The sequence below is a fragment of the Rhipicephalus sanguineus genome, chromosome 6 (assembly GCF_013339695.2).
Source record: "Rhipicephalus sanguineus isolate Rsan-2018 chromosome 6, BIME_Rsan_1.4, whole genome shotgun sequence".
Taxonomy (NCBI): domain Eukaryota; kingdom Metazoa; phylum Arthropoda; class Arachnida; order Ixodida; family Ixodidae; genus Rhipicephalus; species Rhipicephalus sanguineus.
The window spans coordinates 144,746,399-144,807,855 of NC_051181.1; the positions used below are offsets into that span (position 1 = coordinate 144,746,399).

The window sequence follows — 61,457 nt, forward strand, 5'->3', positions numbered from 1 at the left end:
CGCGGCTGTCGCACAAGACTCCGCCCCGGTGGCAAAACCGGAGGAACCAGCCACCAAGCTTGAAGCCGCGCAGGAGTCTTCTAGTAACACTGAGTCCGCGAAAGATTCAGAATCTTCTGGCAAGACCGAGTCGCAGGAGGCGGACACGCAGGTTTGTTAAGCATCAGCTGCTTTCGCATAGAGATCTCGGCACTTCCCGAGTTTTAGCTTCATGCTGTGTGCTGCGTTAAGTTTCCCGGGCAGTCCGTTCTTGGATATTCTGTTGCATGGTGTCATTTCTATGGGCGCTTCCTAATCTACTGTTTATAACCCATTCTGGCATTGTCGCATAGGCAGCAAATTCGGTCATGCCACAATAGTACTTTTCCTTCCCTGGTGTTGCCGTGCCATATTTTGTCGTTTCAAATCTACTATAGCTGTTTCACGACATGCTCATATTTGCAGAGTGACAAGCCAGAAAGTCAGCAGGCCGAAACCGCCGCGTCAGAGCCTCCCAAGTCCGACGCTGCCGCCATCCAACAGTCTCCTGCCGCGGACCCCGCACCAGCTGCCACCGAAGTGAAGGATTCTACAAAAGCCACGGACGCAAGCAAGGAATCCACAGAAAAGACCGAGGGTTCTACCACGGCACCGGCAGAGGAAAGCAAGGATTCCACCAAGGAACCGACAGAAACGAAGGAACCTTCCACCGCCGCACCCGCAGAGACGAGCAAGCCCGAAGCCAGCGCCGCGGCGGAGGACTCGAAGGCGTCCGCAACCGCTGACGAGGTCGCCGACAAATTGAAGGACCTCAAAGTCAAGGACGAATCCGAACCGAAGACGGCTGACGTGTCCAAGCCGTCGGAGACTGGCGACAAGCCCGCCGCGTCTTCGGAGGCTGCCGCGGAAGACGACGTTCCGACAACGACGGCGGCTGGAGAGAAGCCCGCCGCCGAAGTCGATGAAAAAGGAAAGAAGCGGCGTTGCGTCATAGTTTAGCTTAATATAGGTTACGTATTCGCTATTTATATGAACGTCCTTTTTACAACGTGTTCTTGAATAAACCTTTTTACACAGCCGCACTTGGCTTCCTCTTTTTTATCCATTGTGTTGCGTTCACTTACGAACACTCCAGTGGCGTAGCCGGGGGGAGGGGGGGAGGCACGGTCCCCCCCCCACCTCCCGAAATTTTTTTGCCATGGCACAGGGAGAACATGACACTAGATCACATCTCTGCCCGACCCCCACTATCAATAAGGTGCCCCCCCCCCCCCCCGAAAAAAATTTCTGGCTACGCCCCTGCAACATTCTAACAGGTTGCAGACTGGCATGGCGGCACCTTTGAGAACTTTAGTTACCAGCGCAACCGATGAATTCGGCAAGGGTGTAGCCAGATTTTTTTTTTGCGGGGGGGGGGGGGGGCGCAAAGACAGAGGGCACCCTCCACCCCCCCCCCCCCCCCCTCTGTACACATGCGTGTGTGTGCATGCATTACATTTTGTGTGTACAAGTTTTTGGACAAGAGGTTCACCTTCCTGGCTACATCACTGCTTGTCGCGTCATCCCCAGCCGATGTCACTATCACGACTTTCACTTCCTTCCCGCCAACACCTCGTCGCGCCGTCGTTCACGTTCTGAATGCCGAGCACCTCGGACCCTCAGCATCGCTGGTTTAAATGTTTAGACGACGCATCTTCCGCTAAGGCAGTTTCGCGTGCATACCAACGTGGCCTATAATATACACATCCTGTTGCACGCGTGCGCTAAATGCACTCGACTTCTCCTGCCTTCAGCGAGAGGAGTGTGAATAGATTTCTTTTAAGCTGCAGCTATATCTCGTTGTTCTCATCTTGTCCATTGTTCGAGACACAAGGGGCGGTGTATGCCTTCCGTTTCGTTATCGTACACTGGCTGAATCTATTCGATTTTGCCTTTAGTGGGGGCGACGTCTGGTCTAGGGCGATAGCTAAGGTGTCCGCAAGCACGTAGTCTTACGAGGACTGCTTACAACTTCCTTGCACATAATGGCGCTCGAATCAGATAAGGGATGTCGCGTGCGCTATTTTCTGTATAGCGATGTCTGGGCGCTGTGTGTTTATCCTCTGCATCGCTCGAACATTCTCACTGATCAGTGTTTGGCGTAAATTTAAGGGGGAAAAGAAATTATGGACTCTTACAAGTTTCGCAGAGGCTTGTCATTGTCACGCATTCGTCGTTGGGGTTGTGCCAACTTCTGAAAATGACAAAGTCGCGATATCCAGCGCCTCTGCAGGATGTCGACTCCCCCCCCCCCCTTTTTTTTTTATTTACGGGTAGGTTGGGGCGTGTACTGAAGGAGACGATCGCCTGCAGATAGCCACAGGGGCAGACTAATTAACGAAGAAAATAGGAATAGTTGGTTCTGATTCATTTTCTGTGACGTATAGTTATTAGTACGAAAAAGCTTTTTTAAAAATGTGGGACAGGACAGAGCGCTATAGACTTCAACTGACAAATTTTAATCAGATTATGCGAAGCCGCCATATGCCAAAAAAAAAAAAAGTATGTGCAGATGCACAAACGAATGTGTGACCAAGGGGACAACGAAATGCGCAAATTGACACAAGGCAGATAAGCGCCCGCAGCGAGCCGTACGTTATACACATCTGATTACGAGGCTCCTCTTTATAAGGTACAACACTTCTTTATCAGAGTGTACTAGAGATGGTGCGCTTACGCGTTTATCAGCAGCGATTAAAATGCTAAAACCTTAAAAATATTTCGCTATCTAACTGCCTGGAGAACCGTTCTGTCCCCCCCCCCTCCTCCCTCGTGCTAGTATTATATATGTCACAGAAAATGCGCAGAATGCCATTTTCATTTTAGAATAACGGACAGCTGAGCTTGTTGGTAAATATTCATTCTAAAAGATTGGGCATGCAAACACGGACACGAAAAAGTCAAAACACCACAAAGTTGTTAGTCGGCATTTATGGCGTCTTGGCTTCTTGTGCCCGTGTTTGGACGCCCAGTCTTTGAATACCATTTTGAGCTTCGCAAGGGTAGGTATTCGGCCTTGTTGGCAACACGTGGTTATTTTTTTGCGTATAAGCAACACAAGGACAATAAAGGAGAGAAAGACAACGCGCGCGCAGAGTTTTGTCCTGGGTTCTTTGCGATGAAACTTAATGCATCTCTGCTCTAACGTGAGTGCCGACGTCGAACCACGAGTTGCCCTTTACACGCCAGCGTAGTCGACGTGCCTGGCAAATCCATGATGTGCGCACAACTATATACTAAATTTACACAGAAACGTCGATCCACCTTGAAAAATCCGACATAGGCTGCTGAATGCTTCACATGAATTCGATTCCCACAACGCGTGGGATCTGCCGCAGTTGTTTTCTTTTTTTTTTCGTCTTTGCGATACTTCGTCTCTCAATCATCTAGGACAGCATTCATAAAACTTCTTTCGTAAGTGCGTTCTCCCATTGGTAGGCCGGTTTCATTAATACTATGTCCCGCACCGTGATTGGCTGAAATATTCTCTTACGATAATTTTTAGCGTAAGACGTTTTTGTGAGTGCGGGCCCTGTAAACTTTCTGTTTAAATGTATTATAACTAGTAACCCTCTAATGACAAAATCCGAACGCTTCCGCAGGTTTGTGCCGATTAGAGCAGAGCCGACGCGCTCGGGAGACAATGGACGTGCCGTGTACGCTTCTGCTGCGAATTGTACGTGTTCTAGTACACTCTGGTACAGCGAATGAACAAGTTTCGCGTGTGTGTAGCCGACGCGGTTCTGTAAAAAGCCCCTTGGCGCGTCTGTTTATCTCTCTCGTTATCCTGCGCGTCTTTAAAATAGCAAACCAAGCCACGCATAGAGTGGCAAGTGCCCGACGATAAAACCGACGAGGCCATCACGAGGTGTCCCGACCGACTCGGTCTCCTCGAGACTCGTGATATACGAGGTTGAACAACCAGGGTTACACACGAATCGCGTACACACGAGGTGTTTCTGCGAGGGCCATTTTGAGTTACTGCCCTAATTGAGTGCGTCTGCAATGTCATGGTGCACTTTTAACCGGTCCCAGGTAATAAGCGAAACAAGATAGAAATATGAAACCTTTTCAAAATATACAGGGTGTTTTTTTTAGAGAATACAGATTTTTTATAAAAATGGCATGACTGTCGTCAGGGGCGTAGCCAAGGGGGGTTCAACCGCCCCCCCCCCCCCCCTCAGCCCGGAAATTTTCAATTTTGCTTGCGTATACATACACGCACACATACAAACGCACATAAAGTATGGTTGAACCGCTCTCCCCCCCCTCGAAAGGAATTTCTGGCTACGCCCCTGACTGTCCCACCTCTCTCGTCTTTGCAAACGAACTTTACGCCGAGGCGGAAAAACTTTGCCGCACCTAAAGTTACACTGAAATGAGCAATTAAGCTCATTAACTTTTTATTATTAACTTGAGGGCAGTTGTTTATATTGAAAAGTTGTAGGACGTGACAATTTATGGCATACCCACTCTTTAAGAATCCCGAAAAACACGTAATTTGCGATATTAATTATCGAAATTGAAGGCCTCAATCCAGGCGATACCGAAACTGAGCGCTCCGGGCGCGCCGGAAATGCGCCATCAGGGTTACGTCACACCGAAAAGCTCACGTGACGAACTTCAAAAAAAAGAAAAAAAGGCGCGTCGCAGCAGTATTTGATCAGGAAAAACAACTATTACTGCGGATACGCAAAATTTAGGTAGCATTACATGTGCTCATAACAAAAACGCGTAAGTGAATGCGTTCAAGGCTTCAAGGCTTCCAAAATGAAGTACGAGCTATCTGATAACAGCACCAGTTTTGAGATGAAGGCGCATGACCGAATCGGTGTGATTGTATTTCGCCAATATGGCTTGAGCATTATTCCTCACGCACGAAACTAGCTACAGTCTCCTCAAAGGCGGATGCACACACGAATGCACGAATGCGCGCGCACTCCAGACTGACGTCATGAGCAGGACGGCCTGCGGCCGGCGACTTCGCCTTCGGGGAACGTTGCCGAGTGCATGCGCGGATCTATTTAGTCGCATGTGGTGGTGGTAAACATTTTATTCAATGCCGATCGGCTGCCACGCTTCGGTCGTCTGAGTGGGGCCTCTCCGGACTTAAGTTGTATCCGACTATAGTTTGTTTATACGTGTGACGGACCTTTTTTGCTGTTTCGTAACTATGGGAACCTACAGACGGTCTGGTTTAAATAGTTTCTCTCTCGTAACTATGTTATGTCTAAGGCGTGGTCTAAGGGCAACCTTGAGCACTGGTATTTTCTAATACCGAGAACGCAATATGTGCACTTAGGTGATTAATGCACGCGGTTTTCTTTTACTTATTTTGCTTTTTTTTCTACATGTGCGCCTGCACGATGTTTTTCGCGAGTGGCGAAACAGTGCGTCTGCTTTGTTAACAGTAGAGAGCTCGTATGCTGAATACTGGTTTGTATGATTTTGTATACTTTCAATGATTTTATAACCTCAGTTACAGTAAATTAGATGATAAAAAGTAAAAAAAAAAAAGATAAAAGAAGCGTGTTGAAGCGGCAACAGACTAAGCTTTATTAATAGATGTCTTATGTACAGTTGATGAGGAACACTTGACCAGATGAATCTACAGCCGATGCATACACTACAGGTGCTGCACTTCTTTCAGGTGCGATTCTTGCAGTAGCCTTCTGCACAGGTGTGGTACACTGCAGATAAATGAGCCATAAGTCAAGCGTCATGTTTTGCATTGCTACACACGCCATGCCCGAAAACACCACATAAGCATTTTTGGAACCACTTTAACGATATACTTCTCAAATGTATATGCGCCCATGATACAAATCCAGCGAATTCCCCCCCTCCCCCTTCTTTAGGCGCCCGGAACATGCTTCAATGCGCTCAAAAAGAAAAAAAAAAAGGGACAACATTTCCATTTCCGGAATCAATTAAAATATACCCCTTCGGAGGAGAAAAAGAAATGTCGGAGGTTTGTACCGCCAACTTACCCCTGCGCGTGCCATTCGTTGGTTCTTTGCTAACATGTGCAAACTATTAAGGCGAAAGCCTTAGATGATTCATCAAACGCGAAAATTGACCGTCGGCGTCAACACGAGTGATGTAAAAAAAATTATCATGCAATGACGTCACCCCATGACGTCACAGCTAGATCGCCAAAATTTGTGACGTCATCAGATGACATTGTCGCTCGGTCAAAAGCGGGCATACCACGGGGCCAGTGAAAAACCAGATGACGTGCAGAAAGCTTTCGGAAGGAGGCGGAGGAGGGTCAATACATCTCCTGAGAAGCAAAAAAAAAAATGACTTTCTCCTTCGAGGCGTCTTAGGTGAATGCGTAAGGAAGCCTGTGAGTTTTTATGAGGTCAATTATCATGATAAAGGTAGAAAAACACGTGTCAACAGAAAAGAAGAAAGAAAATGGTACTGACCACTGCTTTCTTCACGCACTGTAGTTTTTACTGCTCATCATGAACCAACCAGATCGACAATATTACGTTAAATCCGTGGCATGCCCCTGTGCTACGATAAAGTGCAGTACAGCACAGCACGGCTGATGGTGCGCATATCTGCTACCTCTGAACATCGCACTTTTATCACGATTATCGTAAGGCTTCACAACGTCGTCGCTTACCAGCCCTCTCGCAGAATTCTGAAGCAGCCCGGCAACGAGAAGTCGATGACTGTGGACCCTTCCCTGTGAAATCCAGACACTGACAAGTCGCCTCCATCGAACACAGCATCTAGGAATGGCCACAGGCTTTGGAATTCCTGCGGGCAGGAGAATACGACTCATATGCTATATGTGGACACTTGAAACGCTGGCACGCTAGAAAGATAAAAGGACTGACAGCGTAACTTACCTGTATGGTAAGGGTGCTCATCTCAGAGCTGACGTTGGCGCTTGTGAGTGCCAGCGGTCCACCACAGAGCTTCGTCGTCTGCCTGATGAAATCACTGTCCGGAACTCGAACGCCCACTAGGTTCGTGAATGGATTCAAAGCAGGATTGAGGCGAGACGTCCGACAGAACACCGCCGTTACTGGTCCCGGGAAAAGCTGGCGCAGTAGGTTCTCAGGTATTGAAACTTCAGCCCATCTGGAACATGCGTGGCGTAGTTAGTTCGTATATTTCTCGATGCTTGAACGAAAGCCGCCGCAATTGCGAGGGATATCCCCGAGAGTGCACCAAAGCGAGCCTTTATTTGACCCAGAGGGAAAATACAGAAGACAACACAATATGCTATGGGCGGCGCTGACTAACACACCCACGTTCAAATGCACAGATACACCCAATAAAGTGTACGGGAGGACGACCGCTGCCTTAGCTCATTTGGTAGAGCATCGGACGCGTTCGGTCCCTGCTGGCGGCAAATTATCTTTTCGTCCACTTTAATTTCTTCACATTTATATCGTAATTACTACGAATAACATCGCCTATACTTTGCTTGTCTTGATTGTCTGTTAGTTCTCATTCACGTTGTGTCTAACAAAGAAAAACGAGCCCTTCACTCCATCACGTTTCTGCGTAACAAGCTGGAAGTAATTGTCATCGAGAGTGTTTTCGTTGCAGCGACACACTAACTTACTGCGATATTTCAGCAACGTCGTGAACGCAGATTGCGACAGGTTTTCCGGCGTCCCTCCTTTTCAACTGGAACAACCGCGCGACAGATTCGGAATGTTGCGCGAGTGCCGCAACACCGTAGATCGTGTCTGTAGGCACTGCGATCACTCCACCCGCCTTCAATATAGATGCTGCTTCTTCGGCTGCGTTGGACCCTACGAGAAAAACGAAACAGTGACTAACCATGTAGTGCGCGTGTGCACTTCGTGTAAGCTGATCTAGTCAACCTCTACCGTCATACCAACGGAACGGAACTAGGTACGTACGTACAGTCAACCACAAAAGTTTGCGGACCACGCGAGCGCGTGCCAAACTAGAGTTACTGTATATGCTACCTTAGGTAGCATATACAGTAACTCTATGCCAAACTGCCTGTCCGCGCCACCTAGCAGTACGCCACCTACATTAGACCTCAGCGCTGGGCCGGAAACGGGTCTTCTTCTTATTCACAGGTATATCAGTATTGTACCACGGCCGCTGGATAAAAAGCGCACGCGCAGAACACTGTTAGTGTGTTGTTTTCCCGCAGTGCGCTTATCTGCACTACGAGCGTCACACTTCTACTTTGATAGCAGAATCAAAGCAACCACGGCGTGCATCGAACGGTGGACCGTTGGGTGCCTATCACTTTGTGAGAAAGATTGCGACAGATAACCGTTAGTCTGATAGACTGCTCTCCAGACAGAAGCACGTAGCCACGGCTGCCGAAGAGCGCGTCGCGTTAGGAAGTGAAAGGTGTCAAATATTCATACCCAGTGGGCAAATAGCCAGGCCATCGATTAAGGGAGGGATGCGTCTTGGGCGTAGCGCTGCTGTCGATCGCCGCTTACGTAGCGGAAATGTCGCGAAGAGGCTTTTGGCCACGCGCTCGCGTGGTCCGTAAACTTTTGTGGCTGACTGTACATGTACACTAAGCTGTAAACAACACCAAACACAATACATTTACTCCAGCGCTGATAGGCACAGAGGAAATAGAAAGCCCCGTCACGTACACAAGCGCTGAACGCAGCTTCACCAATCACTGGACGACTGATGATTGCATCAGCCGCGAGTGCATTATGAATGACACGTACCGTAGTTTAGAGGAGACTTGACTGGTATTATTTTCGGCATGCTTGACATTGTATCACGTTCTTGTTTCTTGACTATAGCGGAACACAATCCCTGGAAGCGTGTCCTTGTTACAATGGCTCGCATAATTCAGTCACAAGGGAAATCGCGCGCCGCATGACACGACCACAGCATCAGGAACACGGTCAGGAACGACAAACATGGGGAGCGCCATGTTTGTGAGCTGGGTTCTAGCAAAAGGTGGCGCAGCAGAATAAGAAGTAGAATTCTAATACACTCTAGCAGAAGTGTTTTAAACAGTACCATTTTACAGTTTATCTCAATTATTTATTGAACAGCAAAAATATGTATGAACTTAATTTTAGCGGTGTACATTTGCAAACTTATGAAGCTCTTTTGCATCGCATTTTGCCTAATCTCAATATGGCAGCGACCACATGTGAAAACATGGACGGCGAGCAGCATTCAGATAAGCGAGTGTTTACTAAAAGAAAATGGAACAAGCCGTCACAGAATTTCAATCGACGTGGAGACAAGGAGTCAATGAAAGTTTACAGAAAGCGGCAGACCAAAGGTTTGACAGAAAAAGAAGAAATCGACAGGCTACGAGCTCTTTACGAAGACGTAAGTATACTGCTTGCTCCTAGCTTTGACATTAATATTATTTAGAGTTCGTCATGCGGAATACAGAAAGCTTATCAAGCATGCAGCGGCTAAAGCGAATACATGTCCCAAAGTAGTTGTCCTCGCTTTATTGCTGGTCTCGGTGACGGTGCACGCACACGGGTGCCGAAGTCTGAGCGCTCTGACATGCATTCCATCAGCATTCGATCACACTTGTAAGATCGGTGTTTCTTTTTCGTTTAGTTCGACTCCAAGAACGCGAAAACCTTCAAGGATTTTCCTCTGTCGACGAAGACACAACTTGGTGAGTGCTTAAATTATGGTTTTATCTAGCTTCTCTCTCTTAACACTGTGCTTGCATGGTCCATGTGAAGTGTTCGCTGGTTGAGCTGCCACAGCAGTCTGTGGTGATGTTTTAACGATTGGGTAAGAAACTAGTTATGGTGTATTGGGCGCAACCATATGATAGCGTAGCAGTCACTGCTGCGGCTATGGGTCTCAACTCTTCACGCATGTACTGATCTTTACAAAAACCCAAGCTAGGCTTGTAACATTGTTCATGCGTGATACACAAGCCTCAATTCTGGCGTTTGCCCTTTGATATTTATGGCGCCATTTTTGTTTTAGTTTCTTGATACATTGCGAACGATTAAGCTTATTCTAAGCGTATCATTATAGCAAATAAGCTCCATCCTTCCTTGGTTGCATAGCGGAAATACCCTTTGACAAGTATCAATTTTGATGCAGCATTCAGCCTGAAAAACTTAGATATGTCATTCATGCTTATAAATTGCGCTAGTGTTAATAGCGGCTTACATTTCCTACAGGGCTTCAAGAGGCTGGGTATGTAACACCAACTGAAATTCAGCAAGAGGCCATTGGACTTGCATTGAGAGGTCATGACATCCTTGGAGCTGCCAAGACTGGCTCTGGAAAGACACTTGCATTCCTAATACCTGTAAGAGATGACTTCACTAAAAGTACTAAAGCATTGTTTACTTTGTTCCTTACACAAGCTATTAGTGTTATTTTTTATAGAAAAGTCGCAGCTGTTCAGTAGCATAACTGTTGTAAAGGAGATCCCCCCCCCCCTAAAAACAGAAAAGGCAGAAATTCAGGGGAAGATGCAAGCGTGAAGAGGTGAAAAATTCGTGGACACGGGGTGTTGCTGGACCTGACGTTTCGACAAGTGGACTTATCTTCTTCAAGGCTACAACAAGGCTTCAATTGCAGTCTTGAAAAAGACAAGTCCACCTGTGGAAAAGTTGGCTCCTGCAACAGCCCATGTCCACGAATATTTTTATCTGTGGTTGTGAAGGAAGGCACTATATGATTTAACTCATGCCCAGCATATTATGGTAGTCTAAGAAAAACAATAATACTATTATTTTTTGCTCTGCAGGAGTGGCATAATATTTTGATAGCTGATTTCTGCACATGCTGTATCTCAGAATCGTTCAAGTTCTGAAAAAAGCTTGTGGTTTTTGTCTGTCAATCAATCTTATTGCGCTAAGTAGACAAATTGTCGTATAAAGATGGGATCCTGGAGCCATAAAGTTGTAGGAAGGAGGGTCCCTGTAGTAACTACATGTCTCTGTCATCCATGAGCATAAACTTAAATAAGTGTACTATCAAGAAAGAAATGCGAGGTTGTACAGAGAATGTGTTATGAACATGAAGCATATTGATTCTTGTGTGCCAGATGTGTAGTTGTGTAGAAAACCTTTAGAAATGGTTGAAGGCATACCTTGCTTGTCATTAGCACACACCTGTGGCTATTCTACAGTTGCTAGACATACTAGAGGCTTCAGAAATTTCCCATTACTGTTTTATGTTGTGAAGGTGCTGGAAAAGCTCTACTGTGAAATGTGGGCCCGCAACTACGGCATCGGTGCCCTGATCATAACACCAACTCGAGAGCTGGCATACCAGATTTTTGAAGTGCTCAAGAAGATTGGCGTGCACCATGACTTCTCAGCTGGTCTTGTAATAGGAGGGAAGGTAAGGCAAATGTTCTTTTTTCCCCACAGTTCTCCAGTGTTCTGCCAATGTTTTATGAAAATTAGAGTGTGTAATGTGTTGCTCTTAATGTGGGACCACCTCATAAACTGTCAAGAACTTTGTTTCTCATCCTGCCTTGCTAGTCCTGAAAACTTCTACGGTTAATTTCCTGTAGCCTACTTTTCAATAACCAACACTGGCATAGAGGGCCTGCAAGTTTCTCAAATTTTCCATAAGGTTTACAGAATTGACTTCTTTTGAAATGAATCTTGCATTCTATTTTACAAAAGATCTATTCTTGCGTCAAAGCTGTATTAGTTGGTTTATGAGTCTGCTGTGCAAAGTTCTGGAGGTGAAATGACCTATAAGGGATACTAGAACATGCTTGTGCAGGTAAGTTCCTGATGCATACAAAGTTCGTGGCAACAAAAACATGAAAAATTGCCATGATATAAAAGCTGTGCGTTGCTTGCCTGTCACTGCTATTTCGAGTTTACCGCTGCTGCTGCCTGTGCGTTCCTCTTAATGTGTTGCCTCTGCATGTAAAGCGCCTTTATTGAAATGCGCATATATCCCTCAGAATGTTTAGGCTCAAGACTGGCTTTAAAAGTGTAGGCTTGTGGGGTCTGAGGCGATAAACCGCCGCCGCTCTCGGAACACACGGACACAGTTCACGCGATCGTGCAACAAACGTGGAGGTTTATTAAACACTTCTTTACATATATGGTGAGCTCGCCGGACGAATTGCTAAACTTATACGCTGACAATGAATACTGGGAAACAACACGCACACTCAAGAGAATGTAAGACATGCAATACAATAGAACGTAAGATATAGATAAGACATAAAATAAGACAACATAATACAATACAAATGCGAAGGCGGTGCCGCAGATGTACGACTCACCACGAGGGCCCGAGGGAAGCGAGCCGCGGTACCGTCCCCCACGGACTCCAGCGTGGCCGTCGTCCATCCGCGCGTGCTGCCACACCCCGAAAGAGACTGACTCCTGTTTCTATGCGCTGGCCTAAATTCGCGGCGGCGATGCTGGCGCCACCGCGCTAAACTCGGGTTACAGCAAAGCGCATCCCTATCCTTGGACGACGTCTCCGCTTACGCCAAAGCACGTGCGTTCCAAACACAGCGGCTGCGCCCAAGCTACGGCAGTCGCCTTTACAGGGTGATATAGCACCCCCACAGGCTGAACAGACACGCCTGCGTTCTTGTGTATATAGGATTTTATAACGTTGAAATTGCACCGCATTGCGGGGTATGTTTTGAATTCACCTGCTTTTTCAGAACAGGCGGGTCCTGGGTATATAATGCAGTGTTGTGACCACACACCTGCTCAGACACTTGCATGATAAGTTTAATGGCACCCATGTTAGTGTTTGTTGTTTATTCTTGCAACATTAATTGCCAGTTCTCAGGAAAGCGTAAGGTACATGTGAATTTCAGTGCAAGTATGCATGTGTGCAAAACTAATCATTGCTAGGGAAGGGAGGGTTTCGCAGCACACCAGTGCAGAACGGCGCTGTTGACAGCTGGAGTCTGGTTTTGCTGTTGCCTCACTCTGAATAGCGATATGTATATGCTTAGTATTTCATACTCTCTTTTCTAGGACTTGAAGTTTGAGAGCAAACGAATGGACTCGTGCAACATCGTCATTTGCACACCGGGTCGCCTGCTGCAACACATGGATGAAAACCCACTGTTTGACGCCACCCAGTTGCAGATTTTGGGTGGGTGGTTCTTAACATTCAGCATGTACCATATGCATGGAACTGTGAATATAGTGGATCACATCCTGGGTGTACTGAACATATTGCATGACGCAATTAAAGCAAGGATAGTTTTGTGCTTACTGGCTTGGCTTTTATTGTGAAGTTGTTATGATCTGGATAGCTTGAAGCAGGATGCATGTAGTGTGGCATGTTTGTGTGGGATACCACAGTGACCATGATCTCTGTGTTTGCTTTGTTTTTGCATTATTTAACATCTTGTTTACCGTATAAGGTGGTATGCAATATTACTTTGAGCAACTTACCAATATGGCACTCACTCATGTACTGCATACAAATCTGTAGCAAAAATGAATGGAAAGATTATTCTATATTTTGATGGCATCATATACTCATGATTGCTTGAAAAATTGTGATATTTATGTTTAATTTTTGTGTAAAGGGGTCAGCTGAATTTTTATTTGTTTGCTGCCAGAAATTACGTATGTTTTGAACTTTAACACATCATTATTTCTTCCAGTACTGGATGAAGCAGATCGCATTTTGGACTTGGGTTTCCAGCAGACGGTCAATGCGATTATCGAAAACATTCCACTTCAACGGCAGACATTGCTCTTCTCAGCAACACAGACAAAGTAAGGGATTATCCTTTGTTGCTGTTATATGTGCTGATTTTTACTATGGTGATTTGTCTATTGTACCATTTCTGTATGTGGTGTGATCTTTTTCCTTGGTTTTAAGCTAATCAGTAATTCATGGTATTTCCTAGGTCGGTCAAAGACTTGGCAAGGCTGAGTCTGAAAGACCCAGATTATGTGTCAGTTCATGAGAATGCCAAGTTTTCAACACCTGAAGGCCTCAGACAGGTATGTTAATCAACTTTGTCATAACAGGTGCTATTCCACACCATACGTTTGACACTGTTGTTACAACACTTTAGCCTACCTGCGTACTGCATTTTTGGGCAGTTATCATATTCCTTTGTAAACCTATGTGCTTTGTAATGTAATGCTAAATGATTATGGCTCATATGTTAGAGCTTAGGTAGTTGCACAAGCTTGCATATGTGTTCTTACTCAGGTTAAAGGGACACTAAAGGCAAATAACAATTTATATCAGAGTGAAAGCCCAATGTATGACAACTTCTAAAACAGCAATATTATCAACAGCAGTGCCCTACTTACCGAGAAATTAAAGGGGTGGTGCCATCAAATTTCGAGGCTATAACAAGCCTGTTGTGGGTTTCCTCTGTATGCAAGGACACTCCATAAGAAGGGCCGGACACAGCAAACGTTTAGAATATATTTTAATTCACTTCCAAAGTGTACCTAAATGCCCATTCTCCCGATCGAAACCAATCGCTAGCGCGCCAACACTGACGTAGATCTGTAGGATGGGCAACGAAAGTTGTAGTGACGTCACACCAAATCTGCTGTAGTAACGTGAGTGACCACCGGACCTCCGCCACTTCCGCAACATACGTACCGGCTGTAGTGAACTAGAATATATTCTAGTTCATTATAGTACCGGCAGAGCATCGGTTGCTACATCACTCGCCGAGTTTCGATCGCTTCCTGGCTAAGTGCGTCACAGCCTTGTGTGGTCATGTGACCACGCCTCCTACACTTCTACGTCACTGCACACCTCGGCGCCCAGAAACCGAAACCGAAAATTGTCTACATCAAAGGGCGATATTAAATTATTTAGCGAGAATACATGAATCTTGGCGCGTGCATCATGCTTCCTGGAGCTATAGGAAACGCTTACAGCAAAGAACGCGCAAGCCACAAATTTGGTGACACCACCCCTTTAAGCTAAATGTATCACATGATGAGCGCCACGAGTGGGACATTTTCGAAGTGATCCCGATGACGTATGGAAGTCGGCCTACAATAAATCACTAGTAATCAAACTAGCAGCAGTAAAAAAAGAACCTTCCGAGCATCAAAAGACGTAATAAAATGCAGTTTGTTGGACGTAATTAAATGCTGTTTGTTCGGTCATGGAAAACAAAACCTCCGTGGCGTTGCCATGGGGAACGGCGCGCGTGGTTCAAAGGTTTCGTTTTCGCCGAACTGCGCCTCGTCCGTCTCAGTGGTAGTTTCGGGATCGCGTACTGCCGTGCGTGTTTTGCACGCTCGTGAAAGTCGCTCTGACAGAAAGTTCAACAAAATGCCGCATGCGTGTGATATTGCCGGATGCCCGAATGGTGCACAAAGCCAGTGCTGCAGCAAGGAAACCGGTGTGTCTTTTCACTGGGTGCTGCGGAATGAACCCTTACGCTCGAAGTGGCTTAGTGTCATGCCATTGCGCCACTGTGCTAAACAGTCAAAACCTCTGCGTGTGTGCTCGCTGCACTTTCGTACTGAGGATTACGAGACCAACCGCAACTTGGTGAAGGCTTTGAATGTGCCCATCCGAGCAAGTCTTTGCCGCAGCGCCGTTGTTGCTACTGTGGGTCCCGCTACTTCCGCTCGGCTGCTACTAGTGTCGGCGGCCGCGCAGTAAAAGCGGGCAACATTGGGCACGGCAGCAGTGACGTATGAAAATCGTATTTTCAGGCGGGAGATTTGAAGCGCGCTAACGCGATGCGGACCACTAAAAACGTGATTTTATTTCAAAATAAGCACTTCCTTGGCACAAAAGCAGCACTACGAAGTTTCTGGACCGCTATTTCAACAATCAACGTCGACTTAATATTTGCCTTTAGTGTCCCTTTAAGGGCAATTCATAATTTTTATTCCGTTTAATGGCTGTTTAAAATAATCTAATTCGAATGATATTTTGTCTTTCCTGCAGAGCTATGTTGTTTGTGAGCTTCATAACAAGTTGAACTTGCTCTGGTCATTTATTCGAAACCACCTGAAGCAGAAGATTCTTGTCTTCCTGTCCAGCTGCAAACAGGTATTTAGGAATTTGTATTTGTTCGATATTCACTTTCCTTTTGTCTGTCGCTTTGGTATAAAGCTTCTGGCCATTTGTTGCGGCACTAAAGCAATGTAACAGATAGAAAATTAACAGCGTACATTTGCTGCACACCTAAGTCGAGTTGTTGTACGTCCCTCTATACAGTCACATTCGAATGTATCGGATCTATCAAACACTAGAGGGATAGCAAAGTATTTCTATATATTGATAACTCGAAATACAAAATATGCCTGTTTTAAGCTTATCTGAAAACTCTATACAGGTCTCAGCAGTCTCTTGATATATATAGGAAAATGTGAATATATAGGAAAACAAGTGTTAATTTCAAGGGCTCGTTTTCCTTGTTATACACAATATTAATGAGCACTAACAGACAATAATGCCTTATTATTGTCTGTTAGTGCTCATTAATATTGTATATATAGGAAAACGGGAATTCACGAATTTGTTGCCATAAGGATGGGTAGGAGGCACAAAAGGTTACGTATTATTAATTTTTCGCCCACGCCATCATGTGGAACACGCATGTTAAATTGGGAGCCTTTGTGTTTCTTGAAGTAGCACGCAGGTCCTCTCCTCAACAACGAATGGCCACAGGTAGTGTTTGTGTTGTCTTGTTCTCTTTTCTTGTGTCTGTGCTTGCACACCTTAGCTCCTTTTACGACGAGTCCCTCATTGCATGGTGGTTAGCTCTCTACTACTTGTAATTTTATTAGGATGCCCAGCAGGTTGCTTGTCAATTCATATAATTGTCTTGTGTAGTAGCCTATCAGTATATCAGTGCTACAAACTGTCCTTGTTCCTTAGTGTTCTCTCTGCACTAGGAGAACATTTTGCTTCAGTCTGTCTCTTCTCGTTATACAGCAAGCTTGGAACTCGCCACTTGCTTCTCTCTGTTTTTTTGCCATTGGCTCAACACAGGTCAAGTATGTGTACCGAGCGTTCTGCCGTATGAGGCCTGGTATGACCATCCTGGAACTCCATGGCAACATGTTCCAACTGAAGCGCATGGCTGTGTATGACGAGTTCTGCCGCAAGCAGAGTGCTGTTCTGATCGCCACCGACATCGCAGCACGAGGCCTGGGTAAGACACTGGACGTGTTAAGATTTTTGCCTGGCTGGTTTGTATTGTGAATGAACACTTGCTCAAGTGTTCCAACTGCCAGTCCATTACATTACGTCCTTTTCTCTTGATCTGTACTCCTAATAGCTAATGTGCCTTCTTGGGCTTAGTGCATACAGTTATAAGCTAGACTACAATGACAGAGTACTTAACCGTAGCTGTTATGAGGAATTCGTAATGTAAGTTTGGTTATGGTGCATCAAAGCTCTGTATGTATCAACATGAATGCACAAATGGCAGCAGCTTACTGGCTATTTTAGTTATGCTTGAATACTAGTGCTGACTCACTGGTTTGACTAAATATCATTACCATTAGATGAGTTGTTTAGCTAGGCTGATCTGAAAACTTTGTTCATATGTACGGTGCACAATTTCTGATGCGCACAATACTGCCTACTGCATAATTGTAGTACTGCACCATTCTTACTTATTGTCATGTCATTTTCCCTTGTTCCTATAATATATAGGTTATAGGAAAATCGTTTTGTCAACACAGTTGTTATACGTGTTCTCCAGATTTTCCAACTGTCAACTGGGTAATCCAATTCGACTGCCCTGAAGACGTCAGCACTTACATCCACAGAGCCGGGAGAACAGCCAGGTTTGTGTTGGTTAATTATCCTTACTCACTGAACTCATGGTGGCAAGACCTTGCATTCAAACGATACCTGTAATCAGTTTCTTGAACATATTTATTAAGTGTAGAGTTCTTTACCCCAAAGCAAAGACCTCGGCCGCCATGACTTTTCTCAGCATAGTTCAGTTTTCTCTAAACCTGAATATACCTAACTTGTTTTGTTGCTGTGTGTGTAGGTTCCAGAAAGATGGTGAAGCACTACTGATCTTGCTTCCTTCAGAAGAGCCGATGGCGGAGCAACTGACAGAGAACAAAATACCAATATCGAAAATACAGTGAGTACTACAAGCATAAATCTTTATGGTGCATGTTGGCAAAATAAAAGGATTATGTCTTGCTCTGTTACTGTAGGCACTCAGAAGAAAGCAGTTTGTCTCGAAAATTTCTCTATTCATGTGAATATTTAGAGCAGGAAAGTTCTAAATAATTTTTTTAGTAGTAACTGTCAAGTGCTCGTACTATTTCAGCATAAAAATATATTCATAGAGCGATAAAGATGGTAGACTAGAAGAGCTTAATGAGCTTATGCACTGTTTTTCTTTTCAGAGTCAATCCCAAGATGTTTGTAAATGTACAGAAAAAACTGGAAGTCATGTGTGCCAGAGACGTAGCGTTAAAGGAGTGTGCTCAAAGGGTGGGTACATTTGAATGTACACATATTTCTTAGTCTTGTGATACCTTTAAAAGAATTTAATTTTTGGTAGAAATGTGCGGGAATGCCTTCATTGGACTAATGACCTTACAAACCAGAGGATACAAAATAAATCTTCAGGCAGTCATTGTGTCGACTGCCAATTTCTCTGAGCTTCTTGTTAATGCAGTATTGTAAGCACCAAGACATATCACGTGGCCTTTTTTTTTCTTTTTTGACACAAGGCTTGTGGAGTATAATTTGTGTATTGTCAATAAAGAGCACATCGTTGCGGGGAGTTTGCAAAGGGGCCGTACATCTCTGCTAAACATTTTCTAAATGCCTTTATCTGGGTGCGTGTGCTTGTCTGTGTACAAGGCTGATGCAATCTTTTCTTTTTTTACAAATGTTTTTGTGGGGGCCTATGAACTTTGAAACGTTTTTATTATGGCAGCACAAATTCTTGCTGCCTTATTTTACAGACTCGATGCCCACAAAGCTTCCTTCATGTGCAGGCTAAACAGTTGCGTACACCTTGTTATACGACATCAAGGACAGTTTGCATCCCACGAAAATAAAATCTTTCATAACTTCAAATGTAACGAACCTGTTTTTTTTTCTCTCTATTTCAGTGCTTTACAGCGTATTTGAAAAGTGTTTTTCTCATGAAAGACAAGACTGTGTTTGACGTGACCAAGCTTGATCTGGATGCATTTGCAAGGTGAGACTGGCACTTAATGAGGTGGCAAAGTGTTTTCAGTTGAACCTGAGAGATCGAGAGAGAATGTACATTCTTTATCTTTTTGTCTGCCTTAACTGTCCCTTTAATAGTTGTCTGATTTACTCAACTGTGTGTCTCCAGGTCATTAGGGCTGGCCATGGCCCCTCGAGTGCGCTTTCTTCAGAAGCACATGAAAGAACTTGAGGCAAGGGAAGCCAAGCAGAAGAAAATCATGGAGGAGAAGGCGGCAAAGGCAAAGAGCAAGGACAAGGCTAAGGCGGGACAAGATGCGTCCACAAAGCCTGTTTCACCCGTCAAAGGTCCCGACACAGAGGCGTTCCAGTTTGACATGTCAGACGAAAGTGAAGATGACATCTTCACCGTCAAGAGAACCGTGACGTACAAATCTGATGTAAGCAGTGTGAACCGTGGTGTACTTGGTTATCGGGCTTGAGTATTTTCGGAACCAAACTGACGTATTGTTTACTGGCAATGTACTTGTAATTACAATCTGTGCCATTTGCCCACAAAGCTCCTACCATTTCGCTAATGGTACATACGAATAGCGACAGTGTTGTGTTCACTGCAGCAAGAAATCTCTGTACAGGAAACATAAGAGTGAAAAGTAATTATTTTAATTAATAACTATGCAAGATCAACTATACTGGCTGTAAGCATTTACTTGTACCACAAGAAAGGTGTAATTGTTTAATGTGTATATGTTTGTGCATTTTGAGCACATGTAATTCTAGTTTTTATGTACTGTTACTTTTATCAATTTGAAGAAGTGTCACTAAATTTATAATGCGTGCTTGTATTTATTTGCACAATGTTATGAATGGTCTGGATTTTTTTTTTTTTCATTGCAGCCAGCTCTGTGATATGGCTTGCTGAGATTTGTGCTTCTTACCTCATGATTTATAGCATTTTTGCTTCCTTTAAACATGCAAGAACATACTATACTATTGCAAACTGAACTGCAAATTTCTAGTGGCCACTTTTGCCTAGTGCTTTTGTAATGCTGGTCCAGCATGAATCTACACCGTGTTGTTGCAGTAGCTAAGGAAAATTAAGCTAAGAGTGCTCCTCATTTCACATGTCACAATGATTGCAGGGGGCTTTGGGGTTATTATTGGCCATGTCACAGACTGAAGAACTTACAAAGGTTCTCTTCAAAACTCTCCGCACTAGGACATAGTATTGTCACTTCTTCTGTCATCCTAGTGGGATGCATTTGTTACTAGAGCCTTTACCTCGTCACAATTGCTTTGAGCCATCTGCGGCACCACGCCAGTAGCTGAGCATGATGCATGCGATTTCTAACCATTACTACTCTGTCTTCAAAAGGAAAGGAAAAAAAATTATTTCAATTTAGCATGGGGAGTGCTGGGAACCGTAGGTGATCGAAAATACTGTGAGCTTTTCCTCTCTCATCTTCACTCGTAACCGGGCTGCAACTTTCAAATTATTGCTGTTTGCAACTTTCAAATTATTGCTGTTTGATACTAAGGTATGAAATGATTGTTACCACGAGGAAAGAACTGCATGACAGTAACTGGTATGACAAGCACAACTTTTGGCCCAGTCTCTCATGAGGCTTCAATGCTTGTTTTTCTGCAGGATGATGACAAAGACTTACCTGCCACTGTGGAGGAGGAAGACACGAAGAAGAAGAAAAAGGTCATAACCAAGGTTGCATTGGCCAAGAAAGTGCTCAAGAAGAAAGTAGTGCCGAACAAAAAAGTCATCTTTGACGATGAAGGCGAGGTAAAAGTCTCCACAGCATTACTTCACTTGCCTCTGCATGTGGACAGTGTGGACACTTCAGTGGTGCTTGAAACATTGTCTGTTCCTGAATGTTCCGAACTAAGTGTTAAAGGTTTTTAAAAATGTTGTCTCCGATTTTCATGTCCATGATGACCAATATGAGGGGAATGCACCTGAATGACAAAATGAACCACTCTGTTTCCACAAGTATACAGAAAAAAGTTTTTTAAGTTAGTAGCTCTAGAAGGCACCTTGTGTTTTGTTGCAAACCTAGAAACAAATTTAACAACAAATGCCTATTTGTGTTATAAAGAAAACAATGCGGCCTATAAAAAGAAAAGGGGGTTGAGGTGCTACAAAGCAAACTTCGGTAAAATGTCTGTACGACATTATGTATGTATGTGCCAATGTATCAGTCTAATGCATCCATTTGAGGATCAGATAGGCATTAACCCTGGAACATTTTAGCTATGTGTTACATAACTGTGCAGGTATTCTTGCTTTGCATTTTGTTTCCTTTGTTCTCTGCATTAACATTCGCACCTGTTTTCAATACCGCATGGATATGATAGTCCATCAGTTGTGCTGCACTTGTAATCTTTCTGACCTTAAACATTGCCAACATCCGCAGGCTGTAGAAGGCATCAACGTCCATAAGGCTGAAGTGGTCAAGAAATTGCTCGAGGAAGAGAAAGCACCTTGTGGTATCGACCTAGAGATCTCCAAGAAGATTCTTGAGGAAGAGGATAAGTTTGACAAGGAGCGCTATCGGGAGCGCATCAGGACGATGCACAAGGTATAATTTGAGGCATCATCATTGGGTTGATACTTTTACAAAGTCACTAGCAACTGTGTTGCAGTTGGAGTTCCTTGTTTCTTAAGCTAGACAGGTGGGCTAGATTTAGAAGATGAAACAGATGCACGAGTTTTTGGTCCCGTGTGAATGTATGTAGTATGCTGATGTGCTTACATTTACCTGATGACTTTTCTCCAAGTCACCCTTGATAATTAGCAAGATCCAGAGGATCTCTGTTATAACCATTCTTGTTTGCAGTGACATACCACTTACATGGAAACCTCTTTTTGCCAAGCAGGATGATAACCAATATCAGAGCCAATTTTTCTGCAATTTTTTACCATCTTTAGCTGATTATTGCCCTGACCTTTGTTTTTTGGTTTCAGATGAAGCGACTGAAGATGCGCCAAGAGCGTAAAGAGCAGACCGGCGAGGCAGGAGCAGAATTGGTATGTGTCACTTTCCTGTTCTTAGACGCTATGATACTGCTGAGTAGAAAATATATTTAAGGTGCATTTCTTGAACACATGTAACATGAAGTCTAGATTGTTAAAAAAAAAAACAAGCCTAAAATGTAACTCATTGCCTCTAAAAGGATGCTGGCAGTGGAAGTGAACAAGAGGATGAAGGTGAAAGTGAAGGAGAAGAGCAAGAGGAAGCATCTGATTCAACTGGTGAAGAGGACAGCGAAGGCACAGGGGCCAGCTCTGAAGAAGATGATCCGCCCCAAAGGTTTGTGCAATGTATCATTTTGACTCTGTTTCATCTTCTTATTTCGCTTTGCACCTGCAATGAACTTCAGCATGTCATGTGATCAAAATGATTATGGCCAGCTTTTCTTTGATCGGTGAGGCACTTGTTGGTCTAATCATGCTGCCAGAACAACATTCTAATTGCTGTGTTGCGCTAATAGTTATAAATCATTTGTTGTCCACCGCGGTGGTGTGGGGTTATGGTGCGCGGCTGCTGACCTGAAGGTTGCGAGTTCGATCCTGGCTGCAGCGGTCATAGGCATGCGCACAAGGGGGGCAGGGGGAGCCTAATCACCTAGGAGGGGGGGGGGGGCACAAAGTGTGCCCCATCTAAGGTTACCACCTGTCTGGTTGTAGACCGGCCCTGCTGGTTTTTTTAGATAGCGGGCCGGTTACCGGTCCGCACCGGCCCCCATTAGCCGATTTCTTTGGTGTAATAATATCGCAGTTATTTATTTTCTGGGATGTTTAATAAGCATCAGCTCAACAACTACGGCTGTAAATATTTATCGTCGTTCACCAAAACTCTTTCACTATTAGTCAACCACTTTTTAAGGTCCCTTCAACTGTAGCGATCATTGGAATAGAGCACATCATTGCGCATGTATGTATACATGAATATTCGACATTTTTGTGGCATATGGACTGTATATATTTTAATGTTTGTTTGTGTCTATAATGCCACTGTTCTGTTGGATTCATATGCAAAGAAGAGCGTTTTATGGACGAAGTATTGCAGTTCCTTTTCAGTGCAGCACATTCAGAGTAATAAGCGAAGCACCATTCCAATCACGGGTATTTTTATGCCAGCAATTAGACTAGTTGGTTAGCTCAGTGTGCTGTTTTTGTTTGTACATGAGGTTTATTTGGCTCAAGGAAAGCAGTGTTACATTAAATGGCACTGCCCGCCGAGGACTTCGTATAGTGTCTATTGTTCGACATTAATCTCCTGTTAGCCCATCCACCCCCACCCCCCGTTAAAGGCTTTTTTTTTTTTCAGGAAAAGGTGGCAACCCTAGCCCCATCCGTTTACTTAGTTATGGCCACATAAGGCTTATGTTGGTAATGGCGGCTGAAGGCCCTAGATATTGCATTCGGAGAACCGTTTACTTCGCATCTTTACTTCAGAAAAGCCAGGGACCAAAGGCAGGTCATTGTGAGAAGCGTGTCATCACTTCATTTTCTTTTTTTTTTTTCTTCATCCACTGTGAAGCATGTTGCCCCCCCCTCCCCTCATGAGGAACCCTGTGCACGCCTATGGCGGCGGTCGCATTTCGATGGAGGCGAAATGCTAGAGGCCCATGTACTGTGTAATGTGAGTGCACATTAAAGGACACCAGATGGTCAAAATTTACGGAGCCCTCCACTACAGTGTGCCTCATAATCATATTGTGGCTTCGGCACGCAAAACATTAGATATTATTATTATTATTATAAGTAATTTGTTAAAAAGTACAGGTGCTAGACAGTACATGCTGTTTCATTTAGTTGGACTCCCATGTACGTTTTTACTGGATTTTTTTTTCCCAGGAAATATGCCACTTTCTTACTGAGAATGTCCTATTGCATCAAGCTACAATGATAACTTTAGGTTTTCATTTTGTAGGGGAAAACGGAAAGCCAACCAAAGTGCCAAGTTGCCACCTCAGAAGAAAATGGCGAGGAGACAGCCACAGTATGCAAGCAGTGGCAGTGAGGAGGACGGCGATGTTAATCCCATGGACACTGGTCTTGACCTGGAAGGGGACGAAGCGTTGGCTCTGCACATACTGTCTAAACGGTAATTTATGTAAACCTAAATAAATATGATTTCTAAGGTTTCCATGGTAGCTTGTCTGTGAAACTAGACCGGCTTCACTGAGCACGGCCTTTCCTATTTGCACTAAAAGACGAGCACATTCCCTGAGCAAAGTAACAGATTTGATATTTTCTTATCAGAAGAACTGCAGGAAATTGCTAAGATCAACATAATAAGGCTTTTGATATCTACGTGCTTAGCAGAAATGTCTTACATTGATGTTAATAGTGAAAGTAGATCTCCATGAGTGTGCTCGGTACTTGAAGGCTCAGCCTGTGCACGATTTATAAGTGTCTGACAAGCGGCAGGTTTTGCTGTCGTAGAAGGGTTATCCATTGCTGTTTTTGCACAGGTGTTAGCATGCAACTTCCATTGGTTACTGTGTGCTCGTGTAAACATGGTCCTCATTCTTCAATCTGAATTTGCTCTTGCTACTTACTTTCCACTGTTACGTCATTAGGCTTGAGATGCCACCGAAAGCCATGAACATGTTTGGCATCTACCTACCACATGGCACCACAGCATTTAACGTTGGTGATATGGAATGCATTTTTACTGCTGATGATAGCATATTAATACTAGATTTAGCATATTCATGTTAAAACATCGGGCTCGCAGCAAATTTCTTTTTAAGTGCATACAATTGTATCCAGAGAACAACGAAAATTTGTCATCACATTTTTTACATGATCGCACATCCCTGTGGTTGCACAATACTGCAACACATGTCGCTTGCTGCTGTTTTTCAAATGTTTGCTTGCATTTGGTTGCTTCACTACCAGAGTGTTAGAGTGTGCAACAGGTTCTTTCCTACTGGTCATCTCTGAATTTACCAACAGTGATCTCAGCAAGTAATTTATCATAGACCTCTGGTCAATTCATTCGCATTGTCAGTGCCCCCTGATTTTTCAAAATTTAAACACTACAGGATGTCGGCCATGATGGACTGAAATTACTTCGTGCAGTCATGCCATGGATAACCGATGCAGTGTGTGTCTGACCGTGTTTAGTTCCTTTCCTTTGATGAGTAATGCAGAATCAACACCAATCAAGCCAAAGAAACATTTTGCTCCCCCCTCCCCCCCTCAATGCTTCATTCTGAGAAACCATCTTCGGAATTGCTCTCGCACATCAGATGAGTGGCTTCATATACGCAAGTAAGTGGTGTAATAATAAGATGCACAGTGGTCTACAGTACTGCCATAGATGCCGAATGCTGGTCATTGATTACCATAATGCAACTGTTAAAAACAGCAAAATGAGGTGCCCCGTCAACGAGGCCTTGACCATTTGAATCTGTTGCTCATGGAGCAATGCCGGATGTTTTACAGGAAATACTTTCTGCAGAAGGACTGACCCAACATCCTTTTCTTTTTGAGTAAGAGGAACAGTTTTGAGGAATTTGATTAGTGCTATAAGAGCTGTTTGCATGATATTCACGAGTCCCTATTTGTCGTCAAATTCTGGTGATAGTTTCATGCATTATGGGAGTTGTGAAAGTTGTGATTGAGTGTTCCTGGAAAAGACCACTAACAGTAACTAGCGCACAAAAGCTCTGCACTTTGTCACTGGGTGCTAAGATTAGTGTGGTGACAGAGCAGATAAAAAAAGTTTAACCGCAAGGGCGAAACCATGAATACGATAGCAACAACTTGTAATGTTATATGAAGTGAGGCTCGGTAGCTAACTCTTTTGGATCCGATCTCGCGTAACTACAAAACGATGGTGTAAGAGAATACGGCCGCTCCATAGAAAGATGCTCGTTCCGCACAGTCTTTTCACGTTGAGAGCACAGCATGTAGAAGGGTATATGAGCTGCCCACTGATGGCTGTCAAGATAGCACCAGTGTTCGCGACCGTGCCCTTAGCATCAAAGGTCAAAGTTGCTGCTCGAGTGACACCCCCATCCTCTCGTGTTTTCATGCTCGTTCAAGAAGGGCGGGGCGTTTCCTCTCGGTTTTGACGGCAGGCCTTTCAAGTGGGGTGCTGTTATCGCATGCGCCCTTCAAGCAACAAATATGGGCTGGCTTGTTTGATCTCATCTCCAGCCGTGTCCGTCGGCCCCGCTCGCGCGCTTTTACCTGCGGTAGAACATACGATGCACGAGGAGATGTTATATCAATTTGGACTCTATATGGGACATGATGGCGACGGCGAAAACCTGTCGAGAGTGTCCATATAATTGCTATCATAATGAAAACTCGCATATAACTTTTAAATAAGTTTACAGCAACGTTTGGGAGCAATTACTAGTTGAGGTAAAAAAAATGTCGCCCGCATCTTCCCACGGGGGGAACACGAGTAAATGCGTCGCAGAGTGGTGGGGGTATCGCGTGAATGTTACGTAATTGGGTTTCGCAGAAGCGTCGCACTACCCGAGTGATGGATCCGCTGCTCGACGTTCACGAACAGTTGCTGCTTCTCGAGCACGGCGTTCAGGATCCACAGCCCGTCGTTGCCGTTTCGCAGCTGCTTCTCGTTCCCCGAGTGAAGGATCCGCAGCCCGTCGTTGCCACCTTGCAGCAGCTTCTCGTGCACGAAGTTCCGGGTCCGCAGCTTGCTTCAAACGCTTGCGTTCAGCGTCGTGTGCTCATCTCTTCGCAGCCTTGTCTTCTGCGTTGCTTGCTGTTGTTGACGCCGACGACGGTGAGGGTGGGGTAACGTTGCCTTCAACGAGTGGTGGGACGCTGATTGAAGGTACTGTTGCTTCCATCGCATCTACTCGAGTCAAGCAAAGCATCAAGTCAAGCGAAAGCCAAGTAAAGACACCCTTGACTGAATTCCGAATGCGCGCTCCGCCGCTTATATACAGACTGCCCGCGTTCGATCGAGAGGAGGGAGGGAGGGAGAGGCCTGCTGCCGGCACGAGACGAGCCGAGCATGCGAGGGAGGGAGAGGAGAGGCTTGCTGCTGGCACGAGACGAGCCGAGCATGCGCAGTGGGGGTGTGGACGGCAGCCGACGCCGCAGGTGCAACTAAGAAATGCTCCGCATTTAAAAGACAAACACTGTGGTGTCACTGTAGCCTCCATTCGAACTCTAAAAGCTGGTGTTGTTTGTTGATGTCGGTGTGCCTTGATGTGCAGGAGTGCCTTGCTGCCACTGGCGGCACTGTTGTAACTGGTTGTTGTGACTTCACAGCTGAACTTGAAGCAGTTGGTAAATGTTTAATAACAGATTTTAACTGTGACAAGGAGCATTTTTTTTTGTTCTCTTGGCCCCTTTGGGGTGACCTCTCCAATGAGGTTCCATCGAGCAAGTTGTGTAAGCACACTTGTAAAAAATGAGAAATCACACGGTGCTTTTTAATTTTTAGAGTTTCCCCCTGCTAGTTCTTCTTCTCTGCATAGCAGGCGCACCATGCCTGGTCTCCGTCGGCACCGCGCTTGATCTTGGCCTCCCAGCCCTGCTTCAGGTAGGCGAAGTCATCGGTTGTGAATTCCTGTTGGCACAACCAATTTGAACAACAGTCATTTGCTATGCACAGTTGCATAAGAGGCTTGCATGCTGTGATGAACATTCGAGTGATAACATTTGAACGTCATCTCACCGTCATTCACATTGCTCCTGTAGACAACTCTGGAGCTATCAAAAGGTTTTCTGTGGCTACACATCTTGTTCTTGACGCTGCAGTACTGTTTTACAACGGTTGTCCGACATTACTGATTTTTTGTGGCGATCTACATTCCTTGTGAAGTATAACATGGGCTCGTTTTAAAAATTTAGTTAATTTAGGCTCTCATTTTCTGTGCAAAACAACGTCTAAAAGGAAAATAAAGTGTAGCCTTCTCCTAACTCTGCAAAAGCATACACTGTAATTTTGTAAACAGCATATATTGGGCATCAAGGGCGAATAAATACTATATAATGACCATGTTTTACTTAAGGCCATCTTTATTTATACTAGTCTTGCGGAAGCCATGTTTAGAAATTTACTGCAAAAGCAATACAGTAAACATAAAGTAAACAATTAACCTGATGTAACTTGAAGCCGCATAGGCAGTCTGTGGAATCCACAAAAGTATCATTGCATCTGTATGACACCATTGCCCTGTAAATGATATTTGCTGGAGTCAGGAGGTCCAGAAAGGGCACCTCTAGACATACCGACACTTTAGTGTGCCCAGTGTGCCACAAGCGCCTGTTCCTTGGCTCTTGCTTTTGTTGATTTGCATATTTTGAAAACATAAAAAAAAAAGCAGGTTAATCGATGTATACTATTACCACATTGAACGAGTGATCGAACGTGCCTTAAATAAGTACTGAAATATAATTTTCAACTTCATTTTTGTGTCAAATGAATTCAGGTATTGGACCTCTGAGCCCAAAATGTATGATTGCAAAAATGAAAAAAAGACGACAGTGCTGGGAGACGCATTGGGGCTCAGACATCATGGTTTTACTCCAAAGTATGTTAACCTCTTCTTCATCGGCTTCTCCATCCAATCATGGTGGTTAACACATAGCAATCAAAATTACTTGCATCCCTGTGTGTGTAGACAAAATCACCTGAGAGACAAAGCCTGCTTACCTTGAGAAATTCATCCTTGCTGTTCTCTAGCCTTTCCAGTTCCCTTCTGAGGTTGCTTACAGTGTCTTCGCTTATATCCTCGGCCTTAACGTTCACGAATCCTGCCTTTTTCAGGAGCTGCGCATAACATTCGGTTTGGTCACAATAGCTCAGAGCCGCAAGTTCATTTATAGGACGCGTTTCCTTCACACACACACGTTATACTATATATATATATATATATATATATATATATATATATATATATATATATATATATATATATATATATATATATATATGCGCTGCACAATAAGGAAGGAAAGAAAGTGCTCTCTACTTTCACCGTTGTTGTCATCATGTGCATGGCCTTCACTTATGACTCCTAGCTCTATCTTGGACTTCATGATTTACCTGCTTTAGTTGTATGCTAAGCCACATGATATTGCAACCGGTGCTCGCATCTGCACGTTGATGGTGTCTGCTCGGGCCTACATAGTTCTTAGACGGTAAAAATGAGGTACATTGCCCTCTAAGGGGGCCAGTGACATAAAATACCAAGTGTTGGTGTCGGGGAATTCTGTCGCGTCAAGGCGGCCAAAATACAAAAAAGAAACCTTGAAATCCTTGACGCCACACTGACATTCATGTGAAGAGGGTTTGGCGTGATATTTAAAGGTACTATACTAAAAAGCAAAAAGATTTTTCTCATACTAGTAAATTACTCCCTCACAATTTCAAAATCACCACGCTTGGTAAGCGAGAAAACGCGCAAAAAGAAAATGCCGGTGGCGACGCCACCTTGCAGTTCCTGCACCAAACACCGTGACATCATAGGTTTTGACGGCGCCTACGTATTTCTTAATCAGTAAAAATGAAGTACATTGTCCTATGAGGGGGCCGTGGATACAACATACCAAGTGTCAGGAAATTTCGTTGAGCCAGTGATGCGAAATACGGAAAATACACTTTAAAATCCGTGATGTCACGCGCAGAGATATCGGCGCGAATTTCAAGAATGAAACTTTGACCTTGATTTTCTCCGGTATTAATAGAGCTATGATGATGAAATTAACGACGTTAGAGTTTTCAGAGTACAATTTATCAATCTAAACCAATTTATTGTTTCACTTAATTTGCACTTTATCTTTTATTAAAGGAGTACTGACACGAATTTTAACAAATTTTCCGATTGTTGCTCTAAATAAAAATACTGGTGTCGAGAAACCTAAAACGAGTATTGTGGTGCCTGGGAATGCATCGTATAAATTTTAATTACCGCTACATTAAAAAGACACTTTCGGTTTCGATATCGAGGGGGCGGCTTCTCAGTGACGTTTCATGTCAGTATGACGTCACGGGGATACAGAAACTCGCGACGTACTAGAGGCAAATCCGTCATCTGCTCGTGGTGCACATAAACAACGATGAGTGAACTGTCGTCCAGTGACCCTGACAGTGATTTCTGTGATTTAGGCTGCATGCAGGATGCAGAACTCGCAAACTCGGGGGAACTGTCTTGACTCGTCGGGATAATGTCCATTGCAGTGGGGCTGGCTTGCAGATGCTCAGCGACGAAAGCTTCAAAGTAAAATTAAAATATTTTATACGTGTTCTCCGACACCGGTGTGTGGACAGCGTTAACACTGCATACCAAGGAAAGGGAAAATGTCCCTTTTGCGATGTCTCAAAATCGTGTCAGTACTCCTTTAATAAACACATGATGCTGAAATTAACGACAGTAGATTTTTCAAAGAATAATTTATCACTCTAAATTGGTTCATTGATCCACTTAAGTGTTGCGTTAAAATTTCAACGTTTTTGCGTCACGCAAGTGTTTGCAATGCCCGAAACTGGTGAGGGGCCCTCTACAAACACTAATCTTGTAAAGCTTTCGAGCTATCTATGGGTTTCTCGGTGAAACAACTTATTATGTCATATTTACACGGTGTTTGCAGCATGCAGCGAACATACCTGTCCATATTCGGAAACGGTGAGAAGGTTGTACTGCCGCTGTGCCACGTATTGCTTGAATTCCTCCGAGTATTCTTCCTTGTCCTTGTCTCCGCGGCAGTAGTCAGTAAAGAATATCCTACCACCCGGTGCCAGCCATTTCTGCAAGTACAGTATAGTGCGAAAAATTACGGATGTTTCTACATCATGGATGTTCCTATCTGAATTTTTTTTCCTGTCAGTTATTTCAAGGGGAAAATCGTGCTGTTCGGCCCACTCTATGTATCTTAAATCTATAGAGACGTCCAATTTAAATAAAAAAAAGAAAGCTGAAAATCCGAAAGTTAAGAGACAAGTATTGCATTCACAGCGAGGTATCTGCAGTAAAGACATATTGTTGCCTGAACAAGGAATGTAATTGGAGCTATATAAAACGTTTTCTGTTCGACGACCCGCCAGGTACCTTAAATATCTTGCTTGTCATGTCGAGGATTACTCCTATCTCTTCGCTTATCTAACGTGGCTTACAGTGGCGGGTGCATTTCCCACGCAAGACCAGATCTTCACATCTCATTTCCTTCGCAAGATGATCTTTCACATCTCATTTGAAACGGGGCGGCCGAGCCTGTCCATTCATTCATTCATTTTTCGGACAATATAACGATTGCCCTCGGTCAGGACAAAAGGAGGTAGTTAGCCTCCTGACGTAGTCCAGGTATTTCATCTATTGCTGTCTAGCATCGATCCTGATGCTAGTCTTGCGACTTATTACTAATCTGTATGACCAATCGAAGCACTAGGGCGCCGTGAAGCGGCTAAACTCTGGGTCACTCACGTGGAAGAGCGCAAAAAGCGTGTCTTTGTCGGCGATGTGCAGAAGGGCGTCTCTACTGTAGATGAGGTCGAAGCTGGCTTCAGGGAACTCCGCTTGCATGACGTCGGACATCTTGAACTGGATCTGTTGTGTGCAACAAGAAATCGGGTTAAGGTGAGGGGCGCTGCGATAGTACACAATTACGGAATAAAGTAAACATGAATGTTTTGAAGAAATACAGATTTCAGTATGAGATTCAGTGCAAAGTTTTCTGCCTCTGTTAATTGAAGCAAAACGTGAAATTGAAAGATGATGCAAGATATTATTTTTTTAAAATTTAATCGCCGTTATTTGGAATAATTTTGACGTTGAAGCTTGCAAGCAAGCGAAAATGGGCTCGTTCGCGCGCATTTGTTATCATGTGTGTGCGAGAGGAGCACAATTACAAAGTGACAGGACGTGCACTCGTCGTGCATTTGAGCTGTAACAATGTTGAGGTACACGTCAAATGTTTCGTTTTCTTTTTCCTACTATTAAAAGAGAGAAGCACACGTCCCCGTATAATAACGTTGGGCACGTGTGTGCTATGCTAATTCATGGTGACGCCTACACGGCGAGCTTACGTACCTTGTCAGCGAGGTGGGGCCTCTTGGCGAAGTGTTCTAACGCAATGGACATCATGTTTACGGAGAGATCCACAGCCATGATCCGCACGTCGAACTTCTGCATTAGGAAAAACAGTAACGACAGACATTCAGTGAAGCGAATAGGCTATGACAGGCTTCAGTGATCGTCTTCCTACGAGACATGGGGCTGGTTAACACACGGTGTCAGACCCCTACAATTCATGAGGTGCGCAGGCGGAACAGTTTCCGTAAATGTAGGCCAGGCTAACCCCAGCTGTTGCAACATCACAATCGCCACCAAGTGTCTAGACTACAAGAGACTAGACTATGATTATTCGATAGTGACCAAGTTACTATACTATAAGTGCTAGCCCAATAATTCTAGGGACATTAAGGTGTACCTGCAGTTATTCAATATTGAATTATTCGACAGTGAATCAGTTTAGCCTGATAGATATTGCTCTAAGAACTCTGTTGTTAATTTGGAAATTATAGGTTGATTATTAGAAAATAACATGAAGGTCAAAGTTTAAATTTTTTTTTAAAGTCACTGTGGCGTCGCGGACTTCAACGTTCTTTTTTTTTTTCCCAACTTTTTTCTTGCCACATTGGCTCAATAAAATTTTCTGAAACTTGTTATGTCTCTGAATCCCATAGGGCGCAATCTAATGCATTTTTACCAATAAAGAGTCGTGAAGACCTTAGCTGACATCGTCGAAATCTGTGACGTCACTGTGAGGTGGTACGGTATCCTCAAGGCGGCGTCGCTATCCGCATTTTCTTTCTGCGCGCTTTCTAGCTAACCAAGCTTCATCCTGTTTACGGTGTCACGTGGCTGTTTTTGTGGCAAAGTTGCCTAGCTGTAAGTTTGCGGTTTCACTGTCCTTCTGTTCAACGACCTTACTAGGTTGATTTGGATATATTGGAGAGCAATACTTGAGTGCTAAGCCAATCTGTAAGTATGCAATGTCAATTTTCTATACGGTGAAATTTATTCACTTCGATTTATAGTTTGCTTAATGATAACGCTTCTTGCTTTGACGCCCATTTTCATGAATACGTAAATACGTATTGTGCCTTTGGCGTAATTCTGTAATGATTCTTCGCAATTTCTACTCCCCCTTTATCTGCTCGGTCACCGGCGATAATAGCCCTGCGGCGGCTTGTGACGTCGTTATAAAACCCCCAAGAGTGCGCTTTAACAATGTGCGCTTTAACAATATGAATGTTGCGCATTGCTTCGGGCTTTAAAATGGAGCCACGTATACGGGCATGCTCACCTCGGCCATGTAGAAGTCGTGTCCACCGACGCCGCAGCCGACGTCCAAGATCCGGTCGCCATCCTTGACGCCGGCTTTCTTCACGCCCCACTGAAGAAATGTAAGGAAGTGTCATGTAGGCATCTGACGGCATCTAACACGGTAGATAATAAAAAAAGACGAGAGATCGAAGCTTTCACATTTCCGGGACTATACAGGTCCTGCAGAATATTGCGCAACCTGTTGTGCCACCTGTTGTATCACGGCGTGATACCGCCTACGTGCTTGTGGTTGAGGAAACCCAAGTACCATGAATTTTACTTTCGAGGGCGCTTCAGAGTAGTAATATTAAGCGTTGGTCTCGTCATTTTTCATGTACGCTTCTTGTTCTGCTATATCTGCATTCGCTTGTTTCGTGTAGAACGCGTCCGAAAATTTCGCGGCCTTCGTTGAGCATTTAGCTTGAAGTAATTTGATTAATTCTTGGGGTTTAACGTCCCAAAATCACAAGATTATGAGGGACGCCGTAGTGGAGAACTCCGGAAATTTCGACCACCTGGGGTTCTTTAACGTGGCTAAAGTTGTTGCTTGGGCGAGTTGGTACGACGTATTGGAGGGAAACAGCGCGAAAGTCGAAAGACCAGGCAGAGAGGGACACGCACAACAGCGCTGTTGTATGTGTCCTTCTCTGCCTGGTCGTTCGTCTTTCGCGCTGTTTCCCTCCAATGTCTTTAACGTGCACCTAAATCTAAGTTCACGGGCCTCAAGCATTTTCGCATCTATCGAAAATACGGCCGCCTCGGCCGGGATTTGATCCCGCGACCTTCGGGTCAGCAGTCCAGCACCATAACCAATAGACCACCGTCGCGGGTAGCTTGAAGTAACGACTTAGCTCGCCCCCCTCCCCTCCCCAAATCAGTTAATATATTTCTTTAATGAGGATCGACCACGCTTTCATGCCAACCTGCATCCGTCCTATACTGCACTACCCCCAAGTGTGCGGAATATGCATGATCCCCCAGCCTGTTCGTACTGTATTTCGACAGACTTCAGTTCTTCTTCAACCTTGTTCAAGGTAAGGTAGCCAACTGCAGGAGCGCGATCTGGTTCATATCTAGAACCTTCTTTTGCACTAGCGCCTACCCTTTGAATGTGTCACTGTTGGCTTGCCCTCTACGCCAGAACATTCTCAACTCTCGCGCCCTGCAGATCCCGCGCACAAGCTTCGATTAGATTTCAACCACAGGTCATTGCTTGAAACGCGATGGATTTGCAATCTATGGAAAGCCAAGCTGAGTCCAATCCTATACCTCGGTGGTGGAGAGTCCACCCGTGCTGATGAACGTGTCCCCGAAGATCCACTCGTAGAGGCGCACTCCGTTGCTCGAGTACTGTCGCTTGTCCAGGAATTCCTGGAAGCTGTTGAAGTCCTTCACGGCGTTGCTGCGCATCTTCTTGGCAAGGAAGCACACTTGACACGGGTTCTGCTTGTGCTGCGAGTTTTACGCAAACCTTGTCAGCCCATATCTAAGCTCTTACACACGCTACTAATCTCGCAACTCGTCCGCCTCAAGCATGTAGATATACAGTAGAAAATTACGAAGGCTTCGGGGGCGAAAGACCAGCAAAAGCCTTGGAATTGATAATGCCTTCCGAGTGTGAAATATTGCCGCAGAGACTCCCGACATAAGTCTTCTCTACCAAGAAGCCAGCGGGCCGCTGGGTTAGCGTCCGCAATGTCTCGAGCCTGCTCGCGCTTGTGGCCGCGCGACACATGCCTCTCGCGCACGGTCACGAGACTGTGGGTTGACCTGCGAGCCTTGAGAAGTGCGTTCGTCGAACGGACACTTTTGCACCTAGTTATCTGGGCACAAGTTCGCCTACAATAAACGAGTGTTTGTGTTTCCCCTCTTCAATACGCTACAATATCAGCAGAAGCACTAAGTCCTTCTTTGGTTAACACCGGGACAACTCTAACATTACAAATATCCATGTGAAATGCAAGGAGATATATTTTCATAAAGCAGCTTCAGAAACGGCTAGTAGGAAAGTTGTTGCACTGGAAAGAAAGAGTTCAGTTATGTTGACCGTTGCAAGCAGATTTATTGGAGCTTACCTCAATACTGTCTTGTAGATGTCGCAAAACATTGGCGATACGAAAGAAAAGAAGAAACTTGAAGCAGAAATTTCAGGATTTCTTCCCTCCGAACAAAGAAATGTAGATTGAAATTCTGTAAACTATATTAGAGGGTAGCGTTCTCCAGCGTGTTAACTCACAGTTTGCGTGAAATGATTACCTTGTTTATGTAACATTTACAGACTTTTAGGACATTTCAGATCGACGACTAGCGTACTGAATGCGCGCGTTTGTGACATTCCATATTATATTGGTACATTTTAAGAAAGTTGTGATTACGTAGCTATCGCGAGCTGTCAAATTGGCACATGAAATCTGCGGTTTCCGGTTTGGAAAACTTTAACGCCTTGAAGGTATAAATAAAGCGCAGCATACACCGTCGGTTGACTATCACGTTTTGTTTTATTTTTTCTTTTCAATGCAATCCGCTCATTGAAAGTGGTCCTTCGGTGGCCACCCTTTCCGTGATTCACGTGTATTTCGAGTCGTATGCAAACGCATAAAAAAACGGTTCATTTTTTTACATTGGGTTCCACTGAGCTTAACTTCGTGGGATTCGTTCCCTTTAGGAGAGGACACTAATATTTACTGTTTACAGAATTGTAATTTTGTTTTCTTATTGCTGTCTTAAAAAGTTGTGAGCTTGATTATTCACAATTTTATATATTGCAAAAAATATTGTAAAATAATTTGTTGTCTAAAATATGTCACATTGAAAATGCAATAAACTCATGAAAATCGGTGTTGCGGTTGGTTGAAAAACAACATCAACAACAGAAAAAGCACTCCTGGCTTTACGGCCGTAAACACAAGTCGATGACTCTGCTGCATCCATGACTGAACATAAAAATAACATGTCATATAACGGAGTATGAAAGTCGGCTCATAGCCCAGTACTTGACACGTCCCTTAGATAAGCCGGCAAGAAAAAAAAAAAAGATATGAAGACCGACTTTGGCGCCTGTACAGCCCATTGCGTAGCCTGTTCAAACAGCGGTGCTCCACAACATCGTTCCAGCGGTCTGAACTATTTGCGATAGCAACATATAATTTCATCAGGGACGGAATCTTGTGCGCGTTCGGTCTGTGTTTGGTTTTCGAACGTTCGCGTTTCCACTCAAGCGATTGGCCAAAAGCCAGCAGTTTGGGACGACGACAGCTGGCGCTTCTGGGCGAAGGCATGAGACGAAACCTAACATTCGAAAACAGAACGAACGTGCACAAGATTTCGAATAAGACTGAGAACTAGCCAAGTTGGTAAGGATTCATAGCGAATTGTAAGCTAAACAGCGCAAGTAACGAGGACCAACGAACAGTGGACACAACGCGAGCGCTGAGAGAGAGAGAGAGAAAAACTTTTATTAGAAGTATTGAGAACTGTCGGGTGGGGCTCTCAGTCCAGAGCTCCAACAGCCGCTGCCGCGTCTCGTGCCCGACGGACCAACGCCCGCTGGCCACTCGGGCTTCCGTCACGCAGCATGGCCTCCCAGTCTTGCAGGGTTGGAATAGGAGAGGAGATGGGAGAGCGCCTGGCTGGTGGACGCTGACATTCCAGCGTTACGTGAAATAACGTCGGTACCGCACCGCAGCCAGGGCATTTGTCGGGGTAGGAAGTTGGATGGAGGAGAGCGCTGAGAAATAACATCGAATAGGACTAAGAGCTGGGCAAGTTGGTAAGGATTCATAGCGAATGTTGTGTCCACTATTCCCTAGTCCTCGTTCTATTTGCGCTGTTTTCTGCCGCACGGGTAAGTGTTTCAATCTAAAACACTGCATAGTTGCCTGCCCAAGGGCGCCGAAATGCAAGCGTCGAGTGTACGAATCACCTTGACGACGACGCGACGACGCAGGTGCGACCAATGGCAAAGCGGAGCTTTCCGAAATTGACTCTCCGTCCAGACGACGAGATAGGAGTGTCACACCGGCGGCGCCTGTTCGCTAGACGGAAAAAGCTGTCGCAACAATCAATTCGAAATCAGCTGCTCGCAAAACAAACTTGGCAGGCTAGATCTGGAGGAGGTAGGTGTACGTGACTTGGTTGTAGAAAAGAACGCATTGTCCGCTTGTGATAAACCAAGGCAGGCGAATGGAGTGGGAGCCCAGGGGAAGGGGCAGGACTTCCCTAGAAGTATTGAAAGAAAACACCCCCCCCCCCAACCTCCTTTCCTTTCTTATTGTGCGAGTCATGACGTAGTGTGCGAGTTTGTGGAGCACTCCATCGTCCCCCTCCCTTCCTCAAAAAAAAAAGAAAAATGCCTTGATGGTCACTGTCACTGCCAACGAAGCACGACGCGACAAAAGGGACAAGCGAATTGCAGCGTCTTATCAACGCCTCCTTTAGGTCTTATCATGCGCAGCGAACGTAATCTTTCGGACAAAAGAACTGATGACGGCATACTACAGAGCTATCTTCAGTACAGGCGATACGTAGATACGCATACCTTGCGATCGAAAGCCAGCGCAAAAAAACAGAAAAAGAAAAAAAAAAAACATGCAGTGACTCTTCACGTGAGAAGCCTGAAGTTTCACTCATGCTGTCACGCTATACCCCTAATTTCAATCAGCCGATTTTATCTTTTTTTTCTTTTTTTTTAGGTACCTAACGGGAGACGTTGCGCGTTGCTTATCGACCGGCAGCTCGAAATCAGGCGACCGATACCTCGCAGTCAGCGCTGCAGGGGTGACAGGGATGTCGCGCGTTCCGCTGCATTGATACAGTACAACCTGACGTCGGCGCTCACGCGATTCAGGAACCCCGAGTGGCACATTCCGTAAAACACATTCGACTAGCCAGAAAGCTCTATGCGATAAGGAAGGCTCTCGACGAAAACAGGCACTTCTGAAAAGCTCGATTGGCTGTTGTGCTGGCTGACGCCGCAAAAACACACGATCGACAAACACTTGCGTTTGAACTTGGCCCGTCCTCGTTGTGGATTAGCCGATGCAGGACCCCGGAAAGTGCCCAGCGGAATAGCACCCTGACCGTATGGCTATTGTGGCCGTTATGCTAAAGTTTATGGAGTAAGCATTCGCTACAGAACACTCTGACCATCAGAACGCGATGGTGGTTATCTCTCTAGCCTAAATAGCTCTATAGAAGTGTGCGATTACGTTAAACATCTTGTAAAACGAAACAATTCATATTCACTCCAGGCGCTTATTAGAAATTGTCGCAAAATTCCTTTATGAACGAACCCTTCTGGTGAAGGAATAATATATGGATATCTGGGGTTGCCGAAACCGCGATATGAGCATGATCGTGGAGGGCTCCGAAAATTTCGAGCCGTCTGGAGTTCTTTACACCACTGACATCGCACGGTACACGGCCCTCTAGCATATCGCCTCCATCGAAATGCGATCGCCGCGGCCGGTAGCGAGCCCGTGACCTTCGCGTCAGCGGCCAGTCACCGTAACAACTGTACCACCGCGGTGGACATCTGTCGAGGAAAGAACACGAGGAAAAGAAAACGAACGCTCGCTAAGAAGTAAATAAGAAAACAACAACTAAAAACGACGTTTCGTCACCCGTGCTATTGTGTAAATACCGGTGATATGATGTAGCGCGCGTGCGCAAATTTCAGGCAGATTCCCACGCGTCCTGTTTATCGCGTGGTTCGTCGTCTGAATACACAGCGATTCCAACGACAGTCGTACAGGTGGCAGTTTTTCCATGGGGATAATATTTTTTTTTTCTTTTCACAATAACAGATAACAATACTTATGAAAGGTTAGTGGGACGAAAATGGATGCAAGCGGCGACTGTTTTCGAAGATTCTGATATTTACTCGAGAACAGCAGTTAGGCAACGACGCCAGTACTACAGCAAACAAATGGAACGAACAACAACCGATATTTCTAGCCCAGTTACTCAACAACAACAACAACAACAATAATAATAAAAAAAATAATAATAATATCATGTGGTGTTTTACGTACCAAAACCACGACATCGTTATGAGGCACGCCGTAGTGGAGGGCTCCGGAAATTTCGACCAAACGTGCTCCGACATCGCGCAGTACACGGGCGTCTAGCATTTCGACTCCATCCAAATGCCCCCCAGTTACTTGATTTTAAAAGTTCGATTGCATGAAACAAATATTTCTCTGAAAATTTTATTAACTGTATATTTTCTGTATGCATATATAAGGACAACATGGCCGCGACATAAATACGTTAAATAAGAAACATAATGTGGAGAATACAAAACTGATTGTCTTGTTTCTATATCGGCTACCTCATAACCCTTGTTTCTTCCGTCACTCGAACGGGTGCAGTGGTTCGCAATACCAACCTTGATGTAAGCCTTCACGTTGGCCACGTTTTCCACGACGAAGCACTCGATCGTGTCACCGGCTGCGTTGGAAACTCTCTTGATCATGTTGTAATAGTCTGAGAGCCTCCGATAGAAAGTCGGATTGGTTGTCCGCTTCACATCACCTTCGGGAAAGGAAGACAGAATTGTGCGAGATGTTAAACTGAAGAATTTAATGGCGCGATGACGCCGTGTTCAGGACGTAGATCATATCATTGACGTGCGGTGTCTGCATATGTTATATCTATGAATAAGTAGTTGGCCAGCGGTTTATTTAGTTAAGCAACCGTATTTAAAGATTAAATTTTTACACCTTTTCCGGCAAATGCGCTTACCGAGAAAAAAAATAGCTATTTTTTGCATTTTTATCAGCATATAATTGTCGGCGCTGGTTATGTTGACTGTATATGCTCACCGGATGGCTTGAAGCAAGATTCCCTGAGGAAGAGCAGGCCGCCGTCTCTGAGCCAGCAGACCTCTTTTTGCAGCAGCTGCATGCATTCCTCGTCGCTCAGGTACATGTACAGCCAGTTGCTAAACACTACGTCGACGCTGCGTGAAAAAACACCGCCATCGTTCTTCAAAACACAAAAATAAAACAAAACAAACCTAGGCACATCAACTCATGCCAATCGCTCCGCGATTAGAGTTTGCCTATGTGTAAAGTGGCACACTTGCTTGTTTGATAGTTGCACGCATTTTGAACCGTAGGCTACATTAGAGCCAAATATCCCAATACGTAGGTAAAATGTTTGCACTGCTCAATGCTCCATTAATCCATATGCACATTACACGCACTTGAAGAGGACACGCACAGCAGCGCTTTCAGCTATAAACAAGGTTTATTTTGGCGCCCAAGTGAAGTATATGCACACTTCGGGCGGATCAAAATATGCACGACAGGCGACACATAAAGACAAGTTGCACCTGTCCATCACAGCTATCTCAACTTGTACGTTGGGATTGTACTCTCAACTTGTACTCGTGTCAACTCGTACCCTCCCGGCCTCCACCGAATTGCGGCTAACGCGAAGAGTGTAGGGCGCGCGGCGTTCTGTAATGAATTGATACATGTTTCGCGCCGCGCAGGCGCTTCATAATTCAGAGACGCGATTGCTGCAGAGTGATCTATACGCACAAGAGAGATAAAAAAAAGGGGGGGGGGGTTCTTTATTGGAAAAAACAGATTTTTGCCGGCGCCTGCATAATCGTGCTGGCATGCTACTCTAGAGGAGAGGGAAGAAAATTGTAAAAGAAATAATCTAACAAGATACGAAATGCGCAAGTGAACCTGATACTAATATTTACAACTGGGATGTCAGGTAAGTTTGGGCTTCTCTGTATGAAATAGTCGTTAAAGCTTTCCAATTAGGCCAATTTCTGACAGGTATAATTAAATAGTGACTCTAAAACTCGTCGCTGTTTTGAAGGGCCGGGCATTGGCCCTAATATGCGGCGTAACGTTAACGGATAAAGCAAATCATGTCCATTTTTTCGCTTATACGTTACGGTCTCTCGTCACGGTAAGCGGGACATCCAAGTAATACGTGCTCAACTATTTCTATGCTGCCGCAGTTTGTACCCGCATAGGGCATACCTCTACGCACCACACTTTTGTTTGCACTGCCCGAATCTGGTGAAGGGCTATTTAAGGTTGGTGTGGCATAAACTGTCGCTGAGATTCGAAGCTTTCCGTGAATCAAAGAACGCATTAACTTTAACCTTGACCGGCGTCCCGCGTCGGATTCCCACGTCGGCGGTGTCCACATGATTGATGCGAGAAATCATCACGTGATGACGTCTGAGATAACAAAATTTGTGACGTCACATAACGATGTCACATGGTGGCGTCATCACATGACATCTTTGCTTGATCAAATATAGGTGGGCCGAAACCGGAGGCAGTGCAAAACCACGTTAGTTGCAGAAAGCTTTCGGAGGGAGGCTCGGGAGGTTCAGTACATCGATTTAGAAGGAAAAGGAGAAGAAGATGGCTTTCACCTTCGAGTCGACTGAGCCGGATGCGTAAGGGACCCTATGAGTTTTTTTTTTGCAAACTGACTGACTCGCCGGTACGAGTTTGGCGAGAGTCGTATTGCAGCAGGCCTTACCTCTCTGCCGGTCGGTCAAGTTTCATGACGTCACACTGGAGGAACGTGACGTTGTCTAGGTGCCCGTTCCTCCGCCGGTTTGACTCGACGTATGCAGGTATGAAGTCCACAGCGGTCACGTGACGTGCCTGGGCGGCCAACTTGCTGGTGAAGCGACTGCGTATTTTTGTGTTTTCATTAAAGCTCCGAACACATTCTTTTCTCTCTTTTTTTGCACTTCAATCATTCATCCAGCTTAACTGTTTATTACTACGACGGCTAGACTCATAACCTAGCCCCTGTAACTTAACCCGCGTAAAAGCGCATACATATACATCATCACTTATTAATTATAATGTCTTATTTTATCTCCACCCGCGATCTGGAAGACCAATGACGTCTCGTCACCAGAGCCCGGGATGCGATTGCGGCCAGAGGGTTCCTGGAATAAGGGACCCTCCCATCTGAAGCGACCCTGGCTTGCACGCTGAGAACACTGTATCGGAAATAAACGTTTATTCCATACATTCATTCTTATTTTATTAATATTGACGTTTGCGGCTCGACATAAATTGACAGATGCGCGTGGCTCAAAACACGCAAGATTCGCTCTTTCAGATTGCTTGTCATGCAGTACGTCGAGACAATTGTTATTCAACTAGCAACGTTGATCTAGGCTGTCAAGTCCAGGCTATATTTTCTTTTCGCTGATTTGTTTTCTTCCTTGTCAGAGCTGTAGTGCCTCGTTGCACACAACGTGTGCTGCCGAGTTGTCAAGACTGCGTTGTGAGCTATCCTTTGCTCACCCCCCACCGAGGAACAATGGGAGGCCCTTCTCTCCAGCAACGACAGAGACATCCAGACACGGGTCCTGAAACGAGCGGAAGAAGTCATCGAGAAGCACAGCCTGGCAGCCTTCGTGGCTTAGCCTCCCTTACCCCTCACCCCTTCGACTAATAAAGTTGTTACTCACTCACTCACCGTACGGATTACGGCGAAGGAGGAGGAGAAGCCCAGTCGAGCTATCAGCAGGACAGGACAGCGCGATTCACTGGAGCCGCCGGTTAAACAGCCATATCCTGCCAAGGTGGCGTGACGCAAAGAACAATGGCATACAAAGCTGCCTTGTAGCAGCGGAGCAGTTTAAGCCGGCCGTAAAAGCTTTGGTGTGGGCAGAAAACCACAGGTAGGTATGCGCCACCGGAATTGGGCAAGCCCCACTACCGAGTACAGCAGATGCGAGCGTTTAAATGAAAGCTCTGCTCGACAAAGTAGAGCACGTGAACGAGAAAGAGAGAGAGGGGAATATAGAAATAAAGAGAAAATAGAGATAGAGAAAGAGAGGAAGAGAGAGAGCGAAAGAAAACGATAGAAAGAAAGAAAGGGAAAACTAGAAATAAAGGGAATAAAGACAAAAAGATAGAAAGACGTAGAAAGAGAGAGAAAGAAGGAAACAGACACGAAAAAGAGATTAAAAAAAACTGTGAGCAAGACCGAATGAGAAAGAAAGAGAAACAAAGAAAGAAATTGAAAGATAGAAAGAGAGAGAAAGGTATAGAAAGAAACAAACACGAAAGAGAGAAAAAACAGAGAGAAAGAGAAACAAAGAGATGACGAAAGGGAAGAGAAATATAGATAGAAAGAGTGCCGATTCAGCAAGAAACCTGTGCCCGTTCGTCCCTCCCTCTTTCCCTTCCCCTCTCTCTCACATAAGACGAGTCGGCATGAAGAAATGAGTGTAGAAAAAAATTAGGCGTGGCTTTGCTATGGCAAACACCAATAACCAACGGAGCTGAGGGGAAGCCTCGGCAAATTTGTGCAAAGCTAGGCGAAGAAAAGCGTGGTTTAGCAAAGCAGGATCAAAGCAAGATTCCTCCTCCCCCTCGCCTCACTCATTCTTTGCCTTGACACTACATTCCTTTACTATACTTTACCCTTTCCCTCAACCTCACCTTGCTATACTAAGCTTATGTTATACTTTCCCTCTCGCTATGCGCTTGCCCCCTCTCCCGACTTGGCTATGCTGCGAACATCGCTGCGCCCGGACCAAGCTCGCGTTTATCCGCTATAAAAATAAATTTTCTTGGCGGTGATAGGTTCCGAACAAAGTTTCGGACCTAGGGCTCTATGCTCAGAACACGAGTGTCTTACCGACTAGGCTCGGCGTCTCGGGCGCACCACGTCCGCCCAACGAACATGACAACGTCGGAGCGAGAATGACCCCACGCAGACGCGCGCGTGATTCGATTCAAGGATGGAGGGGCGTGATACGCCCACGTGGTCACTCCCCTCTTGCAGGCATGTGCTTCGCATAAATTCCTGCTGTGCAAGTGTGGATATATAGCCCAGTGGTTATGACACTTGTCTGCGGACCGTGAGGGCGGGCCCGAGTTCAAACCTCGCTTCGCCAAGGACGTTTGTTTTGGTCTTATTTCTTTATTCACTCCGCCCTTCAGTTACACCTCCTCTCCCGGTCACGTGACCTCCTTCCCTTTCCCTTCCCGCAAGACTCCTCCTTTCCCCCTTGTCACGCAACCTGCTTTAGCGAACGCCACAGGGTCCGCAAAGACATGTTTACTGTAAAAAAAAAGAACAAATTGGGGAAGCTACGCACTAGTGGTGCTCCTCCTCACATCACTCATCCTCAGCCTCACTTACCTTTTACGTGACTATGCTATGCTTTACCCTTCTCCTCACCCTCACATTTTCACCCCCTTGCTATACTATACTATAACATAGCTATGCTATGCTTTCTTTCTATCTATTTGTTTTTCTTTCTATACATTTCTTTATTTCTCTCCCTCTGTTTATTTCTTTCTTTCTGTCTCTTTCTATCGGTTTCTTTCTCTCTCTATGTTTCTCTTTCTTTCTCTTTTTCTCGTTTTCTTGCATGCTTGTTCTGCTGGCGTACCTGGATAGCCGAGTGGTTACGAAGCTCACAGCCTTGGCAAATCTTGGATTTTTCGATTTTTCAATGTTTCGTCGCATTTGGATAAAATTATTTCTGGGTACGTTTTCGACCGAAAAGGTAAGCCAAGGACGTTTGCGATTCTTGGATCTTTTGGTTTTTCAATGTATCGTCGCATTTTGATAAAATTAGTTCTGGGTGCATTTTTGACGAAATAGCTTTTGCTGTATGCTTACCTTTTCGGTGAGAAATGCTTCCAAAATTTGTTTCATTGATATGCAACGATACTTCAAAAAATCGAAAAAATTCAAGATTTACAGAGGCCTCACCAATCGGTCAATGATGCCACCAAAGTTTACTTGTGAAATGATACAGGCTTGGACACCCAACCCGAGCTTTGGGTTCGCTACAGAAATGTGCAGGCCAACTTGCAAACACTGTTTTGCGTGCAGTTCGGTGGCCGAGTGGATAGAGTGTTCAGCTCGTAGCTAAAAGGGCGGTGGTTCGAATCACGATGCTGGCATCCTTACCAAAGAGATCAGGCTGTAACATTAACTTTTTAATTTTCTGTCGTTTCGTCTTATTTGATAAAATGTATATATTTATCGTTGCTTACAAATACTCTCACCGCCGCAGTAGCGAGACGGTTGGGCGTCAGCTTCCAATTCGAGAGGTGCCTGGTTCGATCCCTAGTGCCGACCGGTCACCCACCAGCTTAATACAAGCGGACTTCGGGGCGGTGCTACGGCAGTACGAAGCCCCAGTCGCTTGAGGGGCTCCGAAACAGCTGGCATGGGATTACTTGGCGTCGTCCTGTGCGGCGAACCAGGAGTGTTTTTCTTTTGTATGTGTGAAGATTTAAAAAATAAATAAATAAAAGGTGCTCAGCGAGAACACCAGCGTGATTCGAACCAGCGACTTCTCGGTAACGAGCTCAACACGTTACCATCTCGGCTACCACATCGGTACAGGAGACAGTGTTTACAAGTTGGTCTGCACTTTGTTGCAGCTGTAAGTGCTGCGGTTGCCTTTCTAAGCATCGGTAAGTGCGTCATTTCACAAATAAATTTTGGTGAGATTTCTGACTGAAAAGATAAGCCTCATAGCCTCTGGAAATCTTGAATTTTTCGAAGTTTCATCAAATTTTGATAAAAATAGTTCAGGGTGCATTTCCGGCCGGAAACGTAAGCCTATGCAATAATGGTATGCGGTAATGAGCGCAATTTCTTAACTAAGTAAAACCTCACCGTACCTGTTTTCTTTGGTGCTTTCGGTGCCTGCTTGGTCAGCTCTCACGTATTTAAATAGAAGCCTTCCGAGCCACAGGTTCCCCCGAGGCGTTTGCTTCAACGCAATACATGTCAAAAAGTGGTCGAAAAAGTTTTGGCCCTTATCACCCATGATAAGGCTCAACTTTTGTCTGACGTCACGCCTTTCAACGATGAACCAATTTGAGCGTATAACAGCCTTCCAAGCAAAAGATTCCCCCCTATGCGTTAGCTTCACCGCAATAGATGCCGAAAAGTGGTCGAAAAAGTTGAGGCCCTTATCACCCATGATAAGGCTCAACTTTTGTCTGACGTCACACCATGCAGCCATGGGCTACTGTGCGTTCCTTCCGAGCCAAACGTTCCCCCGATGCGCTGGCTTCCCGCAGTTAACGGCCAAAACCACTCGAAAAAGTTTAGGCCCTTATCACCCATGATAAGGCTCAACTTTTGTCTGACGTCACGCCTTTCAACGATCAACCAATTCTGATCGTATACCAGCCTTCAAGCGTTTGCTTCACCGCAATAGATGTCGCAAAGTGGTAGAAAAAGTTTAGGCCCTTATCACCCATGATAAGGCTCAACTTTTGTCTGACGTCACACCTTTCAACAATGAACCTTCTGAGCAAATGGTTCACCTGATGCGTTTGCTTCGCCGCAATACATGTCGAAAAGAGAACGCCATGTTTTGTGTGACGTCAGACAAAAGTTGAGCCTTATCATGGATGATAAGGGCCTCAACTTTTTCGACTTCTTTTCGACATCTGTTGCGGTGAAACAAACTTACAGACTCAGTGGAGCCCTTAGCTCAATAGGCTCCTGTTGAAATGCATGAGAACTACCCAGTCAGGTGCACCAAACCGGAAACACTTAGTAATGAGGTTTAGTGAAGTTTGCTTGATAAAAGGTAATGTGCTCATTAACGCATACATTCGTTAAGCTGAGGACATTCAGGGATTATGGTATAATTAGAATCATGTGTAATGAATTTTTTTAACAGCGAAGCCGTTTAAGCTAGCCGTAATGTGCTGCCTATCAGAAAACTATCATCATCACGAACAGCTATGTGCCACAGAATTTGGGCAGATCCCACTACTTACCGCTACGGCGTGGCCTATAATAACCCTGAGAACGAGTACAGATAGAGAGAAAGAAGGAAATAGAGAGACGGAAAGAAATGTATAAAGAAAGGGAAAAATTCTTGTCGAAAAAAATTCTTCGCGAGTCAGGATTCGAACCTGCGTACAGTCAATCCGTAGGCGAGCGTCCTAACCACTCGGCTATCCAGACAGGCTAGCAAAGCATAGCACAGCCTTGTATCGTATAGTGTACCAAGGGGGTGGGAAAGGGAAGTGCGCGAGAGGAGAGATGTGATGGTGAGGAGGGGGAGGAAATCCCACTACTCACCACTGGTGCACTCAGAGAGAGAAATAATGGGAATAAAGACATGAAAAACATAGAAAGACGAATCGATGTAAAGAAGTAAATAAAAAAAGCAATCGCGCTTTCTTGGCGGTGTTGGGCTTCGAACCTATGACCTCACGCTTCGAACGTGAGCACCTTACCTTCTTGGCTAAACAGCAACGCTTGCAGACGGCGAATGTATCTTAGCCCTATGAATCCGTTGTACCGGAGATACAAAAAAAGAAAAAAGGAGAGAGAGAAAAAGAAGTAAGAGGAGAACACCTTTACGACGGCTTTTCCGAAACACTTAGTGGTGGTTTAATAAAAGCCCTCTCCATGAGAACAGGTAAAGCCGACAGTGAGCATTGCACGCATCAGAAAAATTACGACATCGTGAAAGTTAGTGCGAAACAGGCGTTTCGATGATCGCAGGATGGGCTTTTCGTTGGACCGTTCGAAACGCTTACGAACACTAGATACAAAGAAAGACGCCGTGCCGATGCCGCCTGAAAAATATATGTTCTAAACACACCGTAGTTCTAAGGAAGTCCGCAACCATAGGCTTTCCTAGAACAAGACTCTACGCTTACGCATCACTTGTACAAATTCCGAAGGAGCTAGATTATGCGTGGATTAAAGTTTAAATACGTAAGAATTTCTATGCTGACTGAACGAGAAAACTGCGTCTGTCCGTCCATTTGTCACGTCACGTAAGATGAATCTCTACAAAGAAGTAAATAAAAGAAATAAAAATTTGTTGTTGACCGTGGGTTTCGAACCTAGGACCCTACGCCCACAAGGCGAGTGTATTACCGACAAAGCTACACACCCACGACTGCAGAGCATGAGTATACCAGAACCACATAAGTGCGTTGCACTGGCGATAAAAAAAAAAAAAGGAATGTTAAAGGAAAACAGTTTCTGCTAAAGTTTTGCTCAAATATAGGACATAAAAAGCCAACGTGGAGCATTGTGTCACGGGGTCGTGACGTGGACGAAGGCAGCAGTCGGCTTGTTCAAGACTAAACTTTTTATTTCGGCGAATCTCTGCCCGGAAGAATGAAAAGGCAACGTACAACCATTTTACGCTGTACACTGATAGCGGCGCGGGCCGTCGAGTAATCTGATGTGTGGTTAGGCGCGCCGGCATTTGTACATGTGGCGTCGAACGTTCGAGTCTTATCGCTGGTGGCCGCGCTAGTTACAGAATAAACTCAACTGTTGACGTTTGCGCGCTCGGGCCTATCAGAACATTCTAAAATAAACTGGAAGCTTCCCAGACATTCGGGCGCGGTTTGCGAAAGGCAGTGGCTGTATACGTGTAACGGACCGGTTACATAGAAATACAAAAAGGAGCCCGCGTGGCAGTATGTCAGGAAAATACCAGCAAAGTGCGACGACAGTCATGCACGAGAAAAGGTGAGTCAAGAATTAAACACTGAAAAGAATGATGATGATGATGATGCAAACTTTATTTGGGTCCAGAGAAGACGCAGGGAATCGTGGATTGTTTACTCTGTTTTAGCGCACCAACTTGTCCCCAAAGTTTCTTTCACTCTGTCTCTCTTTCTTTTTGTCGCCCGAAGGCGCCGTGAGCTGATTATCAAGACAACACAAATGTTACCATTTGTATCCTCTTGTTCTCTTCTCTAGCGTCCGTGTATGCACGCCTTACTTTTCTTTAACATTAATTCATTCATTCATTTGTCCTGCAGTTTCTTGTCTCGCCTAAGTCCTCATGTTCTTGCGCTGTGTAAACTATGAACCAATACTAACTACAGTCAGATTGACCATTCTCATGAAACTTCTCCTAAACAAAATGCGAATGTCCCGCCCCCTTTTTCTCTTTTTTTTTCTACCTGCAGGCTAGAAGGACGAACTTATCGCCAACTCACCCCAGTCTAACTAGGGAATAGGCAGTAACCCTCAGAAATTTGCAAACCATTGCAATAGTTACGCTCACGGCATCTTTAGGCACCGAATTTCATCGACCGAACGCCCTTGTACCAGATACCCTATACCATATGGTGTGGAGATGTGTACGAAAAGCTGCCGCAGTATAGGCAATCAAGCAATATCCGAAGAGCAGTCGGTGGCCTAGCTATTAGAACCGTACCCGAATAATCAGCGCAGCCTGATCGAACGGGCTCGAGATGTGGCCATCGCCCGCCGCTACCTGGAGTAAAGAGGCCGCCCACATAGGAAGCACACTGCGCTTGCTCAGAATAAAAGTTTATTTTCTTCCTCCTCATGTTCTCTGACAATAAGCAATTTCCCTTCTTCTATTGGTCTATTTGCATCTTTGTATGGGTCATGGACAGCGAATGGTCATTTTTAACAGCGGAGCTATTTAAGCCCCATTTCTCCGCGGTGCACTCTCTGTGGAGAGTCTCCCGCCACCTTAGACCTGATTCTCTTTGGCTGCCCTGCCGATCCTCCCCCGCAGGGGCAGCCCGCCATCAGAACCACAGGCGTGCGCAGGGTTCCTTCAGGCGGGGCGAAGGTTGGTCGCAGCGCCCCCCCCCCCCCCGCCCTCCCAGTTATGTCAATGTATGGCGCTGACATTGCGCCCCCCCCCCCCCTATTATATGTCAATGTGTGGGGCTGACTTTGTGCCCCCCCTTCTTAGGTGAATAGCCCCCCCCCCCCTCACCGAGCCTGTGCGCACGCCTATGATCAGAACACAGGAGGAATGTGAGGTCCTCCTTGCGTCGCAGGATCCGGACACACAACTTCGCTGTGTGAACCGGGGTGCCAGTGCCCTGGCCCTGCGTGGTCTGGACACATACGCGCAATGTGAGGGCCGTGTGGTGGCCCAGGGCCCGGAAAGGGCCCAGACTCGCTCGCCCAATAAAGTTCTTCCTTCCTTCCGGGTAGCGTTCGCAGTTCCTAGCGGACATGCGCCACAGAAATATAGATAAGCCCCACTAATCCCCGCTGGTCCATTAAACATGAAGCAGTCCTCTGACAAAAGCGTATGTGCCACGGCTAAAGAAAGAAAGAGAGATAGAGAGCAACAAAGAAAGGAGAGAGAGAGAGAGAGAGAGAGAGAGAGAGAGAGAGAGAGAGAAAGGATGAAAAAGAGGAGAGAAACAAAAACAAAGAAACAAAGAAGTAAACATACAAAGTATGATATGAAGGAAGAAAGAGTTTCTAGAAGACATTTCGTAGGGAGACAGCAAGAAAATTTGTATGGCCTCGTTTGTGTACCGATGAAGCCCGTGCGTATACCAATGCGATGCCACCTGCTCCGCGCTGTTTAACCAGTCTTCGCGACGTTACGTCAGTGAAGCTGCTTCAATTAAAGAAAGAAAAGCTTTTGTACGTACCCGATTCCGGCGCCGAGCTCGAGCACATCCTTTCCCGAGATGTCGGGTAGGTGCGACAGGATCTCGGCGCTTTCTTCAACGTTGAGCAGCTGTGCGCGGGCGTCCAGCATCATGCTCTCGAGGCTCGGGTCGAAATGCTCCCAGTAGCGGAGCATCGTGTTGCGAATGTCGCCGCCATCTGTATACGCCCATAGAGGCACACCGTCTCAGTCGTCCCATCGCTTATTCAGTCAAAATCATAACCCAGGACTCCGAAATTGGGGGACTCCAAAAAAATAGAAACTATAGTCGGTTACAACCTATAGTCGTATACAACTTTAGAACTTAAGAAGTCATGCGGCGTACCTCCGCCTCATCCATAGATGAGGCGAAGGTACGCCGCATGCATTCTATTTTAAACGCGAAACATTTTTGGGCGAATACAAAAAAAAAAAAAGTTTCACCGTACCTATTTGTGTAGACTTGACACTGTCGTGGTCGTTTCATTAATTTGGTGTAGATCAGAATGTGCATGTCATGACGTGAATTTGCGACAAATATGAATGACATCTCATGCATGAATGGTATGACATACATGTCATGTATGTCATGACACAGCCGTCATGGCATGAATAGCTAGATGCCCATTTGGTGCCGTGGTAGTCTTTTCATTACCTTGGTATATACCAGAATGTACATGCATGGCATGACGTGCGTGTACGATAAATGTGAATGGCATAAATGGTAAGATGCCCTTAGGGTCGTTTCTTTAACATGGTGTACCACAACATAGATGGCGTGCATGCATTACAGAAATGATCTGCGAAACATGCCATGACATGAATTGCATAAATTAAAAGGTACTGAAGTGGTTTTTCTTTTATCTAAGCTATAATAATATCGTGGCATATAGCGTGTCGTATCGTGGAATGCCATGATACTAAATGTGTATGAAATAACATGAGTGGCATGTAATCGCGTGATATGCATCTGGAACGATAAGAACGGCACAAGTTGCATGATATGTTCGTGCTATCGTCGTAGTCATATCGAATCATATACCGGCATGACCTTCATTGCATATTGCGTCTCTCGACGCCGTCATCGACGCCGAGCAGTGCAACGCTTCCGTGTCGACGCCGAGTGATGCCAGCGAACGTCGGTGAAACGCTCAATGTGGGACGAGCTCGCGCGGGCTACGCCCCTGAAAACTCCACGACGTGGCTTATCCAGCTCAATTATATCAATGTTCTGGGTTAAAAAAAGCACGAAAAAATAAAAGTAAGAAGGTACTGGACAGCTGGCGGCCCGATAACAATAATTATTTCTGCCGAAGGTTTCAAGCAAATGCTTCGAACTTCGCCTTGTGCAATGATATTGTAACTTCTAAGTTTGGAACATACGGGACCACACAAAACAATGAGCAAATAGCGTTCAGTAAAAGTTGGAATCATGCAGTTCCCGCGAAAAACTGCGCCAGAACTCATTGACATTATGGACAATCAGTCGACAGACTCGTCGGTAATTCCAACAGCAAGTTAACTGTCAGGTTTCCGTTTCGTATCGCTATCAAAGCGTCGCTACAGAAAAGAGGGATGAGGAGGTTGCCGACCGATTACCTTGACTCATGCCGATTCCAGCGAGAGAAAATGCGCTGCCCAGATAAGAAGGAAGCAAGATTCCCGGTCGAGCTGTCAGACAGCCGATGTCTGCCGGCCGTTGAGAAGCTCGCACCGCTATATATACAACAAAGCGATATTCCGACCTGCTTTCCGAAGCGGCCGATAACTGGACGAGCGCTCCTGAAGAGGACCGAGCAAATAGTCCGACCGTGATTGTCTCCGGTTATCTCGCTTGCATGCTCCTCATTCTTTGGTGCTTACAATAAATACTTGGATTCGCCACTAACCCGGCAGGTAAGAGAAGGGCGGAGAGAAAGCTTTGCAATGTAATGCAAAGTAAGGAAGGATGTGGTATAGGTTATTAAAAAATGTTCGATGTTTTGTAGAGGGGCCACCGTAGCACCCCCTCCACCACCCCTCACTGGTCGAGTCCAAAAGAAGCTTTGAAATGGACGCAAACGTGAAAATAAATTGATGTCGTGTTTCTCACAACCATATATGAGTGCGCAGGGTTCCCGATTAGGAGGGGCCAAAGTATCATCGCAGCGTCCCCTTCGGTTGAGCCCAAGAGACACCATGCTTCACAATGGATAACATAAAAATGAAGCGATCACGTGCGTCTCACAATGACCTGCCTTTGGTCCATGGCTTTCCTGAAGTGAAGATGGGAAGTAAACAGTTCTTTGAATGCAACATCAGGGGCCTCCTTCGGCCCCAATTATCGTCACGACCTGAGTGACCATAACTAAGGAAATGTTTGGGACAGATTTTGCCCCCTCCCCCCCCCCCTACGTGAATAGGCGGGGCGGCCGCCCCCCCCCCCCCCTCGAGCGCCCGCCTATGCTTACAACGACCTGCCTTCGGTCCCCGGCTTTCCAGTGATAAAGGTGGGAAGTAAAGAGTTCTTGCAAGGCAACATCAAGTGTCCTTAGTCCCTATTGTCGTCAAATACGTACCCGCATGACCATGACAGTGCACTATGAACAATGACGGGACAAGTCCGAATTAGTAAACGTACGGGGCAGAATTTGCGCTCCTCTTAGATGATTAGTCCCCATCAACACCTCCGGCTCCCTCCCCGTGCGTACCCCTAGCTGGCGGTCATATACTCATGGCGCCGCCAGCGACTCAACAGCTCTCGATAAAAGCAGCAACTGCAAGAATTTTACATTGGGCGAAATATATAAGCAAATTCAACCTTACATAACAAAAGCGCTTGTCTCGCTCCTGATGTTCTAGTTTCCACCAGGTTCGATCAGGCATTGTTATCACCGACACTCTCTCATTACGTGGAATTTCGTACTCGTGCCATGCTGATAGGAAGGTTTCGATGTCGAAGCGGAAGATAACGTAGCTGCAACCATGCAAAAACTACTACGCCAGTCTTCATGCCTATTCCTGTCCATTGGCGATACCGGCAAACGACACAAAGCCATAAATGATAACAAAAAAAGAAGAAAAAAATCACAGCATATCCACGGAGTGAATGATGATGAGTGGGCGAAGCTGCGGAGGTTCATCGGTAAACCGCGAATCTTCCGTGAATTCTGCCCAGTACATCATCACCGACGTGAGATCGGGCGCGTTTATACTAAAGGTTCGATGAGTTATGACGACTTGCAGCTCACTTTAATTTTACATGTACGCTGTGAATTTTCATTGTTTAGAAAACCATTGCTTCAGAAAAATCTGGCGTCTTTCGTTAAGCAGCTGGCGTCTTTTCGTTTTGCTTTAGAAACATCTGGCGTTCTTTCGTTTTGCTTTTAGAAAACATCTGGCGTCTTTCGTTGGTTTATTTCATCAATCAACGGCGTTTTGAACAAAATTTTTATTGTTTAATCACGCACAGGAGAAATCTCACCAGGCACTACCTTGGAGGTAAACAATGGCTGCTAATGGGAATGAGAGACAGAAGAAGTCGGCTTTTAGCTAACACTTACACTTCTACTTCTCCTAACGTTTCCTACTGGAACATGCCAATGGCTGCTAATGGGGAATGAGAGACAGAAGAATTCGGCTTTTAGTTAACGCGCACGCTGCGAATTTTTTATTGTTCAACAACGCACAGGAAAAATCTCCCACCGGCACCACCTTGGAGGTCAAGATCTGGTACTAGCGTTACGACTGGTTACGCACTACTACGACTACGAGGGACGAACGGGCGCCGCTTTAAGGAGCTTCGCCCCTAAAAACAAGCATAACAAACAAGTGATCTGGGTACCAGCTGCATACTAGCGGCTGCAGTCGTGTGTATACAGCCAGAATTTTTTTCAGTAAGAAGTATATTGCTTGATCAGCCGCTTTTAATTCGTCAGATTTTAAATTATTGTTTCAATTGCTAAGCTGTGAACTCTAAGTTGAAGGCGGCCTCAAACAGCTTCGGAATCGAAGCATTTATTTCGCGCTGAAATCTACCTGGCTGTTTTTCCCGAGAAAAAACAAAAGCCCGCGAAACACGTTAAATATATGAAATATAGACGCGCGCCGCCGCTACTCAAGCGCTTCCAAGCGAACTTCGATGGATACACGGTTGCTTTCGTTCATCTCCGGCTCACACAGGGCTTCATGCTCTTTGATGGCCGCGGCATGAACACTCGCCGCTGACGCATTGATAAGCATGGCGCAATCAGGCGGGGGAGGGGGTAAGTTGCGGATTGTAAGGGAAACCCTGACGGCGCGCTTTGTTGCGTCAGCAGATGCCGGCGCTAATTGCGCTAATCTCACCGTCACTTATGTCGCGAAGCCTATCGGACCATCCTGCTTGGCGAAGCCCGATGCATCGCGGCGATAAACGAACGCATTCGTGCATCCATCAATGCCCGCTTGGAAGCGCTTGAGTAGCGGCGCGCTAGCGCGTCTATATTTCGTATTTGGCGTGTTTCGCGGGCTGTTTTCTCGGCCAAATTCAGCATGAAATCAACGCTTGATTCAGCGATTTCTGGGGCGGCTTACAATTTTAAATTGATATTGCCGCGCCCACTTGCTTTATTTTTATGTATTTGGGTTTGACCAGAAAGAACGGTTATCAACGCTCGACGCTGTCCGCGCCGCAGTGTTCGAGAAGCTTCGCGATTGTAGTAGATTGATTTGTTAAGATTGCGTGCAGGACGCGACTATAGTCTAGATTATTCCAGAGCTTGCGCGACCAGCAGTGATAAGACTGGAAAGTTCGATGCGTGATGTATAAAAGACGGCGTGTCCCAGCCATGAGCAGTTTTTCCGACGGCCGATGCCCTGTTGACCGCTATCAGAGTAATGCGTGTATTGCTGCAGTTTGAGTTTTCATTTCCAGGCCACAAGTTCGGCCAAAAAAACAGTTTCATCTTGAACACGCCGGCTGCTGTCTTCGTCGACGTCACGACCACGTGACAATATGTTACCGATACAAGCAATAATTAAAAAAGGTGACTAATTTAAATTGATTTGGTAGATTAATTTGGCAGTTTGTAAGATTTTTATAGAGCCCTTGCTTCTTGCTTTAAATCTTCGTCTGAGTTAGCTGGGACAGACACCCTGTATAAGTGCACAACGTACTTGGCGCATTTGTAGTGTGCAGTGTTGGGTAGCAAAGAAAGAAGACGCCGGCAAGATGGAATCTCGTTTCCGTTTATTCTACTCTTTCGTTTTCTAAATTATAGAAAGTCGATCTCCCGGAGTGAGCTGCACCATGCCGTTACTGTAGAACAACGACCATACCGCGCGCAGTGGATTGATGGAGGGCACAAGAAAATAGGAAATTTTCTTCAAGTTTACGTTTCCATGTCTCCGTTATGAGCATGGGCGTCGGCAAGATCTTTTTCTTCTTTAAGGGGCGAAGCTCCTTAAGGCGGCACTCGTTCGTCCCTCGTAGTCGTCGTCTTAGTAGTAGTAGTCGTAGTCGTAGTCCGTAACAAGTCTTACGCTTTGACCTCCAAGGTGGTGCCGGTGGGAGATTTTTCCTGTGCGTTGTTGAACAATAACAGCGTGCGCGTTAACTAAAAGCCGAATTCTTCTGTCTCTCATTCCCCATTAGCAGCCATTGGCATGTTCCAGTAGGAAACGTTAGTAGAAGTAGAAGTGTAAGTGTTAGCTAAAAGCCGACTTCTTCTGTCTCTCATTCCCATTAGCAGCCATTGTTTACCTCCAAGGTAGTGCCTGGTGAGATTTCTCCTGTGCGTGATTAAACAATAAAAATTTTGTTCAAAACGCCGTTGATTGATGAAATAAACCAACGAAAGACGCCAGATGTTTTGTAAAAGCAAAACGAAAGAACGCCAGATGTTTCTAAAGCAAAACGAAAAGACGCCAGATTTTTCTGAAGCAATGGTTTTCTAAACAATGAAAATTCACAGCGTACATGTAAAATTAAAGTGAGCTGCAAGTCGTCATAACTCATCGAACCTTTAGTATAAACGCGCCCGATCTCACGTCGGTGATGATGTACTGGGCAGAATTCACGGAAGATTCACGGTTTACCGATGAACCTCCGCAGCTTCGCCCACTCATCATCATTCACTCCGTGGATATGCTGTGATTTTTTTTTATTGGTGCAAAGCCGTGCTGCATCGGGGCAGCGAGGAGGTGGGAGCGCTGGCGTGACTTGTGTGAGGGGCAAGTGTGGACATGGCATGAGGGGGGGGGGGGGCTGGAACCCCGTGTTGCATCGCGGCAGCGAGCAAATGCCCCTTTTGCATCCCCCTGCCGACGCCCATGGTTAAATGTACAATGCAGATCATTTTTACCGACAAAGAATCTATGCCGTTGCAAATGCCATTAGAATCTGTGACGTCACGCCGAGTTGTTGCAGGAACGTCAAATACTTCTTCCTCCGTGCGTCAAAGCAGTGTCACCATCTGCATTTTCTTTTTGTGTGTTTCCTAGTTTACCAAGTGTCTTACTGCAGCAAAAGTGGTGCTTTTGGTATTGTGAAAGGGCAATTTACTTATACCCCCCCCAAAAAAAAGTGTTTCACTTCAGAAAAAGACATGGAAACTGAAACTAAAGGTCCTGATGTTTGGCTGCAGTTTTCACCTCACTATGTTGAAATACGCAGCACTTTGCTAGCCACCATAACTTAAATGTGAACGGCCGAAGCGCTCTGTGCCTCCGCGCCTAAAAAAATAGTCCCACTCATGCACTCGGCAATGTTTCCGAAGGCGGAGTCAGCGGCAGTTCGGCTCATGACGTCAGTCCGGAGTGCACGCCCATTGGTGCAGATTTGCGTGCATCCTCTTTCGAGGAGGAAATGCCGAGGACTTCTGAAGTTCTCTGGACCGTGCTAAATAAGCGTGACCTTCCAAAATGCACTGGGAAGCTGTGATGTCAGCCTTTGTACCCGTGCCACAGCTCAGCATGGCGGCGTTTTTTTCTCTCCTTCGAAAAGTATCGCTTTATTGCAGTGTGCCTCAGAATCGGCTTGTCGTGCCGCACTCTACACACCGATGAAGTGTGCAGTTTTCATTGACGTCACCCAGGTCGCCATCTTGGGGTACTAGCTGGCTGAGATGCTGCGTGAACTCTTACTCGAACGCACAGATCAAGAAACGATGACATCAGATTAGTGCCGGTGCCCCCTCGCGTTCCCCTTTGTCGCGCCTGGGGAACATAAAAAAGCGGGGACGGAACGACTGTGTCCTCCCCTGCACTGACGCTCGCTAAAGATAAAAAGTCACGGTGGCCGCCACGTTTAGGTACCCAGCGCAGAGAACGTGTTTGTGACGTCACGTGAAAACCATATATACATGCAATGTCAGCTTATTTGTGTCCACTGCAAGACGAAGGCCTCAGCCAGCGGCCTCTATTCAGCCACGTATTACTCCGAGGGAATCCTGTAAACTTCCCAATATAATCACACCCCCTCTCTGCCGTCGTCGACTGCGCTTCCCGCCCCTTGGCGCCCACACTGTCGCTGTGGAAGATAACGGGTTACATGCCCCAAACGCGTTACATAGCTTGCCACTGGCGCTTACTTTTCCCCCTCTTGTCACTACAGTAAAACCTCGGTGATACGAACACGGCTCGTACGAATTTCGGGGTGATACGAATTTTTCTGTGGTCCCGGCCAAGGCCCATTAGCCTGCAATGTATTGGAGTACGGTTGTTGCGAACCGATTTGCATCCCGCGAGGTTTGATACGAACGTACGCTAGCGCACAAGTACGAACAGGTGCTGCCCGCGCTGTTGCGGAAGACCCGGCAGTCACGCGCGGGCGCGGGCATGCGCGACCATCCACGGCGCGTCGTTGCCTCCGAGATAGTGCGCGCGAATCTTGGAGGCCTTTAGGCGTCTTCGCGTTTAGATTACAGATGAAGTCACGTCGCGCTTTTTTTTTTTTTTTCGACGCGTTGACGCGTGCTCCTATGCTCGAGGCAGCAGCGTCTTTGTACTGTGTTAACACGTGCCTGCCACGTCGATGCAAGCCATGTCCCCGCAATCAGACGTTCTATGAAACAAGACTGAAACTTGGACTGCGGGTTCCATCATGAAGTCCCATTAAAGGTGGATGAAAACCCCAAGAGACGAAGCGGACGGTCTTGGCGAAGGAGCTTGGCCTCTATCTATCGTGTGCAAGCGCTTCTTAAGTCACTTTCGACGCAGTACTCTCGTGTCATGCAGAAAAGCGTCAACTCCACTTTAAAGTAAAGTAAGATTAGGAATGCTGTTTCTTGGGCGAGTTGGAAATTCATACTTGGAAGGGTAGCGCTAGTAGACACGGACTAGAGGAAGACACACGGACACACAGACGGAAGCGCTCTAGCAACTGGTTTTTTATTGAAAATCCGCCCTACATTGCTCGATACAGGGATGGGCACCTGTCCACACATTGCAATGATTGTGGTTGTTCACCTGTTTATTCAAATTGTATCATAATCAGCCGCCACAAAGATAAGTGCACTCGAGAAATCATCGAAGCAAAGACCATAATCAAAGAAGGGGCGAAATGTGTCGGCACACCGTCGATGGTGTTGTCAGAAAAAGAAATTATGTTCCTCAATTCGTCACTGCGCTGAAATTGTCACGTGGCCATAAAAGCGATGTATAACATGTAGGACGGATTTTCAATAAAAAAACCAGTTGCTAGAGCGCTTCCGTCTGTGTGTCCGTGTGTCTTCCTCTAGTCCGTGTCTACTAGCGCTACCCTTCCAAGTAAAGATTAGGAAGCGGCTACTAGCGGTCACGGGGATCAACACATCTCGTTTATCACTTACACACGCGCGCATGCACCGTACATTTACGAGTACAAGTATGATCGTTGACGTCTAAAATCTTTACTGGCAATCACTTAGAGCTGTTCATAACGTCGCTGCGGCCCTGAGAAACACTGAATCAAAACGTATGCCAACTTTCTTTTGTCGCATACCAATTTTCCATGCTTTCTGGTGATACGAATTTCGGATGATACGAATATTTTTAGTAACCCCGCGAGATTCGTATCACCGAGGTTTTACTACCATCTTTGCTCTCTAATCTACACACCAATCTCTTCCTGCCTATTACGTATTACACTTAATTTTGTAAGAACACTCCAGCAGAAAATTCGAAATTGACGCAGGCGAGTGCAAAGTTCAAGGGCGACCTCCGCGCAGCAAAGGTCGAAGGCGGCGCGCGCGCTTTACCTTGTATAAGTGAAATCTGCGGCAGTTACAAAGGCTGAGAGAGTCCACACAGTGTCACAGCCTTCGGTCGCTTCGCATGCGCAGTCTTCGTCGACATCCCTCGATCTCCGAGCGCCTGATGTTGCCGGTCACATTACCTCAAAGAAGCGACACATCCGACGGTCCAATTAAAACAAAGCATGGCAAGGGCCGTCGATCGGTGCTGACGCAATGTGATTTCTGCCCAGTGCTCTGAATGGCAAAGCGAAGGAATTCAAAAAGCGCGGGTAAACGGCTGGAATAACAATGCGCTTGTACACCAGATGGTAAAAATTTCCGGAGCCCTCCACTACGGCATCGCTCGTAATTATATCGTGGTTTTGGGACGTAAAACCCCCAAGAATTATCAGATCCACTATTCGTTGCGCGGAAATGCAATGACTCGGCACATTTATTGATGCATAGCATTATTTTTGAACGCCGAACCCAAGATATCAAAAAAAAAAAGTGTGGCGATCACGGACATAGTGCTACACCCAGTGGTATATCAGCATAGCCGGGAGTAGTAGCTTCGGTGCTTCAAACCCTCAGAAATTTACCGACCCCCCTCCCACCTCGCGCGGTTTCCTGCAGGAACGTGCTTGAATCTTGAGGAGGAAGCGAGGTTGAGGTGAGACGCCACTTCCGTAGTCCTATATAGTTCCGGGGGCGGCTCAGCGTTGTAATAAAGAGGAGAGTGCAGAGGTAGCACCCTTTTCTTGCTTTCAACCACATCTTTCTTCCAGCCCCGTGGCAGTCATCACGAGCAGGCGCAGCCTTCATCGCCTAGGCGACCAGAGTCCTTCTTGCATCAGCTAGTCAGCTGGTGCGAATCATGCCACACTCTCCCCGGATATGTCTTCCACCAGCTCTTACTGTTACTCAATAAGTACTCAGATAATTATAAGACAGTCGACGATCGAGACATCTGAAGGTACATTTAAGTGACGTGTAGCTATACAATATACATTTTTGTTCCTGAGGCCAACAGACTACAGACGTCGCTGGAGTTGGTAGACATCCTGCTGCGTCAGTACAGAAGATCCCCTCTTGGTGATCTTACTTGATAGCAGGCCCGTAGCCAGGGGGGGGGGGCTAGGCCCCCCCGCCCCTAAAATTTTGGTGAAGTAGGTATTTTTACCAAAAATAAATAATGAGAATAGGTGTTTTTCTCAAATAGTCAAGATTTTCAGCAGGTGCCCCCCCCCCCCCCCAAAAAAAAAAAGATAAATGCTGGCTACGGGCCTGCTTGACAGTCTAGCAACCGACTAAACCACACTTACAGGCAGAACCAAAATCACTGCAGCCTTCGCGGGTGCGGCGCAGGCACCTGTAGACATGCCAAAGCTAACTGACAACGACTATGTATTTGCTTTAAATCACACCAGCCAGGGGCG

General features: G+C 45.6%; 4 protein-coding genes across 4 annotated transcripts in view; 2 read left to right on the forward strand and 2 right to left on the reverse strand.

Annotated features, from left to right (window-relative positions):
• The window catches only part of LOC119396646 (brain acid soluble protein 1 homolog), a 1,788-nt gene extending 732 nt beyond the window's left edge, over positions 1-1,056 (forward strand). Inside the window, exons 2-3 of the mRNA XM_037663936.2 lie at positions 1-151; positions 445-1,056. The exon at positions 1-151 is cut by the window's left edge and continues 88 nt beyond it. Of these exons, the coding sequence (XP_037519864.1) occupies positions 1-151; positions 445-978 (685 nt within the window). The 3' untranslated portion in view covers positions 979-1,056. The remainder of the gene's footprint in view (positions 152-444) is intronic.
• A 4,494-nt stretch (positions 1,057-5,550) lies between these two features.
• LOC119396648 (threonylcarbamoyl-AMP synthase) lies at positions 5,551-8,919 on the reverse strand. Its single transcript, XM_037663937.2, has 5 exons — positions 8,718-8,919; positions 7,607-7,799; positions 6,882-7,116; positions 6,653-6,789; positions 5,551-5,708 (listed from the first exon to the last, which is right to left on the reverse strand). The coding sequence occupies exons 1-5, from the start codon at positions 8,839-8,841 to the stop codon at positions 5,645-5,647; spliced, it is 753 nt and encodes a 250-aa protein (XP_037519865.1). The 5' UTR covers positions 8,842-8,919; the 3' UTR covers positions 5,551-5,644.
• A 198-nt stretch (positions 8,920-9,117) lies between these two features.
• LOC119396649 (probable ATP-dependent RNA helicase DDX10) lies at positions 9,118-24,260 on the forward strand. Its single transcript, XM_037663938.2, has 19 exons — positions 9,118-9,339; positions 9,583-9,643; positions 10,167-10,297; positions 11,182-11,340; positions 12,963-13,083; positions 13,604-13,718; positions 13,853-13,949; positions 15,883-15,987; positions 16,933-17,095; positions 17,651-17,735; positions 17,948-18,046; positions 18,318-18,405; positions 19,035-19,123; positions 19,265-19,535; positions 20,744-20,890; positions 21,522-21,686; positions 22,073-22,135; positions 22,282-22,418; positions 24,045-24,260. Exons 1-19 carry the CDS (start codon positions 9,139-9,141, stop codon positions 24,220-24,222), a joined length of 2,475 nt encoding a protein of 824 aa, XP_037519866.1. The 5' UTR covers positions 9,118-9,138; the 3' UTR covers positions 24,223-24,260.
• A 3,179-nt stretch (positions 24,261-27,439) lies between these two features.
• On the reverse strand, positions 27,440-52,559 carry LOC119396650 (uncharacterized). The gene is made up of 12 exons (XM_037663939.2): positions 52,445-52,559; positions 50,847-51,024; positions 41,959-42,114; positions 40,263-40,399; positions 39,827-39,972; positions 34,708-34,890; positions 33,419-33,508; positions 32,140-32,235; positions 31,534-31,656; positions 30,720-30,860; positions 28,767-28,883; positions 27,440-27,677 (listed from the first exon to the last, which is right to left on the reverse strand). Exons 1-12 carry the CDS (start codon positions 52,452-52,454, stop codon positions 27,564-27,566), a joined length of 1,491 nt encoding a protein of 496 aa, XP_037519867.1. The 5' UTR covers positions 52,455-52,559; the 3' UTR covers positions 27,440-27,563.
• Positions 52,560-61,457: the final 8,898 nt, after the last annotated feature.

Excerpts from the sequence above, each read along its gene's own strand:
- LOC119396649 (XM_037663938.2), top strand. The coding sequence starts at position 9,139 with ATGGCAGCGACCACATGTGAAAACATGGACGGCGAGCAGCATTCAGAT. Across the intron at positions 9,340-9,582 it reads TACGAGCTCTTTACGAAGAC|TTCGACTCCAAGAACGCGAA; the intron begins GTAAGTATACTG and ends TTTTTCGTTTAG. Across the intron at positions 9,644-10,166 it reads GTCGACGAAGACACAACTTG|GGCTTCAAGAGGCTGGGTAT; the intron begins GTGAGTGCTTAA and ends CATTTCCTACAG.
- LOC119396650 (XM_037663939.2), bottom strand. Across the intron at positions 33,509-34,707 it reads GTGGACTCTCCACCACCGAG|TGGGGCGTGAAGAAAGCCGG; the intron begins GTATAGGATTGG and ends ACATTTCTTCAG. Across the intron at positions 28,884-30,719 it reads CCGTTTCCGAATATGGACAG|CTCCTGAAAAAGGCAGGATT; the intron begins GTATGTTCGCTG and ends TGTTATGCGCAG.
- LOC119396648 (XM_037663937.2), bottom strand. The coding sequence starts at position 8,841 with ATGCGAGCCATTGTAACAAGGACACGCTTCCAGGGATTGTGTTCCGCT. Across the intron at positions 7,800-8,717 it reads CAAGTCTCCTCTAAACTACG|GGTCCAACGCAGCCGAAGAA; the intron begins GTACGTGTCATT and ends TTTTTCTCGTAG. Across the intron at positions 6,790-6,881 it reads TGAGCACCCTTACCATACAG|GAATTCCAAAGCCTGTGGCC; the intron begins GTAAGTTACGCT and ends TCCTGCCCGCAG.